The 72,089-nt window shown below is 43.9% G+C and overlaps 1 protein-coding gene across 1 annotated transcript; it reads left to right on the forward strand.

The window, feature by feature from the left end:
* The first annotated feature begins 26,197 nt into the window (after positions 1 to 26,197).
* On the forward strand, positions 26,198 to 59,603 carry NAPG (NSF attachment protein gamma). The gene is made up of 12 exons (XM_044293115.1): positions 26,198 to 26,333; positions 27,933 to 28,000; positions 33,004 to 33,088; positions 34,130 to 34,147; positions 36,474 to 36,504; positions 36,811 to 36,920; positions 37,028 to 37,094; positions 40,311 to 40,381; positions 42,138 to 42,216; positions 48,572 to 48,651; positions 57,612 to 57,741; positions 59,082 to 59,603. The coding sequence occupies exons 1-12, from the start codon at positions 26,278 to 26,280 to the stop codon at positions 59,229 to 59,231; spliced, it is 945 nt and encodes a 314-aa protein (XP_044149050.1). The 5' UTR covers positions 26,198 to 26,277; the 3' UTR covers positions 59,232 to 59,603.
* Positions 59,604 to 72,089: the final 12,486 nt, after the last annotated feature.

The following is a 72,089-nucleotide window of genomic DNA, read 5'->3' on the forward strand; positions in this document are numbered from 1 at the left end:
ACAGTAAGGCTGGGAGAACTGGATCCTTCCTCAAATTTCAGGAAGAGATCATCGCGAACCTCCTGTACCCAGGAGGTTCCGTGGCCCCATCCACCAGTGTAGTTAGCCGTCTACACGAGCGACATTTCCCCAGTGTCGTTCCTGGTACCTCAAACCGACCGCCACCCCGAAAAAAATGTTGTGTCTGTAGCAGGAGTGGAATAAGGCGTGACACCCGCTATTTCTGTCCTGACTGTCCTGACCACCCTGCCCTATGCTTTGGAGAGTGTTTCCGGAAGTACCACACACAGGTACACCTAGCATAGGGATCATCTCACCAGGACAGGCACACAGGGCTATTAGGGCCCATTCACATACAGCTGCTGCAAACCTCTCCTTTCACCTGGGACAAAGTGCATAACGCACTTCGCCACATCTTTGGGCGATTTGCGCTTTGCACATTGACCCATGGGGAAGGAGAGGTTTGTTCTATAAAGGTAAAAAAAAAAAAAAATAATAATAAAAAACACCAGTAAGCAAAAAGGTTAATGTTTAGTTCAAAAAGTTAAAGTTTATATGTTCTGTTCCAAAGTTAATAAAATTATTGCGTTGCAGCCTGGTTTTTTCATATTTTTTTTTTTACCTTCCAGGTGGACCAACCGATCGACTAGCTGCAGCACTGATGTGCATTCTGACAGAAGCATTGCGCTGCTGTCAGATTACACGCAAGTCGGTGTATGCGGCGCTGCAAGACGAGATTTCTACTCTGCAGTAACAGATACGTTTGCCAAGGCATACGAGCTGAGGAGGAGGCGGCGTTCCTATGCTTTGGCAAACACTTTTTTATTTTTTGTCCCAAGCTAGTGGAATAAGAGACTTTGTAAGGAAAAAAATAAAATAAAAAAAATTATCATTTTCCGCTAACTTGTGACAAAAAATTTAAAATTCTAGGAACTCGCCATGCCCCTCACGGAATACCTTGGGGTGTCTTCTTTCCAAAATGGGGTCACTTGGGTAGTTATACTGCCCTGGCAATTTAGGGGCCCAAATGTGTGAGAAGTACTTTGCAATCAAAATGTGTAAAAAATGGCCTCCGAAATCCGAAAGGTGCTCTTTGGAATATGTGCCCCTTTGCCCACCTTGGCTGCAAAAAAGTGTCACACATCTGGTATCGCCGTACTCAGGAGAAGTTGGGGAATGTGTTTTGGGGTGTCATTTTACATATACCCATGCTGGGTGAGAAAAATATCTTGGTCAAATGCCAACTTTGTATAAAAAAATTGTAAAAGTTGTCTTTTGCCAAGATATTTCTCTCACCCAGCATGGTTATATGTAAAATGACACCACAAAACACATTCCCCAACTTCTCCTGAGTACGGCGATACCAGATGTGTGACACTTTTTTGCAGCCTAGGTGGGCAAAGGGGCACACATTCCAAAGAGCACCTTTCGGATTTCACCGGTAATTTTTTACAGATTTTGATTGCAAACTACTTCTCACACATATGGGCCCCTAAATTGCCAGGGCAGTATAACTACGCCACAAGTGACCCCATTTTGGAAAGAAGACACCCCAAGATATTCTGTGAGGGGCATGGCGAGTTCCTAGAATTTTTAATTTTTTGTCGCAAGTTAGTGGAATATGAGACTTTGTAAGGAAAAAAAAAAAATCATCATTTTCCGCTAACTTGTGACAAAAAATAAAAAGTTCTATGAACTCACTATGCCCATCAGCGAATACCTTAGGGTGTCTACTTTCCGAAATGGGGTCATTTGTGGGGTTTTTCTACTGTTTGGGCATTGTAGAACCTCAGGAAACATGACAGGTGCTCAGAAAGTCAGAGCTGCTTCAAAAAGCGGAAATTCTAATTTTTGTACCATAGTGTGTAAATGCTATAACTTTTACCCAAACCATTTTTTTTTTTTGCCCAAACATTTTTTTTTTATCAAAGACATGTAGAACAATAAATTTGGTGAAAAATTTATATATGGATGTCGTTTTTTTTGCAAAATTTTACAGCTGAAAGTGAAAAATGTCATTTTTTTGCAAAAAAATCGTTACATTTTGATTCATAACAAAAAAAGTAAAAATGTCAACAGCAATAAAATACCACCAAATAAAAGCTCTATTAGTGAGAAGAAAAGGAGGTAAAATTCATTTGGGTGGTAAGTTGCATGACCGAGCGATAAACGGTGAAAGTAGTGTAGTGCAGAATTGTAAAAAGTGGCCTGGTCATTAAGGGGGTTTTAGCTAGCGGGGTTGAAGTGGTTAACTACTAAAAAGTGCCTTAGTTGTACTCACTTACTGATGTGACAGATAGTTACCTCATAATATACACACAAATATGCCACATGCTAATGAGCTGATTTGAGTCCAGTGTCAGTGAGTCCAGCGTTTTTTTAATTCAGAGATATAGCCACTCCCCTGCCCACCTGCTGCTGATTCATATGGAAAAAAACTGTCAATCAGCAGCAGGTGGGCGGGGAGAGTCAGGAGCTAATGAATATTCAGAACTCATCATTATCAGCTGGAGCTTTTCAATACAAGATGTTGGCAGATTGACTGGGTCAATTAAAGAAAGTGACCCAGCATTTTGCTAAGAGAATCAGTCACTTATTTATGTTGCCCTTAGTTAGGACACCATAAAACTGGTGACAGGTTCCCTTTAAGCCCATTAACTGAAAAATACCCAGCACATTATTATTCCCTTGAATAAAAGTTCACTGAACTCCAAGCAAATAAAGCAAGACTTCACTTACACGTTTCAAGTTGTGCTACTTTTATACACTTGACATGGAATTTTATTACAGGGATGAGAAGCTGCGCACCAGGAATGAAGACTCTGACCAGGTGGTCACCAGGAGATGGAACAAAGCTGGCTCCTTGCTTTGTATTCTGTGTAAGACTGCCTACAGGCATAACCAGATGTAAGGCAGAGAATACTGGAGCTCTTCACAACTCCCAGGTCAGGCCTCAAATATAGCAGACACAGTGCACTCCTGGCCCTCCTTCCCAGGGCCATTGCATACAGAAAGCATATGGGCCAGAGAATGCTTTAAGTGGAGGATAGACTGGATCATAACCGCATTCTGGATGAATAGGTCAGAGACTCAGTGTGAAAGATTTTGGATCACGACTGGAGATTATTAGACTAATGCTGGAGGTTATTATGGGAACTGTCCTGAATGACGCCAGGCCTGACTGTTCTAAGTGAACCCCAGGCTTTCACTAAGCCTCCTTATCATGTTACCCTGCATTATGTAATATTGAAAGGGGTTGTACAGCCCCTCTCACCAGTGGCGTACATAGAGAAGGGTCCCATAGCAAGGATCAAACCAGGGCCCCCACACAGGACAGAAGGGTTTCTGCCTAAACCCCTTTCAATGACCCTTGGGACATTTTTCCACTGCCTCATTTGCTAAAAGTTGTTCCTTTAGAGGGTAAAGTCCTGACCAAGTATTCACCTCCAGTAGAATAGGAGATATTCCCAACTAAGCCTGGGCCCCCACTTGCCCTGGGCTCCATAGCAGTCGCATGGTCTGCCACTATGGTAGTTACGCCCCTGCCTCTCAACCCCCTCCCCCAATCAGACATAATAGATGCTGCTGCATGCTGGGTATGAAGCACCACTATCCACAGAACTGCGCAGAAAATATGATCACATGCATACAAAAAAATAATAGGACTCCTTACCCCCCCCCCCCCCAAAAAAAAAGGCCCTACTCTCCATCACCACCAGGAGAGCTCTGCCAAACTTTATTTTCAATAAAAGCATCCACAATAATTTTGTAACAACATACTGTTATAAGGGTAATCTTTTTTTTTATATGTAGACCTCCAAATTCCCTTTTTCTGCCTCGCACAGTAAAATATAAACTGCACTCCACTAATGGGATCCCAGTGCATGACTTTATACAGCTGAAAGCAAAGGGGATAATGTGTAGGCCAGGCATGCTCAACCTGCGGCCCTCCAGCTGTTGCAAAACTACAACTCCCATCATTCCCTGACAGCCTACAGCTATCATCCTACAGAAGGGCATCATGGGAGTTGTAGTTTTACAACAGCTGGAGGGCCGCAGGTTGGGCATCCCTGGTGTAGGCTGTGTGCTCCCTCTAGTGGCACCAGCAAGCAAATGTTATAACTGTGCATCAGGAAGCAGGAATACCAGGGGTCCCATAGGCTGTTCATATGGCGTATTTTTAACAACGGATTTCATAGCAGACTTTGTACCAAAAATCACCTCCCATAGTCTTCAAAGGACTCTACGCTCCAGTTCATGCAGCCATGCATTATTTACATGTAGTTTTCCAAAATTGCACCAAGAATGGACTAATGCATTATTGGCATTATTGACTAATGCATTATTGGCGCAAACTCCGAGCAGACACCATGAAAGACCAGGATGGCACTCTGCTTGTGGTTAAGCTCCATTCAATGGGGCTAAACCATGAGCAGGTACTCAGCACTGAAATGGAAAAACTGACGCAAAAACAACGGTTTCTACTGTGGAATACGCAGTGGATTTTGGCAGGTTGGGTGGTAAATGTAGTGTATATATGCTGTATTTATGTATGTGTACCATGTATATGGTGTATGTATATGTAAACATGTGTCTTGTAGATCACGGACAAATCTAATTTCCCCTCGAGAACAGGGAAACAGAAAAAGAGAGAGAGAGCGCACAATAGTGTAATGTTCAACCGGATAAGGATATCAAAGTGAGAAATATCCAAACTCACCTCATGGAGTTGTGCTCCGGCAGGCACAACTCTACTGTAAACTTAATGAAAATAAGACCTTTAGACCAGGACTGCAGCCGCAGATTTTGTAGTCTCTTGGATGGGATGTCCAGTCCCCCAAAAGAAATTCGTGGTAGAGAAAAGAGGTTCTGCGTCGGCGCGAAATCACTAGTGGAAGCGGTCTTATAAATGTATTCTTCTTTTAATCAGAAACAACGCGTTTCGGGGATCAAAGACTCCCCTTCATCAGGTTTCACAAACATATAACAGGTATTGTAGCAAGATAATATTTATAGGTAAATTCTTTCAAAAAAACCGCCAAAGGATGCACCTGGGTGACGCCCCTTGTGGGAGGAGCCATCCCCAGGTGTCATCCAAAACATACAGGTCTTCCTAACATACATAGCATTAAGTGGAAGTGATTAGCTGTGTACAGTGTTGTGACTAGAATCGCTTCTTTATTTAGTTGAAATTCGCAGCCGATTGTAAAATCAAAGATAACGTATAGTTCCCGGTCATGTGATCGCTAGTACAAGCGTCACATGACTCGGGAGTCCGGAAGTGTTTGCTGCCTCAGCGCCGCTCTCATCTAGCCGGGCGGAAGCAGCAATGCTAGGATCATACTGGCAGCGCATGCTCACACAAACGGTCTGAGCCGGCGGCTGGAGTCCATAGTAGGGGGTATCACATGATCGCAATTATGCGGTCATGTGACCTGTCATCTTGCAGCACGGCACTGTGAATCTGTATGTTTTGTTTTCTATAGACACAGGGTTAGTTTTAGACCTATTTAGAACGATCCTTATTATCTATGTATATGGAGCTCATATAAAGAAAGGGAAAAGTATATATAAGGCAACCTATTTCATAGGTCATACCATATTTTCTATAGGTATAAGGCTAATTTCCAACCTATTTTGAGCGCTATGTATATAATATATAATATATAGAAAAACACATAGCAAAAGGAAGAGTGTATGTAGCAGCCAATAGATCATAAAATATCATAAAATTCAAATGACTCATATAAAATTATAATAGTAAAAAAGACACATTTGATAGATATATAATAAAAAAAGAGGGGGGGGGGAGTTTAAGTCCATATATATTTGTAGTACAGACAGTAAAAAATAGTGATGAATATACGTATATATATATATATATATATATATATATATATATATATATGATGTATAAAAATGTATAAATAGATATGAAGATAAAAAAATGTATAAAAAACTGTATTAAAAAAAAAATAATGTTATAACAATTTTATACATTCTATCAAAAGATTATTGTTTGTTTATATCCTTTCTTTTTAAAGATTAATTTCAAAGGCCTCATTGAGCCCATACAGATTGAGGCTATTGAGTTTAAATATCCAATACATCTCCCGACGTCTGATGTATTGGACGTCTGTTTGGAGATGTATTGGAATGAGTTCAATCGGTGTTATCGTGAACCCTACAATATTACCATCATGGTGTTCCGCCGCATGTCTAGAAACACTGTGTTTCATATATCTTTTCCGGATTTTCGAACGATGTGTGTTAAAACGTTTGCGTAGGGTTTGTATTGTGCGGCCTACATATTGTAGGTGACAGGGGCACTCTAATAGATAAATGACAAAGTTGGAGTTGCAGGTCAGGTGATATTGAATTTGGAATAATTCCCCAGTGCTCTTGCTATGAAAAGATGATCGTTGATTAATGCTATTACAGCAGAGGCATCTTGAGTGACCACATTTGAAACTTCCTTTGGGGGCCTCAGTATCCAAATCATTGTTAGCGGAATGTGTTGTTGGTCTCATTTTGCTCGGAGCTAGGATGTTTTTCAGAGTTTTAGCTCTTCTGTATGTAAATTTAGGGTTCTCCGGAATAATTTGGCTAAGTATGGGATCCCTTTTAAGGATATGCCAGTGTTTCCCCAGTGTCGCCTTAATGCCGTTATGATTTTGGTTATAAGTTGTTATGAAGTTATAACAATACGAGCTGGTATCATTTTTATCCTCTCTTCTTTGAGGTGGGGCTAGGCTTTCTAATTGAGTTAGCTTATTCGCTTTTTCTCTGGCACCAACAATGATGTTACTAGGGTACCCCTTTTGGTTAAACCGGGATGTCAGAATGTTGCATTGTAAGTCAAAGTCTGAATCCAATGTGCAATTTCTGCGGATCCGTTTAAATTGGCTAAAGGGGACATTTGACTTCCACTTTCTGTAGTGTGTACTGCCAAAGTCAAGATAGCTTTGGCGTTTTTTTTGAAAGAATTTACCTATAAATATTATCTTGCTACAATACCTGTTATATGTTTGTGAAACCTGATGAAGGGGAGTCTTTGATCCCCGAAACGCGTTGTTTCTGATATTAAAAGAAGAATACATTTATAAGACCGCTTCCACTAGTGATTTTGCGCCGACGCAGAACCTCTTTTCTCTAAACATGTGTCTTGACACTGCATATCAGTCGCTGAGTACGGAACCTGTTAAAAATTTGAATCCCACCCCTGGATATGCACCTCATAGACCATTGGAGAACATTTAGGATACTCAGGTCATTGGCAGAACGCTCCATGGATGAAAATCACCAAGTCACTGTGAAAAAGGGAAGGATTCAGTCAACATGCTAGGATATGAAAACGTCATCCACATTCAATAGCGATACTGGGCGATAACGGGTAGTAACCTCCTTGTATGGCTTGGGAATTTCTTTGTTTCTTGCTATTAGCGTATCTTCAGGTTTACTCCGGGCAGCCACTCCAGCTTCAACAAGGAAGCCACATGTGGACAGCCTGTCCATGACAGGGGCATGGCATGTTAAAAAAAAAAAAGGCATAGCAAAAGGAGTCACAGGGCCACTATATGATCTATCACGTTGCGGGAGACCTCCGTAACGGCTCGCAAACAGGACACAGGTAGATTACAGACCAGGAACCAACAGAATACTTTATTACTCATGTAATAAATGAACATGACAGGTTAGGCAATAGTGGTAGCACTACCACTGAACCAAGTGCACCGGTAGACCAGAAGCAAACGCCAAAGGGCAAAGAGCCAGTGAGCCCAGTTCTTCACAGATCCCCTTGTGGCATTGATCAATTTGGCCGAGGGCTCCCAGGTCGCACCTCCAGGAAGGTCCGGGTACACTTGGCCGCTACCTGCAGAGAACCACGCTGGTGAAAGCACCAGCAGAACAGACAAAGGACTGGAACCCAACATAAACACACAGGACCCAGTACAGACAAGAGAAACGGGAACCAGCACGCAAGCAGGACCCTGGAGCCTTCTCACGAAAGGCAGGACATACACAGGATAGGATGAGAAGCAGTGGAGCACTGCCAGGCTATACACGAAACAGACGAGATCAGAAGCAGTGGAGCACTGCCGGGCTATACACAACACTGACGGGATCAGAAGCAGGGTAGCCCTGCCAGGCTATACACGACACTGACGGAATTAGAAGCAGTGGAGCACTGCCAGGCTATACACAAAAAAGACGGGATCAGAAGTAGTGGAGCACTGCCAGGCTATACACGAAACAGACAGGATCAAGCCACAGAACAGGTACAGAAGATCAGGCAAGGCATGGACAAGGATACAACAACACTTTACCAGGCAACACCAAACAGAAGGGCAGATGGCAAAAAAAACTGGGTCAGCAGCAAGGGGCTACAACCAGCAAAGGCACAAGACAGAACTGACCACAAGCCCCACAGCTCACAGACAGAAATAGCTGCATAACGAGGGCACTTGATAAGCCACACCTAGACCCAGACCAGGGAATATTAACCCCACCAGAACCAGGAATAACGAGAAGCATAAAACATACAATCACAAGTGTCAGTTCACACCAGTCACAGAATACTGCAGCCCGCACACCCAAACAACAACCAGCATACACAGGATAACTGTAGCCAGTACGAGTTTACAGGCAGCCAGCCTACACAACAAGGAGTGACAGAACCGCACACTGAATCCATACTCAGACCCTGTTCACACTCACAGCCAAAACACATCACAAAACCAGCATACATGGAAACAGCCACAGCCAGTACACAAAGTGCATGCAGCCAGCCTACAAAGCACCGGTGACTGGAACACCGAGATGTGGACCTGGGGAGACACAAACACAGGCAACAGTTCACACACAACACCGTAGCCAGCATACACAGGTGTCAGCCTGCAGCCAGTAGGCGAGAGAGCCTGCAGCCAGTAGGCGAGAGAGCCTGCAGCCAGCCTGCACGGCCACAACTGTCACAGTGAACCGCACCGTGACATGATCCTTCTCTGCCGAGAATGATACATTAGGTCATGTGTTAAATTGGGTGACTGGTGAGGTCAGTACAATTTTTTTTATTTCTTACAGCATTTTTAATCTATTGTATATAAATTTTATTGCAGGTTTCTCTGGGATATTAGACCATAGTAACCAAAGCTTAGAGGCTTTTTGACCTTCAAAAAAAAGTCACCCACATACAGCTTTTCCCCATGACACAAACATAACCCTGCCCGTATGTAGCTAGAGCGGCCACACCTGACCAGTAAACCATCTGCCTAGCCAGTATTTGTGGCCAGTGTCAGTATTTTAGTTTTACCTGCACATTGAAGTGCCAGTATTGTTCCTGCACTTCTCAGGAGTCCCCGCTCTGCTCTCCTAGAGTCCTGTGCTTTCACTCAGGCTGACTCATGACAGCTCTTGAGAATGCCCCTGTGTATTTTATTTTTATTTTGTCTCCTCTTTCAATGTTGGGTCTTGAACCTAGGACCTTCTGTACAGAAGAGGGGGGATTTATCATGAGGTAATATCTGAAGTCAGTTGTGCTCGAATCTATGTTGGAGTACTTTATGCCCCATTTATCAAATGTCCCATGTTGTTTGATAAATTTTTCTTATCCTTAAACCTACTACTTTTGTCTAGAAAAGCTTCTCTACTCTCCTCCTGGAGTGAGATTGCAACTTTTTAAAAAATACTCTGGAGTGAAACTCACATAGCTAATCACACTCACTTTCCCACACATATTCCAACACTTTGCAACTTTTTGAAGCCAGAATTCCGTAAAGAAGGCATGATAAATCAGAGCCAGAAATCCAAATCAATGAGCCACAGAGCCCAGTGTTATTAATAGAAGGATTTTCTCTGGCTAAAAATCTCAATAGTATGTTTCCTATGCACAATGTACTGGTATATACAGATACATCTCTATATACAGTTGCAAGAAAAAGTATGTGAACCCTTTGGAATGATATGGATTTCTGCACAAATTGGTCATAAAATGTGATCTGATCTTCATCTAAGTCACAACAATAGACAATCACAGTCTGCTTAAACTAATAACACACAAATAATTAAATGTTACCATGTTTTTATTGAACACACCATGTAAACATTCACAGTGCAGGTGGAAAAAGTGAACCCTTGGATTTAACCACCTCAGCTTCCCTAGCTTAAACCCCCTTAATGACCAGACCACTTTTTACAATTCTTCACTACACTACTTTCACGGTTTATTGCTCGGTCATACAACTTACCACCCAAATGAATTTTACCTCCTTTTCTTCTCACTAATAGAGCTTTCATTTGGTGGTATTTCATTGCTGCTGACATTTTAACTTTTTTTGATATTAATCGAAATTGACCGAAATTTTAGCAAAAAAAATAAATTTTTTACTTTCTGTTGTAAACTTTTTCAAATAAAACTACATTTCTATATAAATTTTTCTTTAAATGTATTGTTCTACATGTCTTTGATTAAAAAAAATGCAATAAGTGTATATTTATTGGTTTGGGTAAAAGCTATGGCGTTTACAAACTATGTACAAACTATGGTGAAAAAAAATTAATTTACGCACTTTGAATTTCTGAGCACCTGTCATGTTTCCTGAGGTTCTACAATGCCCAGACAGTAGAAACACCCCACAAATTACCCCATTTCAGAAAGTAGACACCCTAAGGTATTCGCTGATGGGCATAGTGAGTTCATGGAAGTTTTTATTTTTTGTCACAAGTTAGCGGAAATGACTTGTGACAAAAAATAAAATTTTACATGAACTCACCATACCCCTCACGGAATACCTTGGGTTGTCTTCTTTTCAAAATGTGGTCATTTGTGGGGTATTTATACTGCCCTTGCATTTTAGGGACCCTAAAGCGTGAGAACTAGTTTGGAATCCAAATGCGTAAAAATGCCCTGTGAAATCCTAAAAGTACTCATTGGAATTTGTGCCCCTTTGCGCACCTAGGCTGCAAAAAAGTGTCACACATGTGGTATCGCTGTACTCAGGAGAAATAGGGCAATGTGTTTTGGGGTGTATTTTTACATATACCCATGCTGGGTGAGAGAAATATCTCTGCAAATTGACAACTTTGTATAAAAAAATTTTTAGAAAGTTATTTACAGAGATATTTCTCACACACAGCATGGGTATATGTAAAAATATACCCCAAAACACATTGCCCTACTTCTCCTGAGTACAGCAATACCACATGTGTGACACTTTTTTGCAGCCTAGGTGCGCAAAGGGGCCCAAATTCCAATGAGTACTTTTAGGATTTCACAGGGCATTTTTTACGCATTTGGATTCCAAACTACTTCTCACGCTTTAGGGCCCCTAAAATACCAGGGCAGTATAAATACCCCATAAGTGACCCCATTTTGGAAAGAAGACACCCCAAGGTATTCAGTGAGGGGCATGGCGAGTTCCTAGAATTATTATTTTTTATCACAAGTTAGCGGAAATTTTTTTTCTCTTACAAAGTCTCATGTTCCACTAACTTGTGACAAAAAATAAAATTTTACATGAACTCGCCATGCCCCTCACAAAATACCTTGGGGTGTCTTCTTTCCAAAATGGGGTCACATGTGGGGTATTTATACTGCCCTGGTATTTTAGGGGCTCTAAAGCGTGAGAAGAAGTCTGGATTTTACGCATTTGGATTCCGTGAGGGGTATCGTGAGTTCATGTGAGATTTTATTTTTGTCACAAGTTAGTAGAATATGAGACTTTGATAGAAAAAAAAAAAAATCTTCTATGAACTCGCCATGCCCCTTAAAAGTGATCTTTATAGCGCTGCAGCGATTTTACGGTGTTTTTGCAGTGATCAGAAAAAAAAAATTCTGTCACTGCGGTGGGGCTGACCGAACGTAAGTGTGCGCACAAGATCAGGCTTGATCGGGCGAACACTGTGTTTTTTGTAGAGCCTATAGCAATTGCGGACAAGAAAAGGCATTTTCTATATAGTTCTGGCAATGTGCGGATCCGCTAAATGCAGAAAGCACATTGCCAGTGTCCGTGTTTTGCGGATCCGCGGTGTCCGTGTTTTGTGGATCCGCAAAACACATACGGACGTCTGAATGGAGCCTTACAGGGGGGTGATCAATGACAAGGGGTGATCAGGGATTCTATATGGGGTGATCAGGGGTTAATAAGTGACAGGGGGGGTGTAGTGTAGTGATTGGTGCTACTTACAGAGCTGCCTGTGTCCTCTGGTGGTCAATCCAAGCAAAAGGGACCACAAGAGGACCAGGTAGCAGGTATATTAGACGCTGTTAACAAAACAGCGTCTAATATACCTTTTTGGGGAGAAAAAAATCGCATCTACAGCCTGGCAGCGAATGATCGCCGCTGGCAGGCTGTAGATCAACTCGTTTACCTTCCGATCCTGTAAAAGCGCGCTCCTGTGAGCGCACGTTCATAGGAAATCTTGCGTCTCCCGAGATGACGCGCTGATGCGTCTACGAGGAACAAATCGACCGCCCGCAGGACGCATCCCTGCGTTAGGCGGTTGGGAGGCGGTTAATAACTGGTTGAACCTCCTTTGGCAGCAATAACTTCAACCAAACGTTTCCTGTAGTTGAAGATCAGACGTGCACAACGGTCAGGAGTAATTCTTGACCATTCCTATTTACAGAAGTGTTTCAGTTCAGCAATATTCTTGGGATGTCGGTTGTGAATCGCTTTCTTGAGGTCATGCCACAGCATCTCAATCGGGTTGAGGTCAGGACTGACTGGGCCACTCCAGAAGGCGTATTTTCTTCTGTTTAAGCCATTCTGTTGTTGATTAACTTCTATGCTTTGGGTCGTTGTCCTGTTGCAACACCCATCTTCTGTTGAGCTTCAGCTGGTGGACAGATGGACTTAAGTTCTCCTGCAAAATGTCTTGATAAACTTGGGAATTCATTTTTCCTTCGATGATAGCAATCCGTCCAGGCCCTGACACAGCAAAGCAGCCCCAAACCATGATGCCCCCACCACCATAATTCACAGTTGGGATGAGGTTTTGATGTTGGTGTGCTGTGCCTCTTTTTCTCCACACATAGTGTTGTGTGTTTCTTCCAAACAACTCAACCTTGGTTTCATCTGTCCACAGAATATTTTGCCAGTGTTGCTGTGGAACATCCAGGTGCTCTTGTGCAAACTGTAAACATGCAGCAATTTTTTTTTTTTTTTTTTGGACAGCAGTGGCCTTCTATGTGGTATCCTCCCATGAAATCCATTCTTGTTTAGTGTTTTACGTATCGTAGATTCGCTAACAGGGATGTTAGCATATGTCAGATACTTTTGTAAGTCTTTAGCTGACACTCTAGGATTCTTCACCTCATTGAACAGTCTGCACTGTGATCTTCCAGTCATCTTTCCAGGATGGCCACTCCTAGGAAGAGTAGCAGCAGTGCAGAACTTTCTCCATTTATAGACCGTGGACTGATGAACAGCAAGGCTTTTGGAGATACTTTTATAACCCTTTTCAGATTTATGCAAGTCAACAATTCCTAATCATAGGTCTTCTGAGAGCTCTTTTGTGTGAGGCATCATTCACATCAGGCAATACTTCTTGTGAAAAGCAAACCCAGAGCTGGTGTGTTTTTTTTATAGGGTAGGGCAGCTGTAACCAACACCTCCAATCTCATCTCATTGATTGGACTCCAGTTGGCTGACACCTCACTCCAATTAGGTCTTGGAGATGTCATTAGTCTAGGGTTCACATACTTTTTCCACCTGCACTGGGAATGTTTACATGGTGTGTTCAATAAAAACATTTAACATTTATTTATTCGTGTGTCATTTAACATTTATTTATTTGTGTGTTATTAGTTTAAGCAGACTGTGATTGTCTATTGTTGTGACTTAGATGAAGATCAGATCACATTTTATGACAAATTTGTGCAGAAATCCATATAATTCCAAAGGGTTCACATACTTTTTCTCGCAACTGTATACTGAGACCTTGTGCAGCAGTTTTTTTTTAAGTGGATAAAAGCAGAAATATACTTTTTTTTTAGTAATTGCAAAGAAATTGAATTGTCCAATATACATTATAATCACAAAACCGTCCATAATAGAAGGAGAATAATTAAAATAATGGAAGCGCTGTCCCCATGAAATGGCGGAAATAAGCTCCATCTGGCAGAACGCACTGACTATACTGGGATCTGGTTTCAATTATAAAACAACCACCAATAATTGAACAAAATACAAAACAATATGTGTGGAAACATATAAAAAACTCCTAAATAATTAGAGCCACACAAATGACAATACAAAAATACATCTTTATTAAATCATCCAAAAAGGACATCATATACATAATCATAAGCAATAATGATAAAACCTTTGCGAAAAGTGCTATGAAATGGAAGAAAGCCCTCCCCACATAAACTGGAGTCAATAGGGTAAATATGCTGCCCCCAATGGTTGCTGTAATTAACAAGGTTTAACACGGGGTTCCAAATACAGTATATACCAATAGGCTGAATGAGCCGTACATAGAAAATAACACCCAGATCCACCAATTAAACAGTATATTAAGCAGCCAGCAGTAGGGGAGACAGTAAATATGCCATACCGCTAATATGCAATCAGTATATAAATACCATGATGTTATCATATGTTATAAAATGTGTTCAATGGGAGATATGAAGCTGACATTCCAATAATGGAAGTATCATAAAGTGGGAGATACACATGGTGTAAGAACACACCATATAACAGCACAATCAACAATCCAGCAGCAGTCCTGAAGCCATAGCAGGGCAAGCAATAGATCAAGACATAACTATACGGACCAGTGTAAGGAGAGCCAAGACCCGACGTACATTTTGCAGACGCACTTCTTCTATGGGCACCACGGTGGCTCAGTGGTTAGCACTGGTGCCTTGCAGCGCTGGGGTCATAGGTTCAAATCCGACCAAGGACAACATCTCCTCCGGTTTCCTCCCACACTCCAAAGACATACTGATAGGGACTTTAGATTGTGAGCTCCATTGGGGACAGTTAGATGCTAATGTCTGTAAAGCGCTGCAGAATATAGTAGCGCTATATAAGTGCATAAAATAAATATTGCTCACCATGGCTTCAGGACTGCTGGTACATGGTGTGTTCTTACACCATGTGTATCTCCCACTTGGGATTTATGATACTTCCATTTAGGGCTGCAGCTAACGATTATTTGAATAATCGATTAATTTCTATGATTAATCGGGAAAAACGACAAAATTACAAAACAGAGAGGTTTATATGATCTTACTTGAAAAATTATGTTCAAAGGCCATATTAAAACAAATTGTGGACGACACTATTATGGGGGATCTGTGGACGACACTATTATGGGGGATCTGTGGACGACACTTATGGGGGATCTGTGGACGACTGTCATGGTCTTACCTTCTTGCTGTTCTCCTTCGTTTGACATGTGCTGGCGGCCATCTTGGTTTCTGGGTTTCTTGTAGCCTCCCACCCTGCGGCTTCTCCTTCCCACTGGGAGGAGCTGGATGCCTAGCTCATATATATATAGGAGGTCTGTGGCTTCAGTTCCTTGCTTGGTCCTCCTGTGTTCACATGCTTCTAAGACTGCTGCCGCTTCTGGTTCCTGATCCTGGCTTCGTCTGACTACCCTTCTGGTTCCTGATCCTGGCTTCGTCTGACTACCCTTCTGGTTCCTGATCCTGGCTTCGTCTGACTACCCTTCTGGTTCCTGATCCTGGCTTCGTCTGACTACCCTTCTGGTTCCTGACCTCTGGCTTCGCAAGACCCTGCTTTGGTTTAGCCATCCGTTTGGACTTTTGCCTTACAGCTTGGTTTTCAATAAAGCCTTCTTATTTCCACTTATCTCTTGTTGTACGTCTGGTTCATGGTTCCATGACATTAGGACCAAGCCATGAATTCTGACGGTACAGGGCCATCCTCGCTACCTACGCTGGTTGCCAGACTTGATCAGCAGGATCACCTGTTGGGTCGGTTCGCTGTGGCGTTGCAAACCCTGCTTGAACGCACGGCTCATTTAGCTTCCGTTGCCGATGGGTCGGTTGTCGCTCCTGGGCCCGCTCCTACTGCCGCTCCGGTTGTTGCGCCAGAGTCTACCCCGACACCTGTTGCTGCGCCTGCGGTGTTTCGGGGTATGACCGGTTCTGCCCCCCTTCCACAGCGCTTTGGGGGAGAGCCAACTCAGTGCCGAGGTTTCCTTAACCAGGTGGGCATTTATTTCGAGTTGCTGCCACATGCCTTTCCTACTGAGAGATCAAAGGTGGGCTTCTTGATCTCGCTGCTCTCGGACAAGGCCTTGGCCTGGGCCAGCCCTTTATGGGAGAACAACAATCCGGTGGTTGCCGAGTTTTCCGGTTTTGTTGCTTCTCTTCGGAAGGTATTCGATGTGCCGGCTCGTGCCACCTCTGCTGCGAAGCTCCTTATGTCCATCAGACAGGGTTCACGATCCGTAGCTGAATACGCCATTGAGTTTCGTACCCTGGCAGCAGAGGTGGGCTGGAATAATGAGGCTCTGGTCGCTGCTTTCTCTCATGGTCTCTCGGATGCCTTGAAGGATGAGGTTGCAGCTAAGGACCTACCAGTGGAGCTCGAGTCTCTTATTTCTTTCCTGATTTTGATTGACACCAGACTCAAGGAGAGACCTTCCTTTAAGGAGAGCCTGCGGAGGTCTCCTAACAGATTGGCGCCTACGTTTGCTGTCCCACCCGTGCCTCCCTCTCCTCCCACGCCTCCTGGGGATGATTTGTCTGGGGGTGAACCCATGCAGCTGGGGTTTGCTCGCCTGTCCGAGGGGGAGAGGGTACTCCGGAGACGCGAGGGCCGATGCATGTACTGTGGTCTCGGTGGGCATTTTCGGTTGGCATGCCCGAACCGTCCGGGAAACGCTCGCACCTGAGATCCTGTCGGGGGCAGATCTTGGGTGGAGTCTCCTCGTCCCCGGTTTCCCGTGTTGACAAACCACTGATTACTGTTGTCCTCTCCTGGGTCGGGGGCTCGGTGACGACCCAGGCGTTGGTGGACTCTGGTGCTGGTGGTTTGTTCATTGATAGTGTGTTCGCTGCCGCCAATTCCATTCCTCTGCAGCCTCGAGGTTCCCCACTGGCTCTTGAGGCGATAGACGGCAGACCCCTTCTGCCGCCACACGTGACTCAGGAGACCCTTCCAGTGGGGATGGCCATTGGTGCCGTTCACAGAGAGTCGGTCTGTCTCCAGGTTATTTCGTCTCCACACTACTCGGTGGTCTTGGGGTACCCCTGGCTCCAGAAGCATAATCCGACTTTTGATTGGAGATCGGCCGAGATCCTCTCGTGGTCACCGCAGTGTGGGGCTAGTTGCATCCATGGGCCTGTCAAGTTGCTGTGTACTTCCTAGGACTCTCTGTTGCCTCCTGAATACGAGGAGTACCGGGATGTATTCGATAAGGTGCGTGCGGTTGCCCTACCTCCGCACCGCCCATACGATTGTGCCATAGAGTTACAACCTGGTGCCGTTCCTCCTCGTGGCAAAGTCTATCCACTGTCGGTAGCGGAGAATGAGGCCATGGAGGAGTACGTGAGGGAGGCGCTTTCACGCGGACACATTCGCAAATCCTCGTCCCCGGCAGGGGCTGGATTTTTCTTTGTGAAAAAGAAGGGCGGTGAGTTGATGCCTTGCATCGATTACAGGGGTCTAAATCGCATCACGATCAAGAACGCTTACCCGATACCCTTGATTTCCGAGCTGTTCGATCGCCTCAAAGGGGCCACGGTCTTTACCAAACTCGACCTGAGGGCGGCATATAACCTGGTAAGGATCAAGGCGGGCGATGAGTGGAAGACCGCGTTTAACACCAGGACCGGTCATTATGAATCCTTGGTTATGCCCTTTGGCTTGTGCAATGCGCCCGCAGTCTTCCAGGAATTCATCAACGATGTTTTCCGTGACCTGTTGCAGCAGTGTGTGGTGGTCTATTTGGATGAAATCTTGGTTTATTCTGAATCCATGGAGGCCCACATTCTGGATGTCAGACGAGTGTTGCAACGGTTACAAGAGAACAAGCTGTTCGGTAAGCTTGAGAAATGTGAATTTCACCGATCCCAGGTAACCTTCTTAGGTTACATCATTTCCGCTGAGGGGTTCTCCATGGATCCTGAGAAGGTTTCGGCTGTCTTAAAGTGGCCCCAGCCCAGTGGTCTTCGTGCCCTGCAGCGCTTTTTGGGCTTCGCCAATTATTATCGGAAGTTCATCAGGGACTTTTCCATGCTAGCCAAGCCTCTCACGGATCTGACCAGGAAGGGCAGTAATCCCCAGGTCTGGCCGCTCGAGGCCATCCGAGCTTTTGAGGCTCTAAAGTCCGCCTTTGTGTCGGCTCCGATTCTGTTGCATCCCAACCCTGGGTTGCCTTTTGTCCTCGAGGTGGACGCGTCTGAGACGGGAGTAGGCGCCCTTCTGTCTCAGCGTAGAACACCAGAGGGTCCTCTGCTTCCTTGTGGGTTTTACTCCCGGAAACTGTCTTCCGCGGAGTGCAACTATCAGATTGGTGACAGGGAGTTATTGGCCATCGTGCAGGCCCTTAAAGAATGGAGGCACTTGCTCGAGGGCTCGGTGGTTCCAGTTCTCATCCTGACGGACCACAAGAATCTGACCTACCTCTCTGAGGCCAAGAGATTGACGCCACGTCAGGCCAGATGGGCTCTGTTCTTGTCACGTTTTAATTACGTGGTCTCCTACCTACCCGGTTCCAAGAACATCAGAGCGGATGCCTTATCACGGCAGTACTCCGAGCTGTCCGGGGAGGAGTCGACTCTGACTTCGGTCATACCTCCGAATCAGATCCTGGCCGCCATTCGCACCAGCCTGACCTCTCCCCTGGGTGAGCAGATTTTGGCGGCTCAATCTGGTGCTCCCTCTGGGAGACCCAACGGCAGATGTTTTGTGCCTGAGGAGTTGCGCACTCGGTTGTTGCGAACCTACCATAACTCCAAGGCCGCGGGGCATCCTGGAAAGAATCAGCTGTCCTGGGCTGTTTCACGTCTGTTCTGGTGGCCTTCTCTACGTTCCGACATCGCCGCATATGTAGCGGCATGCTCCGTTTGTGCCCAGAGTAAGTCCCCTCGGCACCTTCCGTTGGGCCTTTTGCAACCCATAGCCACCGGGGAGCGTCCATGGTCACACCTGGGGATGGATTTCATTGTGGACCTCCCTGCATCCCGAGGCCATACGGTCATTCTCATGATTGTGGATTGGTTTTCCAAAATGTGCCACTGTGTTCCTCTCAAGAAGTTACCCTCTGCACAAGAGTTGGCCACGATTTTTGCCAGGGAGGTCTTCCGGTTGCACGGTTTGCCCAAGGAGATTGTGTCGGATCGGGGGAGTCAGTTTGTGTCCAGGTTCTGGCGCGCCTTTTGCTCCCAGTTGGGGATTCATCTCTCTTTCTCCTCGGCCTACCACCCTCAGTCCAATGGGGCCGCAGAACGATCCAATCAGGCCTTGGAGCAATTCCTTCGTTGCTATGTCTCCGATCACCAAGACAATTGGGTTGACCTCCTGCCTTGGGCTGAGTTTGCCAGGAACACGGCGGTGAACTCTTCCTCTGGGACGTCTCCCTTCATGGCCAATTATGGGTTCCAACCTGCCGTGTTACCGGAGGTATTCTCTCCCCAGGATATTCCGGCTGTAGAGGATCACCTTTCCGTCCTACGTGCTTCTTGGGTACAGATCCAGAGGTCCCTTGAGGTCTCTGCGCAGCGCCAGAGACTCCAGGCTGATCGCAGACGAGCGCCCGCTCCTTCCTACCAGGTCGGAGACCGCGTATGGTTGTCCACCCGCAACCTCAACCTTCGAGTGCCCACTCCCAAGCTGGCGCCTCGCTTAGTTGGTCCCTTCCGAGTGCTTCGCAGGGTAAACCCGGTAGCCTATGCCCTTGCGCTTCCTCCTGGCATGCGGATCTCCAACGTGTTTCATGTCTCCCTGTTGAAGCCACTGGTGTGTAATCGTTTCACTTCCTCGGTTCCTCGGCCTCGTCCGGTCCAAGTGGGCAATTGTGAGGAGTATGAGGTGAGCAATATCCTGGACTCACGCCTGGTCCGCGGTCGGGTGCAGTTTTTGGTCCATTGGCGTGGTTATGGTCCAGAGGAGCGTTCCTGGGTTCCCTCCGCAGATGTCCATGCTCCTGCCTTGCTCCGAGCCTTCCACGCACGCTTCCCTCAGAAACCGTTCTTTACTCCGCGGAGGAGGGGCCCTTGAGGGGGAGGTACTGTCATGGTCTTACCTTCTTGCTGTTCTCCTTCGTTTGACATGTGCTGGCGGCCATCTTGGTTTCTGGGTTTCTTGTAGCCTCCCACCCTGCGGCTTCTCCTTCCCACTGGGAGGAGCTGGATGCCTAGCTCATATATTTAGGAGGTCTGTGGCTTCAGTTCCTTGCTTGGTCCTCCTGTGTTCACATGCTTCTAAGACTGCTGCTGCTTCTGGTTCCTGATCCTGGCTTCGTCTGACTACCCTTCTGGTTCCTGATCCTGGCTTCGTCTGACTACCCTTCTGGTTCCTGATCCTGGCTTCGTCTGACTACCCTTCTGGTTCCTGATCCTGGCTTCGTCTGACTACCCTTCTGGTTCCTGACCTCTGGCTTCGCAAGACCCTGCTTCGGTTTAGCCATCCGTTTGGACTTTTGCCTTACAGCTTGGTTTTCAATAAAGCCTTCTTATTTCCACTTATCTCTTGTTGTAAGTCTGGTTCATGGTTCCATGACAACGACACTATTATGGGGGATCTGTGGACGACACTATTATGGGGAATCTGTGGACGACACTTATGGGGGATCTGTGGACGACACTTATGGGGGATCTGTGGACGACACTTATGGGGGATCTGTGGACGACACTTATGGGGGATCTGTGGACGACACTTATGGGGGATCTGTGGACGACACTTATGGGGGTTCTGTGGACGACACTATTATGGGGGATCTGTGGACGACACTATTATGGGGGATCTGTGGACGACACTATTATGGGGGATCTGTGGACGGCGTAGTTATGGAGAGGGGGATCTGTGGACGGCGCAGTTATGGAGAGGGGGATCTGTGGGTGGCGCAGTTATGGAGAGGGGGATCTGTGGGTGGCGCAGTTATCGAGAGGGGGATCTATGGGCGGCGCAGTTATGGAGAGGGGGATCTGTGGGTGGCGCAGTTATGGAGAGGGGGATCTGTGGGTGGCGCTGTTATGGAGAGGGGGAACTGTGGATGGCGCTGTTATGGAGAGGGGGATCTGTGGGTGGCGCAGTTATGGAGAGGGGGATCTGTGGGTGGCGCAGTTATGGAGAGGGGGATCTGTGGGTGGCGCAGTTATGGAGAGGGGGATCTGTGGGTGGCGCTGTTATGGAGAGGGGGATCTGTGGGTGGCGCTGTTATGGAGAGGGGGAACTGTGGATGGCGCTGTTATGGAGAGGGGGAACTGTGGGTGGCGCAGTTATGGAGAGGGGGATCTGTGGGTGGCGCTGTTATGGAGAGGGGGATATGTGCACTGTTATGGGCATAACAGTGCACAGATCCCTTTCCTCATAACAGTGCACAGATCCCCCTTCCCATAGCAGTGCCATACACAGATCCCCCCTCCTCCCCATAGCAGTGCTATACACAGACCCCCCTCCCCATAGCAGTGCCATAGACAGATCCTCCCCCCTCCCCATAGCAGTGCTATACACAGACCCCCCTCCCCATAGCAGTGCCATAGACAGATCCTCCCCCCTCCCCATAACAGCCCCGGCCCCGATGCTTATAAGTCGGACTAATCACTGCATCTTTATTTTACCTTTTTACAATGACGCTCCTGTAACAGCCAGGCAGAGCGGACGGCGGCGTAACGTCACTCACTCACGTGACGCACCTGCTCCGCCCACTTCATGAATAAAGGAGGCGGAGCAGGTGCGTCACGTGAGTGAGTGACGTTACGCCGCCGTCCGCTCTGCCTGGCTGTTACAGGAGCGTCATTGTAAAAAGGTAAAATAAAGATGCAGTGACCGCCCGCCCGCCCGCATAGCAACGAATCGGCGATTATTCGATAACTGGATTCGTCGACAACGAATCCAGTTATCGAATATAATCGATTACATCGATTAATCGTTGCAGCCCTATTGGAATGTCAGCTTCATATCTCCCATTAAACATATGTGATAATATCATATTTATATACTGATTGCATATTAGCGGTATGGCATATTTACTGTCTTCCCCTAATGCTGGCTAATATACTGTTTAATTGGTGGATCGGGGTGTTATTTTCTATGTACGGCTCATTCAGCCTGTTGGTATATACTGTATTTGGTACCCCGTGTTATTTACAGCCACCATTGGGGGCAGCATATTTACCCTATTGACTCCAGTTTATGTGGGGAGGGCTTTCTTCCATTTCATAGCACTTTTCGCAAGGTTTTATCATTATTGCCTATGATTATGTATATGATGTCCTTTTTTGATGATTAAATAAAGATGTATTCTTGTATTGCAATTTGTGTGGCTCTAATTATTTAGGAGTTTTTTCCAATTAAAATACCCAGCATTTACCTGATAAGACAATGCAGTCTGCTGCTCTATTCTGTCCTGTATTTGATGGAATCTGCAACAGAGGCTCCTGATGGATTCTCTAATACAGATGTGGACGAAACCTACGATAGACTTCTGGGCCTGTAATGAGTCCCCCTATCAGTCAGAGCATACCTGCTCTCTGTCTGTCACATATCAGGGGGGTCAGGGGGGATTGACAATAGAATCACTCGCCACATAATCCCCTTTGTGACGCCACGTTCCAAACATTTACCAGCATCCAGACCACATCTTCTAATTTGTTGTACAAACACAAAGACATCAGTAAAGTTCACATTACACTGTCCTCCTGTCCATACATGATCTAGTAAATTCTGTGCAGCACTCCTCTAGCGATGCCTGCTGCAGTAACAGCGACTATCACTAGAGAGGAAGCTCTAATCGGAGAAGGCTTGTGTTAGAACGGACACTGTACCCATAAACCATTGTATTCAATTCAAACCAAGGAAACTGGGCTCCTGCACAGGGCAGCACGGGTCAGGGGGTTGCAGTGATATAGGCGGAGGGGATGAATTTTTCATTCATTACACCTGTTCACACATGAGGCCAGGACAGCATTTTCTATTAACCCCTTAAGGACCCATGATGTACATGTTCGTCATCTCTGGCTGTGACTTGAGGACCAGAGAAGAACATGTACCTCATGGTGATCGGGCGGGTGCAGGAGCTGCGCCTGCCCGATCAGTGGCAGGGGTCCGGCAGTCACTGATAGCCGGACCCCTGCTGCATGCCCATCAGTGAAATCACTGATGCCGGCGCATTAACCCCTACCCCGCACATGCGATGTCCGTGTAGGGAGAAAGCAGACATCGGGTCCCCGTGCTGCTGTGACGGGGACCAGATGGCATGGAAGGCAGCACAATGCTTTCCTTAGACATCGTGGCTGCCTTCTGGGAGAGCCTGTGAGATCCAGGCCCCTGGATCTCACAGGCAGGAAGCTGTAAGTGTATTACACTGTGGAATACACTTATAGCCAATGCATGAAAATACAGAAGTATTGTCATGCATTGTAAAGACAATAGGGTAATCATATCAGACCCCAAAAATTTAAGTCACAGAGTGGGACAAAAAATAAAGTGAAAAAAAAAGTTATAAAAATAAAGTCTTCCCCAAAAAATAAAATATATATATCCTTTTGCCAAAATAAAGGGAAAAAAATTTGTATCCGTATCGACCGGCTCTATAAAACTATCACAAGACCTAACCCCTCAGGTGAACACCGTCAAAAAAGTAAAATGAAAACTATGCAAAATAAACAATTTTTGGTCACCTTACATCACTACAAGTGCAAGACCAAGCGATCAAAGGAGTATACCCCCCAAAATAGTACCAATCTAACAGTCACCTCATCCTGCAAAAAATTAGCCCCAAAAATCGCACAAAAAATGAAAAAACTATGGCTCAGAATATGGAGACACTAAAACATAATTTTTTTTGTTTTAAAAATGCTGTTATTGTGTAAAACTTAAGTAAATAAGAAAAAGTAAACGTATTAGGTATTGCCACGTCCGTAACAACCTGCTCTATAAAAATATCACATGACCTAACCCCTCAGGTGAATACCCCAAAAATAAAAACGGTGTCAAAAAAAGGCATTTTTGTCACCTTACATCACAAAAAGTGAAATAGCAAGCGATCAAAAAGTCATAGGCACCCCAAAATAGTGCCAATAAAACCGTCATCTCATTCTGCAAAAGTTATATCCTACCTAAGACAATTGCCCAAAAACTGAAAAAACTATGGCTCTCAGACTATGGAGACACTAAAACATGATTTTTTTTTTGTTTCAAGAATGATATAATTGTGTAAAACTTACATAAATAAAAGAAAATGCAGACATATTAGGTATCGCCACGTCCGTATTATCCTGCTCTATAAAAATATCACATGACCTAACCCGTCAGGTGAACATCGCAAAAAACTAAAAACGTGTCAAAAAAGCAATTTAATGTCACCTTACATCACAAAAAGTATAATAGCAAGCGTCATCTTATCTCGAAAAAAAATTTGCCCCTACCCAAGACTGTCGCGCAAAAAATAAATAAAACTCCGGCTTTCAGAATGTGGAGAAACTAAAAAATCATTCTTGTTACCTTGCCTCACAAAAAGTGTAATATAGAGCAACGAAAAATCATATGTACCCTAAACTAGTACCAACAATACTGCCACCCTATCCCGTAGTTTACAAAATGGGGTCACTTTTTTAAGAGTTTCTACTCTAGTATGCCACACACAGCTCTGCAGTGTACAGTATACCACACACAGCTCTGCACAGTGTACAGTATACCACAGACAGCTCTGCACAGTGTACAGTATACCACACACAGCTCTGCACAGTGTACAGTATACCACACACAGCTCTGTACAGTGTACAGTATACCACACACAGCTCTGTACAGTGTACAGTATACCACACACAGCTATGCACAGTATACCACAGACAGCTCTGCACAGTGTACAGTATACCACACACAGCTCTGCAGTGTACAGTATACCACACACAGCTCTGCACAGTGTACAGTATACCACACACAGCTCTGTACAGTGTACAGTATACCACACACAGCTATGCACAGTGTACAGTATACCACACACAGCTATGCACAGTATACCACAGACAGCTCTGCACAGTGCACAGTATACCACACACAGCTCTGTACAGTGTACAGTATACCACAGACAGCTCTGCACAGTGTACAGTATACCACAGACAGCTCTGCACAGTGTACAGTATACCACACACAGCTATGCACAGTAAACCACACACAGCTCTGCACAGTGTACAGTATACCACACATAGCTATGCACAGTGTACAGTATACCACACATAGCTATGCACAGTGTATACCACACACAGCTCTGCACAGTGTACAGTACATCACACACAGCTCTGTACAGTATACCACACACAGCTCTGCACAGTGTACAGTATACCACACACACAGCTCTGCACAGTGTACAGTATACCACACACACAGCTCTGCACAGTGTCTAGTATACCACACATAGCTATGCACAGTGTACAGTATATCACACACAGCTCTGCACAGTTTACAGTATACCACACACAGCTCTGCACAGTGTACAGTATACCACACACAGCTCTGCACAGTGTACAATACATCACACACAGCTCTGTACAGTATACCACATACAGCTAGGAACAGTGTACAGTATACCACACACAGCTCTACAGTGTACAGTATATCACACACAGTGCTGCACAGTGTACAGTACACCACACACAGCTCTACACAGTGTACAGTATACCACACACAGCTCTACACAGTGTACAGTATACCACACACAGCTCTGTACAGTGTACAGTATACCACAGCTCTGCACAGTGTACAGTATACCACACACAGCTCTACACAGTGTACAGTATACCACACACAGCTCTGCACAGTGTACAGTATACCACAGACAGCTCTGCACATTGTACAATATACCACACACAGCTCTGCACAGTGTACAGTACACCACACACAGCAGACTGGCAACACTGGTGTTTTTCCAGTTCACCTTGCTCACAACTCACAGAACATCCTCACGTGATCACGCAGTCACTCCTCCAATAGCTCAGCCTGACTCCTCCTACACGTGTGACTGATCACGTGACCAGACATCATCAAAGGTCCTTTAGAGCCCATCGATATTACGTCTACCTTCCGGCTCCAGCGGACCCGCCCCCTGGTGACGTATGATATTATTGCAGTTGCTGTCATGGCGGCTCAGAAGATCAATGAAGCTTTAGAGCATCTGGCTAAAGCAGAGAAATGGTAAGAGGAGGCCGGTGGCGGGTTTGTGTGAGCACAGACTGCCAGCTGTCGGGTGATGCCCTGCTCGGGGGGGGGGGGGTTCACTCAGTGCTGCATCATCTGTCCCATGGTGGCACACTGCTGCCATCATACCCACTGTAGGGCTGGCAGAGCGAATGTATTTCCTCTTAGCTCCTGTTTGTCTTGTCACCCAGCTTTCCTAGGGTCCTGCACAGTGAATCTGGTGGTGCAGTCATCCACCCATTACTCCTGTAGAAGTGCCATTCAGGGGCCTGGGAAAGCTGGGTGACCACCTCCGTGAGCGTAGTCTACCAGCTCTCCTGGGAACAGATGCCATGGGCATAGGAGCGCCCATTTACCCCGTCTTGACTAGGTACATACTCAGTTTTTGCTAAGCCCCAACATTCTTTTTCCACTCAGTTATATAAAGTTTGCGTAATTTTTTTGTTATTCTATACTATATCTTTTTTATAAAATAGTCTTTTTTAAAAAAAATCTGGTTTACAAAGAATGAAACTGAAATCCATTTACACTTTGTGCCGCCCATACACAACCTTTGGGGATGATTTTGTAGAGATTTTCTGAGATTTTGGTATTGATGACCTATCGTCAGGTTAGCTCATTCATCTGATCAGTGGGGGTCTGATACCTGGGACCCCCGCCGATCAGCTGTATGAAGAGACTGCGGTGCTCCGGTGAGAGCTGCGACCAAGTGAATGGGGCTGAGCTGCGGTACCAAGCACAGGCGCTGTGCTGTGTGAGCTGTAAGGAGGCCGCCGTGCTCAAACAGCTGATCATGGGGGTGATATTGATTGATGACCTATCCTGAGAATACGTCATCAGTATTAAAGAAGACCTTTCACCAGTTTGTACTTAAGAAAAGCGATACCTCACACTGTAGCCCATGTTCAGTAGATGTCATATCGCATTTTTCTTCTTGATCGGCTCCTCCGTTGCGCCATGTGCCCCTTGTTCTGTTTAGGCGCGCTGTATGCTAATTACTAGCATCGGAAAACCGGAGAGCAGACATCAGCTTTTCTCCGTGGGCGTTTCTTCTATCTGGCTGTGGCGCTTTCCAATCACAGTGGAGCGCGGAGAAAATACATGGGCTACAGTGTGAGGTATCGCTTTTCTAAAGTACAAGCTGGTGAAAGGTCCTCCTTTAAACACCCGGAAAAGTCCTTTTTAAGGGTTTTTCGAGATTTTGATATTGACAACCTATTATCAGGATAGGTCATGAATATCCTATCAGGGGGGGTCCAGCTTTCGACATCCCCGCTGTCAGCATTTAAAGCTGCACTGAAATACATTGTCAGGACTGCTGTGCATGCGCACAGGAGTCCTCTCCATTATGTTAGCACAGCAGTCCGGACTGTGTATTTCAGTGCAGCTCTGACAGCGGGGGAACAGGGGGCGGTAGGAAAATAAAAAATGGAGATCTGGACTACTTATCTGCAGTACTACGCGTGTGTTACCTCCGATAATAGCCCAGAATCATGATGACAGAACCCCTTTAAACGACCTTCTATCTATTTACTATGAACTGTCAGATTATGTTTGAGGGTTTATTTTGTTAATGTATTTTGCATTGTTTTATAGTTTGAAAACTGGGTTTTTAAAGTGGAAACCGGACTACGACAGCGCAGCTTCAGAATATGCCAAGGCAGGTATGTACAGAGATGATCGCAGCTCCTGTGGAAACTTGTAGAAATGGATGACATTTCTGGGGGAACACCCCCTCCAAATGTCAAGACTGATGAGTACAGGTGTGATCAATGCTCGAGTCACCCATAGAAGTGACTGGAGCAAAGCGCACTAGCCTTCTATTCACACAGGGCACCCAAAGAATAATGGTCCTGGCCATCACAGCCCCAGCGATCATACTTTTATGATTATGATAAATGTTAACGGGGAAAACGCCTTTAAAGAGGTTATGCCATGACTGATGTAAAAAATCTAAATAAGACCTCATATAGTACATGCCATCCTCTTTCTAAGGGCTTGTTCACACGACCAAATTGCGGATCCGCAAAACATGGATGCCACCCGTGTGCCTTCCGCAATTTGCGGATCGTAATGGACGGCCCTTTATAGAAATGCCTATTCTTGTCCGCAAAATAATTTTTGCGGGGCCACAGAATGGAGCAACAGATGCGGCTCGGATGCGGAACAAAACCACGGTCGTGTGAACAAGCCCTAACAAAGCTAGAACCAGCCCTGCACCTCACTTGGATCCCGAGATCTCCCCTTCATTGCTCTGCTAGATTTATATCAAGCTGACAGCTCAGGGGGCGTGTCCTTTCTGCTGCAGCTCTCTACCTATAACAGCCACATCTTCTAACGCAGGCACGCTCAACCTGCGGCCCTCCAGCTCTTGCAAAACTACAACTCCCAGCATGCCCGAACAGCCTACAGCTATCAGCCTACAGCAGGGCATTGTGGGAGTTGTAGTTTTACAACAGCTGGAGGGCCGCAGGTTGAGCATGCCTGTTCTAACAGAACATATGGCTGGTGAGAGTGGAAGATTTAAACTGAGCACGTTCAAGCATTTCAGTGAGGGGGACAAAAAATAAGGAAAAGGCCAAACAGCAGGTGGCGCTGTACAGATACAGTTTATTAAATAACTCAGTGGCTATACTAAATATTAAATTACATGAAATTACAAAAGTATTGAGATCCAGGTGCTGGGTTGAAAACTGTAGACTATGTTTAGTGTCGCAACCCCTTTAACGACTGTGGGTGACCTACTGCAGCGACTGTCATGGATCCTAATCCTGGGCCAAGCTTTCAGGCTTCCTTTTTGACTACCAGTCATACTTGTAATGGTTTCATGCACGATGTACATTATGTCTTCAAGTTATTTTTTATGAAGCCCAAACTGGGACCAGCACCTCAGCTTTACGCTTGTTTTGTAGGGGGCAGCAGAGATGGGATATACAGTACTTTACAGTATATATTTTTGGTCACTGCAAAATCTTTCCAGATGTTTTATTGTCACAAATGGCAGGGTTTGGGGAACACTACTGTTTTAGACAGCAGCATGCACTTATGTCACATTTATTTTTATATAATATATAATTTTTTTATTTTTTTTTTACATTGACTTTAATAGGCAAAAAACCCAATCTCCTCTCTATTCGGTCTGCACGCTGACAGCTGTCAGATTATATGTGGGCTTTAGAGGATTAGCCAACGTTGGGAGGGTGAAATCTGGGTTTTAAACATGTAGTTATTTTCTATTCACATTTTTTATTGCTCCGATCCACAGATTACATTTTAAGAAAAAATGCCGTTATTGGTGAAGGAGGTGGGGAGATAGAATTTCCCTCCTGCCAGGACAGTGAAAGGGTTAAGGTGCATGTTCACACGGCTGTTGTATGTGTTCTTCTTTGCCGTCATATTTTGTGACCTGTCTGGATTATATTCCGCTCTTGGTTTGATTCCAGTTACGGCTATTTCTCAGAGAGTCGCTGTCCCATGATAAAGAGGGAGCACGTGTCCTACTCGGCCTTCTCAGAGGGTTTCCAGTTGCATCTAAATATCCTCAGTCATAGTATATTGGAAAGTTGTATAATGTTTCCATTCCTCCCCATCTATTATTGCTGTTAGTGAATGGGAACTTTGCTTACATTCAGAGACTGAAATCCCATCCTGACATAGGCCTGCTGAGAACTTCTTAGGCCCCTTTCACACGGGCGAGTATTCCGCGCGTATGCGATGCGTGAGTTGAACGCATTGCACCAGCACTGAATCCGGACCCATTAATTTCTATGGGGCTGTGCACATGAGCAGTGATTTTCACGCATCACTTGTGCGTTGCGTGAAAATCGCAGCATGCTCCTCTTTGTGTGTTTTTCACGGAATGCAGGCCCCATAGAAAATGAATGGGGTTGCGTGAAAATCGCAAGCAAGTGCAGATGTGGTGCGATTTTTCACCCACGGTTGCTAGGTGACGATCAGGATGGGGACCCGATCATTATTATTTTCCCTTATAACATGGTTATAAGGGAAAATAAGAGCATTCTGAATACAGAATGCATAGTAAAATAGCGCTGGAGGGGTTAAAAAAAATAATAAAAAATAATTTAACTCACCTTAATCCAATTGTTCGCGCAGCCGGCATCTCTTCTGTCTTCTTTTGTGAGGAATAGGACCTTTGATGTCACTACGTTTATCACATGGTCCGTCACATGATCCATCACCATGGTAAAAGATCATGTGATGAGCGCAGTGATGTCATCAAAGGTCCTATTCCTCACAGATGCCGGCTGCGCAAACAAGTGGATTAAGGTGAGTTAAATTATTATTATATTTTTTTTTTTAACCCCTCCAGCCCTATTGTACTATGCATTCTGTATTCAGAATGCTATTATTTTTCATTATAACCATGTTATAAGGGAAAATAATACAATCTACACAACCTTAAACCCAAATCTGAAGTTCGGGTCTGGGTACCACAGTCAGTTTTTTATCACACACGTGCAAAACGCATTGCACCCGCTCGATAAAAACTGAACAACGGAACTCAATTGCAGTCAAAACTGACTGCAATTGCGTACCTACCCGCGCGTTAGGCCTAGTAAAGGGGTCGTCCCATCAGGACATTTATGGCAGATCCACAATATATTTCATAAATGTCTAAAAGGCGCAGGTCCGACCTTTGTGAACTGCTCTTCTCTTGAGAATGGGTCCCCATCTCACGCACTGGTAATGGAGCGTTGTGTGTCTCTTGTCATTTGCTTCTGAGGGACTTGCAGACATAGACGAGTGCTCTCACTGGGCTATTACCAGAAGTCCCAGAGAAGTGAACGTCACGGCCTACTTTCCATTCCCAGTGGAGGGAGACAGGAGCAGGTCCCAACTCTGGGACCCACGCCTATCAGACATATATGGCACTTGTGGCTTTTTTTTATGTGATTCTGCATAAATCGCTGTTTTTAATATGAGACGACCTATAAAGTGGGGGGCTTTTTTCTGGTATTTTTCTTCACTTTCTGTGTGTTTTTAGGTCAGTGGCAGATCTACCTTAGGCCTCTTTGTAGCACTGGAAAAATGCCTGAAAAAATGCATGTTAAAAGTCATCTACTTAAAAAATGTCATCCCAAAAAAATGCATGAAATTCATGGTGTTTTTTTACAAGTGAAAAAAGCCACAAAACAGCTGGGAAATTATACTAAGGGCTCATGCACACAAACATTTTTTGTCCACACCCGATCTGCAGTTTTGAGGATCGGATGCGGACCCATTCACTTCAGCAGGGCCTCACAGCATGCGGATGTGTGCTGTGCGCATCCGTATGTCCGTTCTGTGGCATCCGCAAACATTTAGAACATGTCCTATTTTTGTCCGCATTACGGACACGGATAGGGCTGCTTTGTTATGGCCCAGACAATCTGTTCCACAAAATGCAGAATGCAAACGGCCGGTATCCGTGTTTTGCGGACCACAAAACAGGCAACGATCGTGTGCATGAGTCCTAATCCTGTGTAAAATGTAAACCGGAGTTAGCACCTTCCTGCACTTCTGCCTTGTGAAATTACGACTCCCAACATGCTCCATTCACTTCTTTGGGAGTTCCAAGAACAGCCAAGCAAGTGTGTATGCTGGGAGTCGTAGTTTCACCACAGCTGAGTACCGGAGCTTGCTGATCCCTGATGTAGACGGTGTAAACTTAGGCAGGCTGTCTAGACCTGCACCAGGTAAAATCTCATCCTCTTTGCTGTTACTGTATTCCGCTCTTGATTTTCCACTTGCAAATCTGAAAAAAAAATCTGCAAAGTATCAACCCCTTAAAGGGAACCTGTCCTCAACTTTATGCTGCCCGTACTAACAGCAGAATAAAGTAGAGACGGGTGAGTTGATTTCAGCGGTCTGTCATTTATAAGTTAACAGTAAGAGGTTGCCGAGAACCAACATGACAATCATTGCAGACTGGGCCTGGAAAAGAGTCCTGGCCAACTGAGAAGAGTCCTGGTTATTCATGAATTCCTGCTCTCCCGCCCACCTGCTGATGACTCACAGTCTTCTGCGTAGTTTTCTCCCTTCTCTCTAGGAGAGAACTGCCAGTCATCAGCAGATGGGTGAGAGAGAAGGAGATTATGGATAACCATGACTCTTCTCAGGGAGATTTTACTCTTCAAGGCCTGGGCTGCAATGATTATGATGCTGGTTCTCAGCAACCACTTTTAGCTCATGGTGACACACCGCTGACATCAGCATTTCTGTCACTACTTTATACTGCCCTCAGTGGGGTCAGCATAAAGCTGATGACAGGTTCCCTTTAAAGGGGTTTTCCACTAATAAAACAGCAAAACCATAACTTTGTATGTCTTCTGTCTGCGCGATGACATGATTTTTTTTTTTTTTGTCTTGTAGTCTACACAGGTTTTAAGCCTCTTGAAGTTATAAAAAGTGATGCTTCTGCTCACTGACTGCAAGCAGAGATGAGAAATAAATGCAAAGTATAACAGACAGTTGCAGAGTCCTACATCAGGCTGTTGGCTCATTCATCGGGGGATCGGTAGCATCTTCACACTGGCCGATTATTGGGAACGAGTATTCGTATGAATGTTCATTCCCAATAATCCTACAGTGTAAACGTGCCTGTTATGGTTTGTGTTGTCGTATATACAAGTAATCATATGTTTCCTTTTTTATGTTTTTTTTCCAGCTGTTGCCTTTAAGAATGCGAAGCAGTATGACCAGGCTAAAGATGCCTTTTTAAAGGAGGCTGAATCTTTTGAGAACAACAAAGCGTATCCTTTGTTAAAATATTAGCTTGGTATTGTGCTTTAATCCTTTTTACATATCATGCACATGCAAGTTAAATTTAGCAAAAGCATTCACTTAAATGTATCTAAGCTGCAATACCAGACGCAGCCAATGGACAAGAGTGGTGCTTTTTCTAGAGGCAAACCCTCCTTAAATGGGTTTGTCCCATTAAAAATACTTATCCCCTTTTCTGTGGATAGTAGATAAGTGTCTGATCAACAGAGGGCCGACCGCTAGGGCCCCTGTCGATCATAAAAACGAGTTCAAATGGAGCAGTGGTCATGCATTCTCTCTGCCGCTCCTTTCAACTCTTTGGGATTGCTGAAGATAGTCAAGCGCTTCTTCTCAGCTATCTCTGGCAGTCCCAAAAAGTTGAATGGACGTGATAGCCATTAGTAATGTTTCCAGCTCTGTAGATGAGAAATCCGGGAAAAGAGTCTGAGAGATCAGTAATGACAGCCATTTATTTATTTATTCATTAATTTTTTTAGCCCAAATCCAGAATTCCATAAAAAACAAACAAACATAGAAATAACAGGTTCTACTTGACAGTAAGATTGATCCGTATCAGAAATGTATGGAGCAAGGTATTTTTAGTATTTTGTTTAAGACCGTCCTAGTAGATTATTATATTTTTTTTTTTAAACTCTGAGAACCTCTTTAATACGACAGTGACACGTGATGCAGCTACTGCACTGATCCCTCTTTGCAGATGCTTTTTCTCCTGATCTGCCGTACAGGTCTCATTATTAACATACCAGTGTTCCTCCTAATCCTACTTTAGGGACTGTATAAATTTAATATTGAAACAATAGTGAAAAACTAGTAACATGGGTGATGTGTAAGGGGATTACCGGTGAGTAGAGGGGAACGATTAGAATAGGAATGGTTGGTGTCCCATATAGTGACTATATAGAGAGCGATGTATGTTTACTATGTGGCGCTTTAGTTCTTCTCAAGTATTAAGTGTTTTTACAACTTAATTGATTTCATGTTTTGAAGCCTTAGCCAAATCCTTCTCCTAGTCTTTTCCATGCAGCTAAGTAAGTATTATCTATACAGCTGGCTGTGCATTAATGACCTAGCAGAAGAGAGTTTAATGTACATCACAATGCAAAAACTGTTTTCATTCCTTTCAGGGCGTTAAAGGGTTTTTCGGGAGTTAAATACTAGTGACCTTTCCATAAATCATCAATATCTGATCGGTGAGGTCTGACTCCTGGTACCCTCACAGTCAGCTGTTGGAAGAGGTCAGCGATGTGATTGGGTTGATCTCCAATACCAAGCACAGCCGCTGTATAATGTGCAACCCTGTGCTTGGTTTGCTATGAAGGAACCTTCTTGTTTGTCTGGGCACCGCAGCCCCTTTGAACAGCTGATGAGCAGGAATGCTGTGGGTTGGACCCCTACCAATCTGATATTGATGACCTTTTCTGAGGATAGGTCATCAATATTTCACTCCCAAAAAAAACATTTAATCCATTAAATATTAGATGGCTGAATTTTGTAAGACCACAACAAGAAAGTTCTTCAGATCTTTTTTCTTCTATGATGTAGACTTCCAATCTGTGGCAGAAAAAATCCACAAGGATTTCCCACTGAAATCTATGGAGTGCAGTTTGTGGGGGGGATTTCGCGTGGATTTTGGCACAAAGTTCTATGTTGTACATTCTTCTGCTGGGTCTTTTACAATCTTATATGTAATGCACCGTTCAATAAACCATCCTTTCCATTGCATGATATGAAGGCGTTTTACTGGGAACTACATTAGGATGTCATTCATGGCAGGGTGGATTTAAAGGGGTTTTCCAAGATTCTGATATTCATAACCTATTCTCAGGATAGATCACAAATATCATATGGGCGGGGGTCCGACACCTAGGACCCTGCCGATCAGCTGTTTGAGGAGGTATTGTGCATAAAGGATTAGCTGTCAGTCACTGAGTAGCACCACCTACTGGACCTCGAAGTATGGAAAGAGCAGAGATTTAAAAGAATAAAATACAAGTTATACCGAATCCTTTCCCTCAGAACTATATCAGTCTGCGTTCTAGCTTGCTGCCTGCAGATAGGACAAAATGGTCAACGTGATAGGGTCCCTTTAAGGTAGTACTTAGACAAGTTTTTTATTGTCAGTTTTTGCACAGGATTTTTGCAATCATCACATACTTTACAAAAAACACAACACAAAATGCCTGTGTGAATACAACCTAAGGATAAAAGCCCTGCCATGTAAGCAGGTTCCTCAGGGGGATTACTTATCATCCCTGCCTTGTAAAACATAATTAGAGTATAAAGTTGTCAGTAGGCAATAGCTATTCTTGTCCCTTGTTTACGAGCTCATTGCTCCGGCTTAGTTGTGTGTAGTATGGACTGTGCAGGAGTGAGAAAGCCGGGGAGAGAGTCTGAGAGATCAGTGATGTTTCCAGCTCCATAGATGAGAAAGTCTAGAAGAGGGTCTGAGAGATCAGTAATGTTTCCAGCTATGTAGATGAGAAAGTCTAGAAGAGAGTCTGAGAGATCAGTAATGTTTCCAGCTCCATAGATGAGAAAGTCTAGAAGAGAGTCTGAGAGATCAGTAATGTTTCCAGCTCCATAGATGAGAAAGTCTAGAAGAGAGTCTGAGAGATCAGTAATGTTTCCAGCTATGTAGATGAGAAAGTCTAGAAGAGAGTCTGAGAGATCAGTAATGTTTCCAGCTATGTAGATGAGAAAGTCTAGAAGAGAGTCTGAGAGATCAGTAATGTTTCCAGCTCCATAGATGAGAAAGTCTAGAAGAGAGTCTGAGAGATCAGTAATGTTTCCAGCTATGTAGATGAGAAAGTCTAGAAGAGAGTCTGAGAGATCAGTAATGTTTCCAGCTCCATAGATGAGAAAGTCTAGAAGAGAGTCTGAGAGATCAGTAATGTTTCCAGCTCCATAGATGAGAAAGTCTAGAAGAGAGTCTGAGAGATCAGTAATGTTTCCAGCTCCATAGATGAGAAACTCTAGAAGAGAGTCTGAGAGATCAGTAATGTTTCCAGCTCCATAGATGAGAAAGTCTAGAAGAGAGTCTGAGAGATCAGTAATGTTTCCAGCTCCATAGATGAGAAAGTCTAGAAGAGAGTCTGAGAGATCAGTAATGTTTCCAGCTCTGTAGATGAGAAAGTCTAGAAGAGAGTCTGAGAGATCAGTAATGTTTCCAGCTCTGTAGTTCTACCTGAACAGGCAGCGGTTTTGTTACTCCTTATATAGGTAGTTACAGAGGACTCTACGTTTAGAGGGCGGTGGTAGAACTTATCGATTCTTCTAGTGCATGCCCCCCACTCTTCAGAGCTTGCGCATTGAATAAATATGCTACTGTAATCATTATTTCTTTTATTTTATCAGAGCCTATGAACAAGCAGGAATGATGCTGAAGGTGAGAGCTGATCAACCAGATGGCGTTGTTGTGTTTTTTTCTTTTTTTGTTTGTTTTTTTTTGTCCTTTTATCCTGTGGTGTTTTACTGCCTAGAGCAGGGGTCAGCAACCTCTGGCGCTCTACCCCTTGTGAAACTACAACTTCCAGCATGCTCTATTCACTTATGCTGTGTTACAAGAAAAGTCAAGCAAATGTGCATGCTGAGAGTCCCAATCTCACCACGATGGCCTGCCGGAGGTGGTTGATCCCTGGCCTAGAGCACTACAAAGAAGTTCATTTAATTTAAATTTTCCTTCATAATTAAGGAGATGCAGAAGCTCCCTGAAGCCGTCCAGTTGATAGAGAAAGCCAGCATGATGTATCTGGAGAATGGAACGCCTGACACTGCTGCTATGGCCCTGGAGCGGGCCGGGAAGTGAGTCAGTAGGACATGAGCATGTCTGTTCCACAACCATAATCTGCAGTATGGCGCGTAACTCTCCGACAACAGAATGACTGACTGTGCACCTTCTCTGATTCCAGGCTTATAGAACATGTCAATTTGGAAAAAGCTGTCTACTTATATCAGCAGTCTGCGTCCGTCTTTGAGGTATGCTTGTGATTCTGCAGTGCCGTCAAGTAAGAGTGCCCTTAAAGGAAATGTGTCACCAAAAATGTTATCTGCCAGTTAAAACCAGATAGTAACGCATCTCCTTTTTCTAATCAGTTTTTATTTTCTGATTGTAGATTTTATTTTATTTTTTCCTTCTATTTACTGAACATGTTTATGGGGGCGGCCATCTTGCCCGAGATGTTCTTAACAGCATTTAGTCTACTTTCACACTGGCGTTTTGGCTTTCCGTTTGTGAGATCCGTTCAGGGCTCTCACAAGCAGTCCAAAACAGTTTTCGCCCCAATACATTCTGAATGTATAATGATCCGTTCAGAATGCATCAGTTCAGTCTCCATTCCGCTTTGGAGGCGGACAACAAAACGCTGCTAGCAGCGTTTTGATTTCCGTCTGATGAAACTGAGCCAAACGGATCCATCCTGGCACACAATGTAAGTCAATGGGGACGGATCTGTTTTCACTGACACAATCTGGAACAATAGAAAACGGATCCGTTTTCCATTGACTTTCAATGGTGTTCAAGACGGATGGCTATGTTAAATATAATACAAACGCATCCGTTCTGAACGGGTGCAGACGGCTTTATTATCTGAACTGATCCGTCCATGACGGATCTGCACAAAACGCGAGTGTGAAAGTAGCCTTACACAGCATAAAAAACTGCTTTATGGCAGCCCCATGGGCCATAGACACAATGGTCAGGAGGGGACCTCACTGACTTCTTTGGGAGAGTTTTCCAGGCACCCTCTGTGCCCTGTGCAGAGGTCATTGTACAAGGAAAGAATAGATAAGATTTGACAATTGCCTATTGTGAATGGTGGACCCTTTCTTATCTGTACACAGAGGTGATATCATTACAGACAGGATTAGAATGAGTTAACTGCAGTAAAGTGATCTGTACAAACCAAGAAGTGGCGCCAATTATTAGACCTAGTGGCCAGTACGAAAACTGCAGGATTTTGGGTTTTAGCTTAAATCTAAAAAGTGACATGGAAGTTTTAAAAATTAACATCCTCAAAAATGATTTAAAAATATGTTAAACATAAAAAAAGTAATTTAAACAGTAGGTCTTTATCTGATGACAGCTGAGTGAACTCATTTGGCTGTTTCTGTATCAGACTTCGGACCCCCAACTATCAGACATTCATGGTATATCTGAATCACATGGCGTAATGTCTGTAGTGAAAAATATTTATATACTTGCTTATATGTATTCTTATTCGGTTTGCCTATGTAAGTATTAATAATTTGAAACCAGAACCAGACTGAACCCTGGGTGTTACGTAAACTGAGATGCATGATCTAGCCAGTAATACGTATAGTACCAGTCCAAGCAAAAGTTTATTAATGGTCCAGGAACTTGCTTTGTGCTACCTGATAACCATAGTTCAGTGTTCAGGGGTGCGGCAGCCTGGGGCTGTCATGAAGGGAATGTACACATTCTTTCATCCTTTTTATTTCCATGTTTTAGAGGGGGATAGATTTATGAATACTGCCTATCAAGACATTATAGAGTCATAATCGCCCTCAGAAGGGTCAGTGAGATCTTGGTGCTTAATGTAAGGTGGCCCCTTTATCTCTTAAGGGATGATGTAGTGGAAGTAGAGGTCCACTTTAACTCTTGGTTGTAAATACAGAGATGTTAGAAGTAACACAGTTGTCATAGTTTGACATTTCCAAGAGTCTCACTAACTATTCGCTATACTTACATCCTGCTTGACTTTTAGTTGTCAAAATGAGAATGCAGTGTAATCCGCAGGCAGAAGGATATATCGTTTCATTTCTGCTCCGTAGCCTAGTGGACAGTCATGTCAGTGACTGACAGCTATGTATACACATTCATACAGGGAAGACTGTTAGGCTTCATGCACATGACCGTATCGGTTTTGCGGTCCGCAAATCACAGATATCGGCCATGTGAGCCGCTCACTTTCTTGTCACGCACAGCCCATACCATTGTAGAAATATTTACAATACTTTGCAATATGGACAAGAATAAGATAAAAAATCTTTTTTGTGGAGACACAGAACAGACATGTGGTTGCAGACAGCACACTGTGCGCTCTCCGCATCTTTTGTGGACCTGTAGAAATGAATGGGTCCGCAATAAATGTGAATCGATGCAGACAAAAAAATACGGATGTGTGCATGGAGCCTTAATCACTGAGAAGACTGCTCACAAAAACCTATGTAAGGCTGCAATAAAGAACCACCAATTCTGTATACCCTGGAGGTGTGCTGAGGTCTTCTACTTATTTGGTGACATTTCAGACTCGTGGCTAAGAGCCCGGCACTGCGGGCATCGGTTATCCTGGTTTCCACCTCCGAAGTTTCTCCGCAATAAAGACACCGGATGAAAATCGTCAATGAAAAGGAGGAATTGGAAGGAGGCACTGTCCTGTAAAAACTTGAAGTTTTTTTGTTATAACACATGCGGTGCATACAGAGACGAGCAGGACATATCAGCGTGTGGCTGCAAATAAATAAACTTCAAGTTTTTACCGGAGATCTGCTGGATTACATAACTGAAATGTTATGTTCAGAGAGGGAATCAAAAGCACGCCAGGGGCACCATTACATGTATTTAGATTGGAAAATAGCTTTTTGTGAAAGCTAGCAGAGTAAGGCTACTTTCACACTAGCGTTTTTTGCGGATCAGTCATGGATCTGCAAAAACGCTTCTGTTACAATAATACAACCGCATGCATCCGTCAAGAACAGATCCAGTTGAATTATATCTTATATAGCCATGACAGATCTGTCATGAACATCATTGAAAGTCAACGGGGGACGGATCTATTTTCTATTGTCAGGAAAAAACGGATCCGTCCCCATTGACTTACGGATCCGTCTTGCTCCGCACCACATTGCGGACAGAAAATTGCTGCTTGCAGCGTTATTCTGTCCGCGATGGGAATGGAATGCATTTTGTTGCATTCCGTTTTGTTCAGTTTTGTCCCCAATGACAAAGAATGGGGACAAAACTGAAGCGTTTTCACCCGCTATTGAGCTCCTATGACTGATGTCAATAGCAGAATTAAAAACGTTAGTGTGAAAGTAGCCTAATGTAACATTTAGCCATGGGACGACTATTCTTTGTTTACTGTTCATGGCAGGTGAAGTGACACATTTTGATCATAAATGACTGTAAATTCTTTGCAGGTAAATGTTTAAATATCTCATCTTCCTCCACAGAATGAAGAACGTTTACGTCAAGCAGTGGAACTTCTAGGAAAGGCTTCAAGACTTCTAGTGAGAGCTCGCCGGTACTGGCAACCCTTATTTATTGAATTTTTATTTATTTTTTGTCATCGCTGAGCCCTGTAAGCCTTGATAGGTGATGAATTAGCCTTGAATTCTATTAGCATACACTGGGATTGTCTTCAGAGCATCTCATCCCTATGCCTGTATCTTCTGTTCATAGAGCTACAGCCTGTGCTGTTCCTCTCATTCTTGATAGAAATGCATGAATAAACCGAAAGCTGGGCATGATCATTCCTCCTAACAATAGGATGTGTCTTTACACCGCTAGCCCTGATTGGACTGTACCTGGGAACAGCGTCCGTAAAGGGAATCTGTCACCAGTTTTCTGCTGCTAGGATCTAACCGCTCCATCACATGCCAATGAGTCCTAATATTCATGAGCCCACCGCTCTCCCCACCCGCCTGCCTCTGATTGACAGGTTTATCTATATGAATCAGCAGCAGGTGGGCGGGGCGAGCCAGGAGCTGACGAATATCAGGACTCACTTACCATGCACTGGAGCTGTTCAATACAAGATTTTGTCAGTTAAAGAAAGTGACCCCGCATTTTGCTAAGGAGACCTTAATTAGGACACCATAAAACTGGTGACAGATTCCCTTTTAAAGGGCTTGTGCCAAGTTTGTTCACAGGAGATAACAAAGTGATTGCTGGGAGTCTAACCACTAGGACTCCCATCGATCCCGAGAACGGCTGTCTCATTCCACTGCCGTTTTGGAGCAGCAGGCTGCGCATGCGCTTTTCTCCTCTGTTCATTCTCTGTGGGACTGTCAGAGGCAGTACAGACTATGGCTGTTTCCACACTCCCATAAAGAATGAATGGAGTGGCAGGGAGCATGCCCCTGGACCCCCTGCTCTCGGGATCAAAGCTGGCCCCGGCAGTCGCAGCCCCGCCAATCAGTTAGTTATCCCCTAGCCTTTTAAATGGGCTGTCTCTGCACATACATATTGCTAGTTTTTATTTTTTTATTTTTTGGTCAATCATTCAGCATAATGGACCGACCATGCAGTCTCCAAAGAAAGTACTGCAGACCAGTGATGGCCAGTTCGCATTTTTTGCCCGCGTACATATGCGGGCTGCCATCTTTTTTCACAAGTCCGGCGAGGCACAGGTAGGCCCTTACCTGTGCCTGTGCGCAAGCCGGTCTGAAAACAAGTGCGGTCAGCCACCGGGGGCCTTCATCGGGCTGTTCTCGGAACTGCCTGCTCCCGCTGACCACATTTGTTTTCAGACCGGCTCGCGGCACAGGTGAGGGCTTACCTGTGCCTCACCGGACTTGTGAAAAAAGATGGCAGCTCGCATGTGTTCACAGGCGAACAATGCAAACTTGCCATCACTGGTGCAGACAGCTCTCCTAGAATCGCTGCCAGTTTGTTTTTATCGATTGGTAGAAGGTTTGATTTCGTCAGTCACTAGAATGAAGCCACATGCCACCAGCGTCTATGCTGAGACAACCCTTTATTATTATTGCATCAAAATGTCAGGTACATTTTTCGTTACTGCCGATACAACTATCACACAGAGGCTAAAGTGGTTTCCGGTCAGCACCAATCCAGACAAACTCTCTCAAATCGCCTCAGTCATGTAACGATTTGCTTCACAACATACATAATCCAGTTAATTATTATACTGTCTTTGACATCTGTACAATACAAATCCATTGATTGGTAATGGCATCCAATCACCTTGTCTTCATTTGGGTTCTTGTTCAGTTTTATATTAACTTATTTACAGTATATTACGGTACTTTTTCTTTCAGGCTAGATGATGCTGTAGTATCCATTCTAAAAGAAAAGAATATGTACAAAGAAATAGAGAACTATCCTACATGTTATAAGGTATGATACGTGACCCTCTAGTCCGCTTGTGTCCATTCCAGTCTTTTGGAGTCTTAGTTTTTTTTTTTTTTCTGAATCTATTTTTTATCTATTCTACATTGGTTGGTTCACATGATAATGTGTGTTTTGGGGGTTGTGCATTGAAATTAGGCTCTGTTGACAGTCTTTGTCACAGATTCAGTGGTTAGCGCCGGTGCCTTGTAGCGCAGGGTTCTAGGTTCAACTCCAACTGAAGACCACATCCACATGGAGTTTGCGTGGGTTTCCTCTGGGTACTATGGTTTCCTCCCACACCCCAAAGACATACTTAGATTTTGAGCTTCATTGGTGAGAACAAGCAATGATAATGTCTGTAAAGCGCTGCAGAATATGCCGGAGCTATATAAGTGCGTACATAAAGAGTAGAGCAGTAGGTAGTTCTGTTCTTACTGTCAAAACAACAGACAACACAGTGGAGCCTGGTGGATCATAATATAGAAGACCATGGGGTCCATCATTCGACATGCGATGGAGCGTGGTTTTAGCCTTAAATGACAGAAAACCTGCATCCGTAAAAATCCCCTGTTCATAGGAGCACATGTAAGTAGTGGATAAAGACTGATGAAACCTTATGAAATAAATATTATGATAGTAAGGCACCTTTTAAAGGGGTTGTCCCAACATTAAATGTTAGTAGCGTGAAACACTAATTACTCTCCTTATTTACTTTCTGTTACAACTATTCTCCAATTCTGGATGGCACCCCTGGTCCTGTGACTGAGCTGAATGAGCAGGTCACACATGCTCCATTCCATCCTTCCACTGTCACCTGCCATCCCCTGAGAAATGCAAGGTGCTAGCCTGAAGAAAATCAAGCAGTGCAATGAATGGGCTTATCGATCCATGTGATGTACAGAGCAGGTTCTAGCTTTGTTAGATTGTCATGTACCATATTATGTCAGATTTTCATTTTTTACATTAAAGGGGTTGTTCGGGCGTTTTCTGTTGATGACCTATCCTCAGGATAGGTCATCAATATCAGAGCTGTAGGGGTCCGACACCCCTGTTGATCAGCTGTATGAGGAGACGGCGCGCGCAGTGTGCACGTGCCGTCTCTCTTCCTGCTTGCTGCTGTATGTCTATGGGACAGCCCGGACACCTTTAATGTAAAAAATGAAAATCGGACATAATATGGTACATCAAACAAAAGAATGGCTGATCTTGGGGAGACCGGCTACAACAAACACAGTGGAGCCTCATTTAAGAGACTCAACTCCACAATCCAAAGTGCAAAGCTCCCTGGGAAACAGTAATATGCAAAATAATTATGGAGCCCGAGTTATAGTTCTTCAACACATCCAGATATCCCTCAAAGGAAGGAAAACCAAGCAAAGGGGGTGCCCCCATTATGAAGATCACCAGATTCCTTAGGCCTCAAATCAAACCAGCAATGTTAATCAGACTTCAGTTGAGAGCCCCAGTGTTAATAAGACCTCTAATCAGACCCCAATGGGAATGACCCCCATTCAGACCTCAAATCAGAAGAACACCATGCTCAGACCAAATAAAAAAATAAATGAAAAATCGACTTGCCTCTGCTCTGGACACTGCTGCCGCTCCTAGGATCCAGCTCTCTTCTTGTTCAGCCTGCCACACACTGTGCTGTGACCCGACACGCACAGCATGAGGTAACAGAGTGCCTGACGTCCTCGTGCTGTGCGCAGTCACAACACGGCGAGCTGTCAAGGACCAGAGTCCGTAGAGTGCAGCATTCCCCGCTTCCCGATCCTTCTGTACTAATCAGTCTTTCCATAATGGAAGCGCTCATTAGTATTCGCCGTATAAGACCCACCTACATTTCCCCCCTCCCTTTGGGTGGAAAAAGTGCATCTTTTAGGGCGAAAAATACGGTAATTACGTCTTATTATACATAAAAATATCACACGTGTCTTCTTTGGCAGAATTTTATACCACTTTCTCCAACAAAATACTTGAATGAAATGATGGAGAACTATTCCTGACTTTAAAGAAACGCTAAACACAGAAGTTGCACAAAAAATTATATATCCCAGCCCTTCCTGCTTTCACCTCCATATTTGCCTCGCTCCTGTTTTATCGCCTAGTTAAAACTGAGAAATATAGGGTGATGTCTTGGAATGTGAGAGGTCTAGTACAGAGATGGCTAACCTTGGCACTCCAGCTGTGGTAAAACTACAACTCCCAAGATGCCCCCCTTGCTTGGCTGCTCTCAGAACTCTGTAGAAATAAATGGAGCATGCTGGGAGTCGTAGTTTCACCACAGCTGGAGTGCCAAGGTTAGCCATCACTTGTCTAGGAGGTCCCAGAAAACGCATGGCAGTATTCACACACATTCGTAGTTATGCCCCACATATTCTAGGTTTACAGGAAAGCCATCTTACAGCTGACACGGGAGGGAGAGTTAAAAAAAAACGAGTACAGGGGCTGGAAAGCGCATATGGGAACTCCTATTCCAGAGGTGTGTTGGTGGGAACCACATCAGACAACTGTTGATCCTGAGGGGAAATACGTTTTTTCTCTTACGCTCATATCAATGGTGTTCCATATGTTGTACTTAATCTGTATAACCCTCCTCCTGCTAATCTTTCTCTGCTACAAGCGCGGTGCGTTTTGCAGCACAATTTCCCTTTGCAAGACTACTCTGTATGGGCGTTCTTAATATGGTATTGGACGAATCTATGGATAAGTTCCACAATCCGTCTCATAGTATTGGTCCCCGTTCGTCTAATACCATCCTTGCTAGATTCCTCTCAGGTTTGGGGTGGCTGGATGTGTGGAGGGAAAAATTCCCAGGTCGTATAGAATATTCCTGTTTTACTCCTTCTGAGAGAGCTTTATCTAGGATAGATTATTTGTTTGGCACTGCTAATACTTTTCTAGCGGTACAAGAAGTGCAGTATGGTTCTCATTGTCCATCTGACCGTGTACCTATTATTATAGCGACGACCGTTGTATCTGGTGAGGTCAGTCGTGGTCCCAAGCTGCGCATTCACCCATTCTGGCTATCCTTGATGAATGTGAATGATCGTATCCCAGATCAACTTTATGCTTTTCTTAAAGTTAAAATAGTTGATGTTGACTCTCCCTTGCTGTGGGAGACCTTGAAGGCCGTGGATGTCTCAAATCCTCCATCTCGTATATCAAGAAATTCTCCCACCGTAGAGAGAAGGAGTTGGGCATTCAATGTAGAAATGCTGAATGTAAATATACCTCTGATCCTACAGAGGAAAATAGGACAGATTGGATGATGAAGGGGAGACTGTATATGACACATTTGAAAAAAAAAAAGTGATTGTAAATTGCTATTCCTCAAACAACAAGGTAATAAAACGGGTAAGGTACTGGCGCAGGTGATACGCAGAAAGAGCATGGCTCTTCCAGTATTGCGTATTGCAGGTGCTACGGGAGACCTGATTGAAGAGCCAGATGGAGTACTGGGCAGATTCAGGGAGTTCTATCAGGACTTATATGGATCTGAAATTCAGTATTCCACGTCCGCCCTGGAAGCATAACTCCAGGAAGAGTCGCATCCACAGTTATCCACTCTGGACAGGGAATTGTTAGATGAGATAATCACGCTAGAAGAGATTAATGAGGCGATCCAGGGATTAAATTCGGGGAAATTCCCGGGCCCAGATGGTATACCGCTAGAAGTCTATTCCAAATATGTGGATGTTTTAGGGCCGCAATTACAAAAAATGTATAGCTCTTCTTTTAAAAGAGGGCGCCTTTCTGAGTCGTTGTATGATGCCTCTATTGTTGTATTGCTGAAGCCCGACAAAAGCTCTCTGGAGTGCGGTTCTTATCGCCCAATATTTTTGTTGAATTTAGATTAAAATTCTAACTAAAATATTGGCGAATAGACTGAATAAGGTGATAACCTCCATAATGCATAAGAATCAGATGGGTTTTATCCCCGGTCTACCTCTAGCAGCATTAGGCGGGCACAGGTTATATCGCAACTTGGGTGTGCAGGACAAAAACAATGGGCCTTAGCTGCGCTGGATACGGCCAAAGCATTTGACTCTGTTGAGTGGCCCTATTTGGTGCAAGCTTTAAAATGTTTTGGTTTTGGCCCAGTTTTTATCCAGTGGGTTAATATTCTATTTAAGACACCTATGGCCAACATTCTAATTAACGGCTCATTAACACTAACTTTCCAGCTATATAGGGGAACTAGGCAGGGATGCCCACTGTCTCCCATTCTGTTCTCGGTAGCTATTGAACACTTGGCGGTTAGAATCCGCCAAGACTCAATATTTAAAGGGATATCTATGGGAAACAGAGGACAGGCTAGGTCTCTATGCAGATGATCTAATTTTATACATTGATGAGGTGGAGACATCGTTGCCCAGACCGATAGACCTCATAGAGCAATTTTTTTTTTATTTCTATGGTCTTCGCATTAACTGGACCAAATCAGCCCTTATGCCATTATGGTCCCCAGAGTGGCCCTCTGTTTATCACAATTTAATGGTTGTAGACCGGTTTAAATATTTGGGCATCATCATTACAAAAGATCGCCTCCTATCCCACAATTTTAAATATTGTTCCAATTGAATCTTATTTTATAGACAAGTTCAAGTCTTGGGATACCCTCCCCATATCTACCATGGGGAGACTGAACCTGATTAAAATGATTTTATTGCCTAAAGCGCTATATCTGCTAGAACATGCTTGCACCCCAATTCCCCGTAACTTCTTTGACCGCTTGCACTCTAAAATGGCCACCTTTTATTTGGGGCAAAGAAGGACGGAAACTAGTGTTGACTACCTTGCAAAGAAGGTGGAGCGGCCCTGCCTGACCTATTTTTATATTTCCTTGCTGTGTGTGTCACAAACTACACTTACTCATTCTGAATATTGCAGCAACATTTGCAGCTGTCCAATCTGTGGCCTGTATTGGAAAGCTTGTCATCTGTTTCGGGACAGCTTTTACAAATCCACAGACTAGCACACCAGGTTTCGAGAGCCGCAGAACTTCAGCAATATAGTGATCTGCCAGATGTTATTCCTTTATGGAACAATATGATGATCCCTCATTTGCTACACTGTGAAGGGGAAAATATATGGAAAGGCCATGGAGTGTTCACTTTACGGGACCTGTACGAGAACGGAATCTTATTTTCGTTCCCTCAGTTGCAAGAAAAAACAGGGATTACCCGGCCGCATTTCTTTAGATATTTGCAGCTGCGACATGCCCTCCAAATGCAGTTTCATTTTCTTAAAAGATCTGTATCCACCTATCCTCTAATTGGTATCCTCAAGACCCAGGGCCAGAAGGGTATGAGTTCCGCTCTTTACACACATCTCCTTGACCTTAAAATGTTGTCAACACCATTGGCTTTGGAGAGTAGGTGGAGAGAAAACGTACCTGGCCTCACTTCCGAAGAGTGGAGTGAGGCTTTAGCTGCCTCTGTTGGTGTCTCACCGTCTCTCAACAATAGATTGATACAACTATTTATATTGCATAGGTGTTATCTCACCCCGACCAGACTATTTAAAATGGGCAGGATGTCCCATACCAGATTACATAGATACGTGCAATTGAACGAGGATTTCTGGCATATAATGTGGGATTGTGAACATCTTCGCTCATTTTGGAGGGATGTCGTGGCAGTTCTGTCCACTATGATTCCTACCAGTTTGGAGATTTGTCCTAAGGTTTGTCTTCTAGGGATAGTTGAGGATGACTTTCGCTCACATTATGTATGTATTTTTCTGAGGGAAACCCTTTTCCTTGCTAGGAAGGCAGTTGCCCTTCAGTGGATGGCGGAGAGACTGCCTACGGTCAGTCAGTGGAAGGCTCTGGGTAAATCAAACTATCCCTTTGGAGAAAATAATGTTCACACACAGGAAATGCCCTAAAAAATTAGAGAAAATTTGAGGGCCGTGGTGCTCGTCTCAGTTAACGGTTTCTTCGGCCCATATGTATTGCGGTGTCTAGTCCTTGTTTTTCAGTATACGCCACGTGTAGTATTGCCTTTTTCGTTCAGGGCTCCTTAGGGCTTCAGCGTCTGTCTGTAAGAGAAGTGGTTGGAGCAGGAGCCTCCCTGCTGAGTCTTGTTAGCAGTAGGACGTAATGATTGATAAGCCCTCCTCTTTGGCTGAGTTCCACCCTCTCAGTTGATCTTCAGTTGGCGCTGGTTCAGATCAGCAGTAGATTAAACCTTGTGTTCTCTGCAGGATTGTACAAAACTGTTAGCTCATGCAGAAAAAGCAGCAGACCTACCAACAGTGAGGGCAACTATACTTCTTGCTTACTTTTAGGATCCATTTCAAGGCTCTGCATAAAAAAAATTTCTGTGTGATATTAACTTTCTATATTTTTTTGTAGAAAACAATTGCCCAAGTGTTAGTGCATCTTCATAGGAATGACTTTGTTGCTGCAGAGAAGTGTGTCAGAGAAAGTTACAGGTAAGAAGTTCTATGTTAAGGAGAACCAGTTATACGGTTTCCAACCCTACTTTATTTGCAGTATCAGTATCAGATTGGCGGGGGTCCGACACCAAGCATCTCCACCGATCAGCTGTATAAGGAGACGGCGCGCGCAGTGTGCACATGCCATCTCCCATCTCTTCCTGCTCTGCTGCTGCTTTACTATAGACATAGCAGCAGCAGGAAGAGCGAGAGAAGGGAGACGGCATGTGCACACTGTGCGCGCCGTCTCCTCGTACAGCTGCCCTTCAGGGGTGCCGGGTTTCTCACCCCTGCCGATCTGATATTGATGACCTATCCTGTGGATAGGTCATCGGTATTCAAGAGGACCTGTCACCCCTCCTGACATGCCTGTTTTAATAGCTACTTGCATTCCCCATGTAATTCTGAAGCATCTATATGTTGTGCCGTTCCTTTATTATTTCTACTAGAAGTTATGAATGAATTGCTAGAGGACTGCAGTAAGGGTACAGAGGGGAGGTAACCAGTTAGGGGTGTGTACCAGCACAGTCTCACTTTATCCAGTCACTGCTTCCATTCCTGGACTGTGCATAGACCCCCCCCTCCCCTTCCCAAACTGGTTACCTCCCCTCTGTACCCTTACTGCAGACTGCTAGCAATTCATTAATATGTTCTAGTAGGAATAATAAGGGAAGGGGTGTGGCCTGGCCGGCAATGTAGGAGGACTTGTGCGCTGGAGCTCCCGGGCAGTTCTTGAGAAAATCCTTCACCATCCTGTGGCTGTGGTGAATTAAAACAGCCAGGCACCACTAATATCCTAAGGGGAACCTCTCTGTAACCCCAGGCCAGTATGACCCGCTCGGCCAGAAAAGAAAAGGAGGCATCTGGACCGACCCCGGCAAAACAACATGGCGCGGCCGCATCTACTAAAGCAGCAGAGGTCGCAGAGCTCCTGGAGCAATATGCCCGAGTCCCCCCCACCACAAAAGAGGACCCTGTACAAGAGGGCACTCTGCCTGACGCGATAGCGGACCAAGCGGCAGACTTGGCCGATCATTCTGCAGAGCAAGGCTCCTGCTCCCAAGATGGCGGATCCCACGTGGAGGAGCCGAAGGCAAGTGAAGGGGGGGGGGGGGGCCCCACTGAGCATGGCTCACTGCACAATGCCTATGTGCAACCCTCTATCCCCACACTGCCACTGCTGCCCGATCCTACTATCAAGGACATATATGCGGCCGTGCACCAATGTAGTGCAGCTCTGATGACCCTTAACACGTCCATTGGGTCCCTCCAAGAAAATGTGTCCTTTATTAGACAAGATATCAGGAAAGTTAATGAAAGAATCACTGAAGCGGAGGGGCGAGTAAGCCAACTGGAAGACCAAGTCTCCCCTATGAAACGTGATCTGGCTTAAGTAATACACAACATCACTCTCCTAATAAGTAAAACGGAGGACTTGGAAAACAGATCGCGACGAAATACCCTTCGCATTTTGGGGGTCCCTGAAAAAGCTGAAGGACCCCGTGCTGTCCAATTCTTTGAGGACTGGTTCAGAAAGATATTTGGGAAAGACTCTCTATCTCCCTTCTTTGCTATAGAGAGGGCGCAGAGTGCTGTTTCGTCCACCACCACCGGGAGGCCCTCCTAGACCAATGCTAATGAGGATGTTACATTTTCAAGATAGAGATACCATTCTCCGCAAAGCAAGGGAGCACCAGAATCTATCTATGGCTGGACATAAAGTTTCTATCTTTCCTGACTTTTCAGCGGAGGTGCAGAGACGACATGCACGATTCCTGGATGTTAAAAGGCGCCTACGATCACAGAATATACAGTACTTCATGCTATATCCCTCAAAGCTCCGGGTAGTGTTTAAAGGAAAGACCCACTTCTTCGTATCCCCGGAGGACGCCAACTGTTGGATTCAACAAATGGAATCCCCTTCCTCCGAAAGTTACAAAAACAATTGATAGAAAAGTGGAAAACGCCGCACCTGGGACTTCACTGAGGAAAACCTAGAGGACTCTGGGGATGTGCGGATAAGTATAATGTTTCCTAATTGTTGAGAGCCCATTCTTCTACTGTCGCCACAGTGCTCCGGAGTAGCAATCTGGTGCCATCTTATAAGAATAACTTTAGTAGCCATACTTGTGCTGTTTGATATATGTTTAGTTGAACTACCAAGAGTTAACTGTACCAAAAAGCCATTTGTCATACTGTTTTACTGGTGCCCGGGTCTCTATTACTGAGATCAGTTCCATGAATGGGGATATGTTCTTGCCTTCTATGTTGCGGGTTACAGGAACTTTTACTGTGCCTCATGTCCTGTTCTGGGACCACCAAAAGTCCTTTTTGTTGGGGATATCATGTTCATGGTTTACTTGGGGTTAGGGCCCACAGAGAGATGATGCATGCAATTGTTCTTGTACTGCCTGGTAAATGCCTCATCTTGATGCCTAGATCTTCTTTTCTTTTATGTCTTCCACGGGATGATGGCGGATAAAACTCACATTATAGTGTGGAATGTTAGAGGCCTGGGAGATCCTACTAAACGCCAAGCGGTTTTTATGGCCGTTCAAAAGTATCAGCCAGCCATAATATGCCTCACTGAGACTCGCTTATCTAAACAATCCCATAGGCTACTTCATAAACCATGGGTCTCACAGGCCTTTCACTCCACCTTTTCTACACACGCTAGTGTCCTAGTCCATAGAGCTATTCCCTTTGAATGTCACTCTAGCAAAATGGATATGGAGGGTCGATATGTCTGCCTGCACTGCTCTATTTTTGGGGTACAATTCTTCCTAATTGCCATGTACATCCCACCGCCATATTCCTGCGGCGCAATAAAAGAGGTAATGTCATGGGTAGCTCAAGGTCCACAGGTGCCAATTCTAATGATGGGCGATTTTAACAAATATTTAGATCCTTCTGTGGATAAATTTCCGCCGCCCTATAACCTAACAAAGGCTACCCCCTAGGACCTCATTGGCGAAGCTACTCGGAGAACCGGACCTGCACGACATGTGGATAATCAGATTCCCCCAGGAACGGCAGTACTCCTGCTTTTCTGCGTCTCCTAATTCCCTGTCCAGAATAGATTTACCCATTGGGTCTCTAGAAGCATTGCCATATACCTCTGTTATAGAATACCTACCACGCTGCCTCTCTGATCATTCACCCATTCGCATAGAATTGAGTTTTGGAAAAGATAGAGGGCGCTGTGGTTCAGTGCTCTGGAAACTCAATCCCTTTTGGATACAATTATTAGACGAGGAAGACCCCCTGAGGGAACAAATAGGGGAATTTTAAAGGATCAGCAGCTATAGGGACAGTATGGGGCGCTATGAAAGCATATGTGAGAGGCCTTTCAGAAAATTAAAAGACGTAAAATTAAAACTAGGGAACTCACTAGAGCTATACAGCAGGAAGTGATGAGGAGTGAACAGATGTGTACACCCTCTCAGCAGTATGGAAAAAAGCACAATCTAAACTTACTGATCACTTACTGCATATAGCAGACAACAAACGATTTTTCATCAAGCAAAAATACTTTGAGGCAGGTTAGCGTACGGGTAGTCTACTGGCTAGAGTGGTCCGGTCACAAGAGGGTGCATCCAGAATAGCAGCAATTAGAACCATGGATGGGGAACACTCAGTAATTCTTGATCCATTCCATAACTATTATAGGGAATAATATTCCTCAAAATTGTCCATGGGAGGAGATGATGTGAAAGAATATCTTAGGCGAATATCAATCCCTAAATTGTCCCTAGAATCTGCCTCATACCTGGACGAACCCCTTACTTTGGAGGAAATTGAAGTAGCTTTGGGTTCCTTCCCCAATGAAAAGGCCCCGGGATCGGATGGGTTGCCGGAGGAATTTTTTAAACGATACCGCGACTGTCTCCTCCCACATCTTTTAGAGACATTTTAATGATGCGCTAAGAATTGGGAAATTACCTGCATCTAAGAGGGAAGCGATAGTAGTGGTTGTTCCGAAGCCCAACAAGAACCCAGTAAGACCTGATTCTTACAGACCCATTTCTCTTCTATCAAATGATGTAAAACTTCTAGCTAAAATACTGGGCAATCGGCTTAATAAGGTAATCACTCCTTTGATACATAAGGATCAGGCTAGCTTCATGCCAGATAGGAGTACGGCCAGTAATCTTCATTGACTGTTTCTGAATCTCCAGAAACCGTTAAATACAGGGGGATGCCGCGCAATAATATCCTTAGATGCTGCCAAGGCTTTCGATAGTATAGAGTGGGAATACCTATGGTAAGTTATGGGCTTTGGGTGAAATTACTGTATAACTCCCTGCTAGCAAGGATTAGAGGGAACGGGATACTTTCCGATCAATTTCCTTTACATAGGAGCACGTGACAGGGTTGCCCCTTGTCCCCCCTACTATTTGCGATGGCAATTGAGCCCCTAGCTTGCCTTCTACGTACTTCCCCAGACTGAAAGGGATTTCCAGTAGGACCCCGGGAAGAAAGAGTCTTGTTCCGCAGATGACTTCTTACTATATGTGGGAGATTTACAGAAATCTATAGACCCTATAATGAATGAGATTATTAATTTTGGGAAATATTCTGGGCTAAGAATAAACTGGGACAAGTCCACAATTCTCCCATTGGATCCTACCCCACCACAATTAGACCTCGCCCGTATACCCCTACAGCTGACCACTCACTTCAAATACCTAGGGGTGATGATAACACCAATACTAGCTGAATACATAAAACTGAATTTTGCCACTAATTGCTAAATTTGTAGTCAAAACTAATGTTTGGTGTAAACTTCCCCTTACGGTAATTGGCCGCTGTAATTTACTTACAATGATATTCTTGCCACAGCTATTATATATATTACACAACTCTCCGGTATGGATCCCACAAAGGATAGTCTGCAAGATTCAGGGGATTTTCGCTGATCTGGAGAAATAATAAGGGAACGGCGGGGACTGTCACCAATCAGGCAAACATAAATTACAGAGTTCCCTGTGGGAATGGAGTGGTGGGTTTCAGAAACTCAGCAATTAAAGGCAATTTATTTATTATTGCATTGTACTGATTTTGAGATAAAAATTCTTTTTTCATTTGGTCTTTATTAAACATTTTGAACCCTGGTCTCTGTGCAGTCTTGAGTTTATCTACCAGCAGGATCTGAATTTTTATGGTACTTTCACGCACTAGCGTTAGACGAATCCGGCAGGCAGTTCCGGCAACGGAGCGTATGCACACGTATATTTTTTTTTTTAACCCGGACACTGACTTATTCATTGAAATACCGGATTCGTATTTCCGGTATCATCCGGAATAACGGATCCGGTATTTAATTTTTTTCAAAGCTAGAAAGAACTGCACATGCGTAGATTGGAAAACCGGATCCGGCATTGCAGCAAATTCCGGAACACTTGGTACCGGATCTGGCATTAATACATTTCAATGGAAATTAATGCTGGATCCGGCAAGTGCGGTAGTGTTCCGATACATACTGAACGGATTGCTTTCCATTCAGAATGCTTTGGGACAAAACGGAAGCAGCGTTTTGGTGTCCACTCCCAAAGCTGAATGGAGGCTGAATGGAGGCAAACTGATGCATTCTGAACAGATCCTTATACATTCAGAACGCATTAAAGCAGCCCTGAAACGGATCTCACAAACGGAAACAAAAACGCCAGTGGGAAAGTAGCCTTAGTGTTTTACAAAGAGAGGGCCTTGTCCTCTTGTGACAGAAAAGTCACAAGCACAAACATTAGGGGCACTAACACACCGTGAACGTTGAAAATATCGTCCCAGAATGCCCCATTCACTTCCCTGGGGGTTATATGAACAGCCATGCAAGCTGGCAGTTGTAGTTTCACAAAAGTCTCTTTTCTATACAGTGTCTGCTCAAGCTGCATATAAATTGCTCTAAAATACGTATATATGACTTTTCCTTATTGTGATAGTGTTTCTTACATTTTAGGTTGATATAGGAGCAGCCAATAAAGTAGATCTGCAGAATAAGCATGTTGCTAATAGTAAATTGGTTCATGCTTCCGTTCCTGACATGGTGTCAAGGGCAGCGTTCTTGTGCAAAGAGCTTTTTCATTGAATTACTGTGTATTGTTTAGTATAGAGATCAATAATAACTCAATTGTGTGACCTCGTTTGCAATAAAACAATTTACTAAACCAGCGGATTGCAATAATAATGACAAACACTTCTTTTGTTACAGCGTTTTCTAAGGGAAAAGTCCTGGAAAGTTTAAAATGTTCTGCATCCTGAAAATGACTTTCCGGACTTTTCTAGTATTTCACATATTTTCTGTGCCCCAACATGAGGAGACTTCTTGTCACTGCAGTCCTTCCCATTATCCTTTGATTTAGATATTTTTATATCTCTTATATTCTAAAATGGAGTTTGTCTGTCTGTCCCGACTTCTGTCTGTCTGTTCTTTATGCGCGACCAAACGACTGGAGCAATCTTCACCAAATTTGGCGCATAGGAACATCAGGTGTCCGGGAAGGTTTTAGACCGGGTCTCTAGGACTTACCGTTCCCGAGAGAGTCCCAAAATATGACCTGCATTAGCCAATACAAGCCTGCAAGTCTTTCTCTTCAAATCCCAACTGCCATACACACTGTCACATGTCTCTTATCAGCCAATATAAGCTTGCAGGCCCTTAGTCTCCACATGCAAACAGTTTTACTCCAGGTTTCTATAACAACCCAGCCATTTTTCTTCACTGCTGTCGTTCAGCTTTAGGCTAGGGCTACACGACGACAATAAGTCGCACGACACATAGGGCACAACTACGCTGCTACATGCATCCATCTTGGTTGGAATTTTTGCGACTGTCGTGCCGCAGTCGAAGCATGTCTCAGTGCGACACCATAGCCTATCATTATAAAAATTGTTGAGACAAAATGTCACGCAACACATGTCGTGTAGCCCTAGCATTAAAGGGGCAGAGCACTGTGGAGGTCACTGTTAAAGGGGCGGGCGCTTTGGAGGTCACTGTTAAAGAGGCGTTCACTGTGGATGTTACTGTTAAGGGGACAGGCCGCTGTGGAGGTCACTGTTAAGGGGGCAGGGGCCACTAATAAAGGGGCAACTGTTGTGGAGGTCACTGTTAAGGCAGCAGGGTACTGTAAGGTCACTGTTAGGCAGCAGGGTACTGTGGAGGTCACTGTCAAGGGAGTAGGGTGCCGCGAAACTCGCTGTTAAAGGGGCGGACTGCTGTGAAGGCCAAAGTTAAGGGGAAGGACTGCTGTGGAGGTCCCATTTTAAAGTGGCGTGGCACTGTTAGGGGTCAGTGTTAAGGGGCAGGGTGCTGTAGATGTCACTGTTATGGGGGATACTGTCGATATATTTTAAAGACACACACAAACATTAAATAAAATAGATGAAATATACCTGTGCGAAGCCAAGTCCTTCTAGTAGTATGTTATATATTTCAAATGTTACTTGTACTTTGCAGCTAAATGGTCACATGGATTCTGCACTTGTAAATTTTAGACGCCGGTCGTAATAAACCCCTGTGCTGGTGGTGGATCCACCGAAGTTATGAAGAGGCACCATGCACACGGCTGTTGCCCGGCTGTGGCCGTATTGCATACAGTGAGTCCGCAATACATGGGCACTGGCCGTGTGCACCCCACATCACGGATGCGGACCCATTCACTTGAATGGGTCCACAATCCGGGAGATGCGGTGCGGAACGGAAGCACGGATCAGAAGCACTACGGAGTGCTTCCGTGGTGTTTCTGTCCGTGCCTCCGCACCGCAAAAGACTAGAACATGTTCTATTTTTTTACGGTTGAGGACGGATCACAAACCCATTCAAGTTGCATGGGTCTCCCTCCGTCCCGGCCTCCTCACGGATGTTGCTCGTGCATTGGGGACCGCAAATTGCAGTCCCCAATGTACGGTACGGTGGTGTGCATGAGTCCTTATCCTGTAATTGTTATTCTCTTTGTATAATGTATATAGTTAGATGTGCGTTTTAATAGCAAATATAATTGTCAATGCATTTAGAAGGAACTGTCATTTGCTAAGTGATTTGCATGTACCTCTTAAAGGGATTCTGTCACCTCCCCTAACCCACAAAACTGTTTTAAAGCAGCCATGAAGCACAGCTTACCTTGATTAGGCTGTGCTCTTTTATCTTGTAATCCGTCCAGCAGTTTCTGCAAAAAACGACTTTTATTGATATGCAAATGAGTCCTGAATGTGCCCAGAGGGGCGTTTTGTTCCTCTTAGAGAGCCCAGTACCGCCCCTCTTACAGTGCCCAGCCCGCCTTCCTTGCACTGTCTATCCGCCCCCAGCCTGCCACAGCCTCTCCTCCCTCTCCTCCCCCTCCCTCACGCCGAACGAACTTTCGCACAGGCGCAGTACCCACTGAGGGCTGCGCCTGTGCGATCAGCAGGAGACTGAGGGCAGGAGCTTCATCCTCGTCACTGGGCATGCGCCCAGCCCAGTGACGTCCGATGCTCGCTCTTCCCTCAGTCAGCAGGGAAGAGCGAGCATCGGACGTCACTGGGCTCGGCGCATGCCCAGTGACGAGGATGAAGCTCCTGCCCTCAGTCTCCTGCTGATCGCACAGGCGCAGCCCTCAGTGGGTACTGCGCCTGTGCGAGAGTTCGTTCGGCGTGAGGGAGGGGGAGGAGAGGGAGGAGAGGCTGTGGCAGGCTGGGGGCGGATAGACAGTGCAAGGAAGGCGGGCTGGGCACTGTAAGAGGGGCGTTACTGGGCTCACTAAGGGGAACAAAACGCCCCTCTGGGCACCTTCAGGACACATTTGCATATCAATAAAAGTCGTTTTTTGCAGAAACTGCTGGACGGATTACAAGATAAAAGAGCACAGCCTAATCCAGGTAAGCTGTGCTGCATGGCTGCTTTAAAATCGTTTTGTGGGTTAGGGGAGGTGACAGAATCCCTTTAAATGATGATCTATACATGGTACATTATTTCTTTTGTATAGTATTCCAGGTTTCAGCGGTAGTGAGGACTGTACTGCGCTGGAACAGCTACTAGAAGCATATGATCAGCAAGACCAGGACCAGGCGTGTGAAATTTGCAACTCTCCACTTTTTAAATACATGGATAATGATGTAAGTGCACGGAGTCTACATTGTCGCTTGGTTTATAAGCAAACCCTGTTACTTTAGCCATTAGCTGGGTACCGGAGCTGATGGGCCACCTCTAGCCTAGATACAAGATGATATATGGAGGCATACAGGTTCCATATGGTATTCTGCACATGTGTAGGTTACAGAAGCTGGCATTCCTGGCTGGTCCAATAAATGTAGTTTGGCAATAAATCTGGTGAGCGGGTAGGCCAAGCTAGTGGGGTGCAATCTGTCGGAAAACCCCTGCTGTGTGTGGCCGAGCATTATCCTGCTGAAAAATTGGAAGCCCTGCCATTAGAGGAAACGCAAGATCACAGGATGTTCTGTACATATCGCTGTCCTGGTAGGGTTCTTTGTGTGTGTAAAGAAGGTTCACTTGTGTCTGGATGGTGGGCAACTAAACTGTGGCAGCTGTCCATGCTTGTCTGCAGATCAAACAATCCTCTCTATTGGGAGCTTGTATACTGTGTGTGCGCATGCCCTCACGGAACCACAGCTCCCAATACCTCCTATCAGCTACATCATGATGGCTGACAATTCAACAAAACATCCATCCTGCTTCTCTTAGTCCAATGATTTGTCAGCTGGGCAAAATGTCTTTGCGTGCGTTATAGAGGCAGGTCTAGCACTCAACAATCTCTCACCAAGAGGTACAATACCCAAAAGTAGCCTCTGAAAGCCTTTTATACCCTCTTCTGGCAAGACCCAGTGTCTAATCAGACCACACCTGTAATCATTTACATATCTGCCTGAGACATAAGTACATGCCAAGTTTTGCAGCAATCCAACATTTCCATCTGGGTGCCTTTTTTTTATTTTATATTTTTTTTTTAATTTTTTTTGCAATGAGTGTATGTTATGTTGCGTCAAGGGATTTATAGTGTCTGATCTTTTTGTCTATAATATTTATTTATTCTGAATGTAAAAGTGGGAGCATATGGGAAGAATTTATAGCAATTGGAAACCAAAACAGACAATAAGATTAAAGGGGTTTTCCAAGATTTTACTACAGGATATGTCATCAGTATCTCAACGGTTGGGGGTCTGACACCTGGGAGCCCTGCCCATCAGCTGTTTCAGAAGGCACCGCCACATGCAGTAGTGCTGTGGCCTTTTCCTAGGTCAGTGACAACATGTTAATCAGTCATGTGGCCTAGGCGCCGCTCACAGGAGCATTGGTGCCTTCTCAAACAGCTTAAATCCCAACGATCAGTAGTAAAATCTCGGAAAGCCCTTCGACACTAAGGCTTTCTGTTCCTAGCACGGAAATGTGCACAGTGAAATTCTAACACCTTTTTAATATTTATTTCCTGTTGTGATAGTATGCCAAGCTGGCATTGAGCTTGGCAGTTCCAGGAGGTGGCACCAAAAAGAAATCTCCAGCAACCTCACAGAATGGTGTATCACAGCCGGCACAGGGCACCTCCCACACTGAAGAAGAAGATGATGAATATGCCGGAGGCCTCTGTTAGGATTGTCGTTGCTGCACACCTATTTTATGACATCAAGTCCATCCCTTATATCTACAATATTCACCACAGCAGATATAATATGAGATGTTTAATGACTTGCTTTGTTTCATGGCTTTATTGTGAAAGATACATTTCTACTTCTATCACATTCTATCTATACAAGAGCTCCAAAGAAAAATACGTAAGAGAATGGATTTGGATCAATATTCTTCCCCTGTGCTGCACAGTTAGCCATTGTATCTACATAAATAATTGTAGCATGGAAGTTTACTTTGTCATAGACTGATTAAGTGAAGTGAATCATTTGTACAAATGTGTTTCCTGTAAATTACTGGAAGTAATTGTGACCTGGCTATTAAATATTTATATCGAGCTGTATGCCATTTGAGTTCAATTCATGCACGTATATCTGTACTTGTAATATCTGTGTGATGGCAAATTCACTTCTGCTGAAGGCTCCTGTCCGGACTAACAGATTGTTCTGCCAGGAGCACACACACACACATCAACCCCATATCAAATTCCAGAATGGGCCCTATAGCTACGTCTACCTGCTTAGAGCTCCCTCAAATGTGATTGTCACCCACCTAGGGTGCCATCTTGCAACAAAGGTTGAGGGGGCCCAAATTAGTTTTATTTTTTAAATAGGGATTTAAGACCTATAGCAAAAAGATTAACTGAGATCGACAATGATCCCTACAGCAGAAATATGTAAAGGACATTTTACTGTTGAAGGGCTTATCATCACATGACCATCTGTGAAGGTCATGAAGCCAATGATTTGTAGCTTAAAAGCGCCACAGAGGAGAAGAGTGTGAGAGATGACCTGTGTAACTGTCTGGGGTCCTTGTTTAATGGGTACGTATTTAATTAGGGGGCCTTGTCTGAGGTCTTTTTTATTTAGGAAGTCCCCAATCTGGGGTCAGTATTTTAGGGGTTCTGGGATCTGTTTTTATGGTCTGGTCTAGGGTCTGTAGTTAGGTTTGATTTATTCAGGGGTCTGTATTTACTTTATGGTCTGTTCTGAGGTCTCTATCTTTCGGGTTCTCTAGTTTGCGTTCTAGGGTCTGTTATTAGTTTTTTGTGGTGGGTGGGGCTATAATTATTTTGGGCTCTGTTTTAGTCTGAGGTTTGGTTGATGTTTTTTATTAACTTAAGGGTCCATTCACACGTCCGTTGTTTGTTTCCTGATCTGTTCCGTTTTTTGCTGAACAGATCTGGACCAGATCTGGACCCATTCATTTTCAATGGGTCCTGAAAAAAAAACGGACAGCACAATGTCAGATTTTTTTTTCAGGACCCATTGAAAATGAATGGGTCCACATCTGGTCCAGATCTGTTCAGCAAAAAACGGAACAGATCAGGAAAGAAACAACGGACGTGTGAATGGACCCTAAAGGTGTGGTGAAAATGATATCCCCTTCTTGTCTCCGCCAAAAACTGGCTGATCATACAGCAGGATCCCTGCACTCTCCTGCTATCCTAATTGTAGACCAGAGATTGGATGGCACCAGACAGCACTGAAGAGTTAAGTAAACCGTCCATAAAACATAACCCATTTACTTCAATAAACTAACAGTGTTCCCATTACCCTCTTCTCTGCCAATGACCCAAACACCAATCATTTTGCATTGGGTTTTATGGCTTGAGGTTGGAGGGCCACAGTTTTCCTGTTCTGCTTAGAGCAGGAGTCAGCAACCTCCAGCTGTTGCGAAACTACAACTCCCAGCATGCTCTATTCATTTCTATGGGAGTCTTGAGAACAGCCAAGCAAGTATGCATGCTGGGAGTTGTGGTTTCACCACAGCTGGAGTGCCAGAGGCTGCTGATCCCTGGCTTAGGGGCCCCAAAATGCCTGGTCATGGCCCTGGTTTAGCCCTAGGCTGACTAAGAAGAGTGATTCCAGTAAAGGGGATAGGAAATTAGTTTTAATTAAAAAAGCTTTTTTAGCCCAGTCGAAGTAGAAACAAAGAGCAAGGGCTCATGTACATGAACGTATTTTTTGTCCACATCTGATTCACTTTTTTTTTTTTGGTGGTGTGTGGACCTATTCACTTCAGTTGGGCTGCGAAAGATGCAGACCACAATCCGTATGTCCGTTCTGCTGACCTGCAAAAAAAATAAAATAAATAGAACATCTCCTATTCTTGTCCGCATTATGGACAAGGATAGGACTGTTCTATTAGGGGCTGGCCGTTCCGCAAAATACCGAATACACACAGCCAATGTCCATGTTTTGCCAATCTGCGATTTGCAGACCACAAAAACGGTAATGCCTGTGTGCATGAGCCCTCAAACAGGTTAGTGTATATCCTAGCCAAGAGCTATTTTGAAATCTATACTTGAGGTGGTCACATTATGGCAGAGCTCCTGAAAGAAGGCAACTAATGGCTGCAAGACATAAGCCCGGTCTTTAAAAATTTTTTAAAAATTATTATTTATTTGTGGACTGCTGATCATTGTACTTTTCTGTCATGTTCAGGTATATGTTTAACCAGTTTAAAACTGGGCATGGCAATTTTCAGTTTTTTATTAATTTTTTTTCTATTCGGTTATATAAATGATTGTTGTACCTTTTTCCCATGATACATGAGGCTTTATTTTTGTCTGATAATATTTTTGTCTATTCTTCACATTTTTAAAGTTTTTGTTTGTTAATAAGACAACGTGCAACTATTTTTCTAATTATGTCTCCTTTCCATGACAGTTGTTTTGATATATTGGATGTATGGGTTTCTTGTTGCTGGGGGTCAGGCTAGAAGCTGCAACGTGGCATGTGGTGGCGTTTTTTTTTTTTTTTGTCTTTTTTTATTTAAAGGGGTTGTCTCACTTCAGCAAATGGCATTTATTATGTAGAGAAAGTTAATACAAGACACAAGCCAGCAAAGGATAATCGCAATACATTAGTAAGTGCCTTGTATTAATTTTCTCTACATAATAAATGCCATTTGCTAAAGGGAGACAACCCCTTTTAAAAATGTTTATTTTTTATTAATTTTTTTATATTACACTTATATCCCTCATGAGGCCATACAAGACCTTTGGTGGACATTTAACATAATTTTTTTTTATTTTTATTATTGTTAAATACAACCCTAGAGAGGTTGTACATGGCTGTACAACTTCACTGTAGAGCTGATCTGAGTCCGCTAAGACTCCTGGCCCATGGTGATCACATGACCTCACAGTTTCTATACACAGGACTTGTTGAGCACTGTCTATGGAGCGATGGAGAAGGCAAGGACAGTGAAAAACTGTCCCTTCCTTCTCTATAGGGACCACAGCTGTCACTGAAGGCCAGCTCCCCAATCCCACACGTGCACAATTAGCGTGCAGCTGCAATCTCTGCAAGGACGTTTTATAGCGTCCATTCAGAGATGAAGGACGACTACCCGGACGTATACAGTCAACAGGAGGTCGGGAAAGGGTTAACCCAGACCAATGCTTCTAATTAGGGATCTATGAATACAACTACATTTCCTAATGTCAAGTTTAAAAATACAGTGGCCAAGATTTACTAATGTGTCTGTGAAAAAAGATCTGTCTAAAATTTGGTGCAAAAGGAGGATCTAGGCAGTGGTGGGATTCAAATTTACCTGCTCAATGCGGACACACGGCGTCACAACATGTTCACATATACCATATATATGCAACACACATACAGATAAATACACCATATACATGGTACACATATATGAATACACTATATATACACAGTATTCACATACCACCCAACTAATGAGCTAAGCTATCAGCGGTTCGCGAAGCAATGGAAGTGAACTTCTCCAGCTGCCCTGCCGCCGCCTGAACACCGAATCGGGACACAGACGGTAACATGGTTCTCCGGTCCAGTTGTATTTTTAACAACCGGATCTGGAGAACTGGAGGGAACTGGCTGATTCCCATGCCATGTTTCTACAGTTTTTTCTGACATGCTTAACAGTGGAGCAGGGCCAAAAATGTGCCACAATTCTGGTTGGTATAGAGTCCGTGTCTATCCCTGCACCAGATTTATCATCCAGCCTGAGCCCTTGTGATAAATCTGGTGCAGGTCTAGACAGACGGTCTAAGTTTACCCCCAGTAAATCTGGACCAGTATGCTGAGATAGTTCACATAAATCAAACAGTAGGGGGAGCTGTTCTTTAACCTTAGCGGTAAGCATGAAGCCGTACAGCAGTAACACATGCTTCAAATCACAGAACTATTTTTATGAGCCCAGTGTTTGCAGGTTTGTGATGTTTATCTAGTGTCGGATACTCACAGGATATCTATGCACCTCAGTTACTACCAATGTAATTCTCTGTATACAATGTACCCTTTGTGGATCACTAGTCAAGGTACAGTACTGGCATCTTGGAAAATAATGTAAGCTGACTGAAATGGATTCCGATTCTCACTGAAATTATTTTTCCCTGGTCAAACAGTTCTTTACCGTATACTTTCTATAAGCATAGGGAACGCCATTAGAATGAAACCCATAATTGCGTTGTTTTTTCCCCAACCTAGTCCATTTGGAATTTTTTCAAACTTCCCACTACATCATATGCAATATAAGATTGTGCCTATAGAGAGTACAAAAAACAAAGAGTTATGGCTCCAGGAAGACCAGGAATATAAAACAAAAATGGAAAATCACTTGGTCCTAAAGGGGTTAAAGTACCCATTCCGTGCTCACCATGTCAACAGTATTTTCTTTAATTAAGTTTATATGGGAAACTTCTTTAACCCCTTATAAGGACTTAGGACATACCGGTACGCCATGTTTGCCGAGTCCTTAAGGACTCAGGACGTACCGGTAGATCACAGCATAAAAAGGGTCAAAAACCAGCTTCTGGGTTTGTTACCGGCATCCTCTGTGGCCAATAAGGATGCCGGTAATTAATTTCAATGCTCTCAGCCTCGCTGAAGAGGCTGAGAGCATTGAAGATGCAATTCTTATTTTGGCCACCAGGTGGTCAACTTAAGAAACAAGCAATAGTCAGCAATAAATGCATTTTAAAAATCCATGAATGCTCAAAATAAAAAATGCATTTTTGTACGATCAAATACGAGCTTCAAAATCATTACAAAAAAGTTTTAAAAAAAAATGTAAAAAAATATATAAAAATAAAAAAAGTTTAAATCACGCCCCTTTCTGTATAATTAAAAGATACATAAATTAAAAAAATATAAACATTACGGGTATCAACGTGACCTAAAATGCCTCACTATTAAAATATAAAAATATTTTTCCAATATGGCGAATGACATAATGGAAAAAAGGGTAAAAATGGCCAATTTGCCATTTTTTTATTGTTTCTCTTAGGCCTCTTTCACACGAGCGTGACGGATTAGGTCCGGGTGCGTTCAGTGAAACTTGCACTATTTTGCAAGCAAGTTCAGTCAGTTTTGTCTGCGATTGCGTTCAGTTTTTTCCGCGCGGGTGCAATGCGCTTTGATGCATTTTTCACGCGTGTGATAAAAAACGGAAGGTTTACAAACAGCATCTCTTAACAACCATCAGTGAAAAACACATCGCACCCGCACTTGCTTGCGGATGCAATGCGTTTTTCACGCAGCCCCATTCACTTCTATTGAGCCAGGGCTGCGTGAAAAACGCAGAATATAGAACAAGCTGCGATATTTTCACGCAATGCAGAACTGATGCGTGAAAAACAACACTCGTGTACACAGACCCATTTAAATGAATGGGTCAGGATTCAGTGCGGATGCTATGCATACACGTCGCGCATTGCACCCGCGCGGAAAACTTGCTCGTGTGAAAGGGGCCTTACTCAAGAAAAATGCTATCAAATGTAATAAAATGTGATCAAAAAGTCACACACACTCCAAAATGTTATAAATAAAAACTACAGATTGTCCCGCAAAAAAATGAGCCCCCTCACACAGCTTAGTAGATAAAACAATAACAATTTATTGGGGTCAGAATACATTTTTACAAGTTGAAATTTATTTATATGCTATTTAAACATAGAAAACCTATACATATGGGGGTATCGTTGTAATCGTACTGACCCAGAAAATAAAGGGCATGGGTCAGTTTTGTCACAAACAGAACGCCGTGGGAACAAAACCCATAAAATGGTGGAGAAATTGCGTTTTATTTTCACCCCATTTAGATTTTTTTTTACTGCTTTCCACTACATTGTATGTCATAATTAATGGTGGCATTAGAAAGTACAACTTGTCCTGCAAAAAATAAGCCCTCATACAGCTATGTGAACAGAAAAATTAAAAAAGTTATGGTTCAAGGAAGATAGGGAAGAAAAATGGAAACGTAAAAACGAAAAAAAAACTCCAGTATCCTAAGGATTAATGCACCTTTAAACAGCAGCTGTTGCTGGTATGGGGTTTGGTTGGTTAGGCGGGGGCACAATATACATATTATTGCTGTTCTGGCCTACAATCTCCTGCAGGTTATTTGACAGTAAACATAGAATATTAATTAGCTCTTCCATACCCAGTTTTCCAATCTCAGCACTCGCCTGCCCTACAGGTAGGAGCTCTTCTTCTGCCATCTGCTTTTTCTCCTTTTCCACATCATCTAATATCGATGACAATATGTCAGGAACATCCAGTTACTCCTCTCTCTGCATCTTGCTGACATTTTTTTTTAGGACATGGAGACTTTGAAGGGTGATTCGGAAGAAGTAAAGCCAGCAAAAGATGAGGATGGTCATCATTCAACCACTTCACATCCGCCCATAGGATATAAATGTCCTATGGGTGGATGTTTATCTCTGAATGGACGTTCTGAAATGTCCATTCAGAGATTGCAGCTGCACGCTAATCATGCAGCTGCCGAGCGTGGGACCCGCTGTCAGTGACAGCAGGGCACCCCAGGGAGAAGGCAGGGACAGTTCCTAAGTGTCCCTGCCTTTAGATCACTGTATACACAGCGCTCAACGAACACTATGTATACAGATCAGTAAGCGCTATGCGCTTCCTGTCCTGGCCCGGTGGTCATGTGATCTCCGGGGCCAGGAGAGTGCAGGAGCTGTCAGGTGTTCTACAGACCTCGATCAGCCCTGCTCTGAGGCTGTACAGCGTTGTATTCTGCTTTACAGCTACTCTGGGGGCTGTATTTCCCCTGTAACTGGGGCTACTATGTCAGCTTCAGTTACAGGAGAAATCAATGGTGAAGAAAAAAAAAGTGAACGTAAATGTCCACCAGAGGACTTGTATGTCCTTATGGGGGATGCAAAGTGTAAAATAAAAAATACAACAACAGTGTTTTAAAAAAAAAAAAGGTTTCAAATGTAAAAAAAAAAAATCCCCAATTAAGTAATAATTTTTATTTTATTTTTTTAAATAGACATATTCGGTATTTCCACGTCGTAACGACCGGCTCTATAAATATATCACACGATCCACTCCGTCCAATAAACACCATAAAGACAATAACAACTGTGTAAAAAAATGGCATTTTTGTCACCTTACATAACAAAAAGTGCAACTCCAAGTGATCAAAAAGGCATATGTCCCACAAAATGGTACCAATAAAACTGTCACCTCATCCTGCAAAAAATGAGCCCCTACATAAGAAAATCGCAAAAAAAAAAAATATAGCTTTCAGAACATTAAAACATATTTTTTTTGCTTCAAAAATGCTATTATTGTGTTAAAGTGAAATACATTTTAAAAAGTATACATATTAGGTATAGCCGCATCTGTAACAACCAGCTCTATAAAAATATCACATGACATAACCCCTCAGGTGAACACCGTAAAAAATTAAAATAAAAACATTGCCAAAAAAAGCTAATCTTTGTCACCTTACATCACAAAAATTGCAACACCAAGCGATCAAAAAGGTGTATGCCCCCCAAAATAGTGCCAATCAAACAGTCAACTCATCCTGCAAAAAATTAGACCCTACCTAAGACAATCGGTCAAAAAAATATATATATGACTCTCAGACAACTAAAATATGTTTTTTTTCTTTAAAACTGCTGTTATTGTGTTAAAGCGAAATAAATAAATAAAGTAGACATATTAGGTATCGCCGCATCCTTAAAAACCAGCTCTATAAAAATATCACATGACTTACTGTATTTTTCACCCTATAAGATGCACCTGCCCATAAGACGCACCTAGGTTTTTGAGGAGGAAAATAAGAAAAAAAATATTTTGAACCAAAAGGTGTCCTTTTGGTGGGTTTTGAACTAATGGTGGTCTGTGGGTGACACTATTATGGGGGATCTGTTGAGGACACTGTTATGGGGGATCTGAGGGTGACACTATTATGGGGATCTCTGGATGGCTCTTATTGGTTTTATAATGACAGCGGGGCCCGTGCAGTGACAAAAAATGTTTTTTGGGCACTTTTTTTTTTTTTACAGTGTTCACCTGAGGGTTTATCGTATTTTTTTTCCTATAAGACGCACTTTCCCCCTCCCTCCAAGCAGAGCGTCATATTGGAGGGAGGAGGGGCTGGGGGCTGGCATCTGGTTTTATAATGACATCGGGGCCCGTGCAGTGACTGTATTCTACTACACGGGCCCCACTCACTGTATATAATCGTATCTGTAATTGTAGGCATTGTTAATGTATAAAAAATTCTAGGTAATCAGTGCCTGTATTATGGTACTTACAAGCCCTCGGTAGGAGGGAGGAGGGGCCCTGGCAGCATGAGTCACTATGTCATGCGCCACGCCGCCTGCTTCATTCATAAAGTGGGCGGAGCAGGCGCGTGATGTAGTGACTCACGCTGCCAGCACCTGCCTCCTCCCTCCTCTCTGCTACTGAGCGCTTGTAAGTACCATAATACAGGCGCTGATTACCCAGAATTTTTATACGTTAACAATGCCTACAATTACAGATATAATTATATACAGTGAGCGGGGCCCATGTAGTAGAATACAGTGGGAAATGGCCCGGATGTGAAGTGGTTAAGACCTAAGGGGTGCAGACTGGATGGTATTGGTTGGCACACTGGCAGTGGAATAATAAAGGCTTCCATCTTATTGGCATTGAATTACATTTATGGCTGATGTACTGTAGGACTAAGTAAATGTAGGAATAAATAAAACTGATGCAGAATAAGTCTCCCTGCACTGTCCCTGCAGTCTCCCTGCACTGTCCCTGCACTCTCCCTCTCCAATATTCTAATATTAGTAGTTTTCAGCAACACCGTCCTCAGCTCATGAGCGCTTGCCACATCTCTCCCTATGCTCAGCTCACAGGACAATGGCGGAGACCGCGCAGGAAGAGGGTTTTATAGCGCTGTGACATCATAGGGGACGGCTATCTGCAAATTGTCTGGATGCACGGCATTATGGGTGATCTCACATTCCCGTGCTTTTTACTTTCACTTTGTAACACGTGCAGCTGCCATTTTAGGAAAAACTGATTCGTTACTACGAAGCATGAGGAAATTTGGATTTGTTGCATATCAAAGTTTTCTTGAACTTCGGAACGAATTATGCTTTGAATGCTTCACTTCTTTCAGCACTAGTCATCAATATTATAAAAGTGGACAACTCCTTTAAAATGAGCATTTAAGTGCACTGAGCGGGCCCAAGCCACTCTGTGCACCCTTGCTGCTCCTGCTTCCTCTGCAAACCTTTCCCTTTCCTTTTTGATTGACAGGGCCAGGCACACGATGAATATACATGAACCTGGCCCAATCAAGCAGAGGGCAAGGCTAACAGGAAGCTGGAGAAGCAAGGATGCATCCCCGCTCAGTGCACTTGACTGATTATTTGCTTGTAGATTAAAATTACTTTTTCTCCTAAATGAAACAATGAATCGATAAGTGAAAGGTATCATTGCATCCAGCTGATCTAGCCCTCAAAGCCATTCTGCCTGGTTTAACGGTGAATTTCCTGGAATTTCCCTTTAAGGAAATCTTTTGCCATTAAAAATACTGTGACATTAGAATATACTGTAGAATGATCTTTCTTTCAACGAGTTTCAAAATGATTTAGTAAATTATTTTCTACTGTAAAGATTATCATTGGCAAAGATATACCTATTCTTTTGGCAGTATGGTTATAGTCAGTGTGGATATATTTCTAAGAAGTGTATATTCAGCCTGTGGGCTTGGATGAGACCACATCACATGGGATATCCTGCCATGTATGTTATATTACTAGACCCCTTCACGTCTCTGTTTTCGTGAGTCAGCCTTTTGTACAATACTTGTTGATTTAACAGTAAAGAAAACCTCCAAGGATAACACAAATCTGGAAGCAATTGAAAACTTGGAACAGTGATTATGGAGCTCATGACCAGTTTCTTAAAAATTTGAAACTGTAGGGAGCACATTATTTCCGATACCTTGCCTGCTGGCTTTCCTATGGCCGAACCTTAAACCCACAAGGTTACAGGTGAAAAAAGCATAATAGAAAAATAATTGGTGGGAATAGAGTAGACACATTCCAGGTAATTCAGTGTTAACATCACTGTGGTATCACTAAAGTATACAATCTTACAAAACTAGAGCATTTTCAGACCTGAAGTGTGAATAATATATATATATATATATATATATATATAATTTGGGATTGTTTATTTCCACCTTAATTTCTCAATAACCATAGTTAGTCAACAGAAGAATTATAATTGCATCTATCTAAAAAGAAATCACACGAGTCAGTGCCCAATTGAAAGAAATAGAAATTAAACAAGTTTACTGGCGCCCCTTCTTAAAAATGTTGTGAGCATGCTGCAAGGAAGGTCAGTGGCGCAATGACAAAGTGAAGAAGTAAAAGAAGAATTCCTGCGCTGAGAGAGGAAGAAAGGTGATCCTTTCTAAACGTGTCCGATTTGTGGACTGTAAGCTTTCATGTTGTCACCGACTCTCCAATGTGGAGCGCAATTTTCTTTTTATAGGAAACATGCTGCCGGACGGGGCACGTTTTCCAACTACACAGTCTGACTGCTTTCACCGGACTGGAGGATAAGGTCTGACCCTCTTACTTGCAAATATACATACATAGAAATATTTAACTTCATAGCGAGAGTTAAATCTTTACAATTGGAAAAGACCATTTGGACTGTTCAGAAAAGAACTATAATATGCTGTCTGCATGTCTGGTATGTGCTGGCACAATGTCAGTAGGGGCTGCCAGATTTTACCTGTCCTATCTTTCACGGTCCCTCCAGTGACAGAGGTTGGAAGATCTGAGAGACTGGCTGCACATTAGGCTATATGACATATGTTTTCACTTGTTGCAGTCTTGTTTTTGGTAATGATCAGATGGCCAAGGGAGGAGAGAAGGCGCTCATAGGTGAGGGTAAACAGATAGATGTCCCTTCCCCCTAACCAAGATGAGTGAAGTTACTCACCTGGTTTGGTTTGCACTGATTGTGGTGCAACCTTGGTGGAGGGAAGTTTGAAGAGTTGAGGTTGTCTGGGTTGGTGCTGCCGGATGGTGTCCGAAGTAACCCTGGGCGGGGGCCAGACCGCCACTTGGGTGGGTATTGGAATATAAAAAAGATCTCGTCTGCACTGGATACGTGCGGCGAGCCAATGGACTTATGGCGCAAATCACAACCCGAGCTTGGATCCGAGAATTTTTGTTATTTTGAAAAGACGACGCGTTTCGGGGTACTCAGGACCCCTTTATCAAGTCTAAAAAAACATATATGGTTGTTACAGCGGTCTGTAGTGAATTAAAGGTGTAAATAATGTAAAAGTATAAATATACAAAAATTCATATTAATATTAATAATTGAACAGTAGCTGAAACTGTGTGTGTACATACGTGCGTACAAGCACACATACACGCATTTATATCTGTATATATAGAAAATTGTTTAGATGCGTGGATGGATCAATGGATGAAGACGAAAACATAAACATAAACACAAGCATAAACGTAATATGTATCCATAAGTAATAGATTGGTTCAGTGTTTTGGCTGAATGATTATTTACACAAGTGATAAAATAGAGGATAAAAAAGAAATATAGAAAATAGATAAAAAATGGCTAAAGGATATGGGTAAAATGGGTTATAGATCTAAAAAATAAAATAAATAAAATAAAAAGCTGACACAGACCCTGTTTGGGGTATATATAGCTATATGGGACTGTTTCCTGGTTGTGTACGGGTCTATATGTACGCAAGAACAGATAGGTAAAGGTACATGGTTTAGAGTGTAGATGAAGAGAGAATGATAATATGTTATCTCAATTATTTGAGAGTTTTAACTCAAAGTAAAATGCTATCGTCTGGATAGGGTTGCTAGACTTTGCTGTTCTCTTGTTTGAAACTGGAAGTTGTACTGTACATGAGTGTTTAGTAGTGAGACGGAATGCCTGCAGTACCTGTATCCTTGGCAACGTGAGCCCGCTGGTGCCCTCTCCTGGAGGTCCCTTTCAGAAGGAATGCTAGTCAGCGTTAATGTGGTCAATGAACGAAGGTGGTGGGGATAATATGGAAATAAAATTAGAATGAATATAAGGTTAAAATGTAAATAATGTTTGGTGGGTAAAATGAATTGAACTTTTTTTGGGTAGTATATTTCATTTTGTGTTGGGGTTTTATTGTTGTTTACTTGTTGATTGGTGTGTGAGGAGCTGTGTGTCTGTGGTTGTGAGCAATCAGTTGAAAGTATATAGCATATGCATGTGTACACACACACACACCCGCCCATAAATACATGCATATACATATATATATATACATATACATACACACATACACACATATATATATACACACATGCACACACACAATCCCAACAGCACACATCATGAACATGTATTGTTGGCTTGTTGCCACGTCATATAGTTATCTGCTTCTATACCTTGTGGTCAGCATTGGTGTAGAAGTTTGATCTATAGTGATGGAAGGTATAGGTAGCCTAATAATGGGGCATCTAGATGCTGTTTGTGGCCAGTGTTCT

This window comes from Bufo gargarizans, chromosome 5, assembly GCF_014858855.1.
Source record: "Bufo gargarizans isolate SCDJY-AF-19 chromosome 5, ASM1485885v1, whole genome shotgun sequence".
NCBI lineage: Eukaryota > Metazoa > Chordata > Amphibia > Anura > Bufonidae > Bufo > Bufo gargarizans.

Excerpts from the sequence above, each read along its gene's own strand:
- NAPG (XM_044293115.1), top strand. The coding sequence starts at position 26,278 with ATGGCGGCTCAGAAGATCAATGAAGCTTTAGAGCATCTGGCTAAAGCA. Across the intron at positions 28,001-33,003 it reads TTCAGAATATGCCAAGGCAG|CTGTTGCCTTTAAGAATGCG; the intron begins GTATGTACAGAG and ends TTTTTTTTCCAG. Across the intron at positions 40,382-42,137 it reads CTTCTAGTGAGAGCTCGCCG|GCTAGATGATGCTGTAGTAT; the intron begins GTACTGGCAACC and ends TTTTTCTTTCAG.